This window comes from Macaca nemestrina, chromosome 7 (assembly GCF_043159975.1).
Source record: "Macaca nemestrina isolate mMacNem1 chromosome 7, mMacNem.hap1, whole genome shotgun sequence".
NCBI lineage: Eukaryota > Metazoa > Chordata > Mammalia > Primates > Cercopithecidae > Macaca > Macaca nemestrina.
In genome coordinates, this window is record NC_092131.1 from 24,661,726 (window position 1) to 24,733,814 (window position 72,089).

The following is a 72,089-nucleotide window of genomic DNA, read 5'->3' on the forward strand; positions in this document are numbered from 1 at the left end:
GGCTTTAAGTGTGACCCAGAACATTCCTAACCATGGTAACTACGAAGAGACACTCATTCTGCTTGAGAAAAGCAGAGGGAAGAGAAAAGGGGACTTTGTCTTGTAGCTTAATGAGTTCAACCACAGTGGTGTAGAACACCAAGTGGGCTCTTGGGGTCTCAATTCCAGGCCTTGGCTACAGCATAACATTTCTGGACCTGCCCTGGGACAAAGGGGAGCCCACAGCCCTAAACGGTGATTCCGAGGCCCGTCAGCATTCACCCCAAGCTCTTGGGCTGTAAGTGAACGTTGGCAGTACCCCCTTGGGCCTCTGGTGTTGGTGGCCACAGGGAGAGAACCCCTTTCCTGTGGAAAGGTGATGAAAGAGAGATTAAACACTTTGTTTTGTGGTTTGGGTGCCAGCAGCCATAGTAAAATAGAGTACTAAGTAGATTTCTAAGGTTTTCTACTCCAGATCCAGACTCCTACATGGCATCTCTGAACCCTCCCAAGCCCAGGAGTATGAGGAAACTTGGCACCTTGAAGGAAAAAAAAAAAAAAAAAAAAAAAGCCTGGCTGGCTGACTTCACCAGCTATTGATTGTAGAGCTCTAGAACCTCGAGCAAACATGGGCAGTAGCCAGGTCATGGTGGAAACAGGCCTTGGATAAGACCCAAAAGCAGTCCCATTGGTGGTGGCTACAGGGTACTTGTGTCAAATTTTCCATAGCTCCAGGCAACTCAGCACAGAGAAAAAGACTCCATTTGTTTGGGCAAAAGTAAGGAAAGAAAACAAGAGACAAGAGTCTTTGCCAGGTAATCCAGAGAATTCTTCCAAATCTTGTCCAAGACAACCAAGGCAGTATCTATGAATTTGTAAGTACCATAGCATTAGTGGGCTTAAGGGGGTCCCTAATGCTGCTACTGCTGCAGTGACCAAAAAGTTAGATCACAACACCCAAATTTCTTTAAATATCTGAAAAGCCTTCCCAAGAATGATAGCTACAAACAAGCTCAGACTTCAAAGACTACAATAAATACCTAACTCTTCAATGCCCAGACACTGAAGAACATCCATTAGCATCAAGACCATTTGAGAAAACATGATTTCACCAAATGAACTAAATAGGACATCAGGGAACTGTCCTGGAAAGTCAGAATATGTGACCTTTCAGATAGAAAATTCAAACTAATTGTTTTGAGGAAACTCAAAGAAATTCCAGATAACACAGAGAAGGAATTCAAAACACTATCAGGTAAATTTAACAAAGAGATCAAAATAATTTAAAAGAATCAAGCAGAAATTCTGAAGATGAATAATTCAATTGACATACTGAGGTATGCATCAGAATTTCTTAATAGCAGAATTGATCAAGCAGAAGAAAAAATTAGTGAGCTTGAAGACAGGCTATTTGAAAATATACAGTCAGAGGAGACAAAAGAGAGAGAGAAAAAAATACACTGAAGCATGCATATGAGATCTGGAAAATGACCTTAAATGGGAAAATCCATGAGTTATTTGCCTTGAAGAGGAGGTAGAAAGAAGAAAGAGTTCGACATTTTACGTAAAGGAATAATAACAGAGAACTTCCCAAACCTAGAGAAAGATACAACATTCAAGCCAAGAAGTTTATAGAACACCAGGCAGTTTTAACCCAAAATGATTACCTCAATATTTTTAATAATCAAACTCTCAAATGTCAAAAATAAAGAAAGAATCTTAAGAACAGCAAGATAAAAGAAGCAAATACATGCAATGGAGCTTTAATACATCTGGGAGCAAACTTTTCAGTGGAAACCTTACTGGCCAGGAGAGAGTGGCATGTCATATTTAAAGTGCTGAAGGAAAAATACTTTTATACCAGGATAGTATTTCCAGCAAAAAATATTCTTCAAGTATAAAGGAGAAATAAAGACATTGCCAGAGAAACAAAACCTGAGAGATTTTATTAACACTAGATCTGTTCTACAAGAAATACCTATGGGTAATCTTCAATCTAAAATAAAAGAATATTAATGAGCAATAAGAAATCATCTGACGATACAAAACTCACTGTAACAGTAAGTTCAAAGAAAATCACAGAATATTTTAACATTGTAAATATATTTACCCATGTATTAGGTAGAAAGACTAATATGAACCAATCAAAAATAATAACTACAACAACTTTTGAAGACAAAGACCATATAATAAGATACAAACAGAAACAAAAAGTTGAAAAAGCAGAATGAGGCTAAACTGTACACTTTTACTAGTTTTTCTTTTTTTTTTTTATGCTTGTTAGTGCGTTTGTTTATGCAATCAGTGTTAAGTTGTCATGAATTCAAAAAAATGGGTTATAATATATTTGCTGGCTTCATTCTAACTTCAAATCTGAAATATACAATATATTCATAAACAATAAAAAGCAATAAATTAAAACAAGCCACCAGATAAAAGAATCTTCACTAAAAGGAACATGGGAGGAAAAGAGAAAAGGTAAAGAAGACCACAAAACAACCAGAAAACAAATAATAAAATGGGAGGAGTATGTCTTTACTTATCTTAAACAGCATTAAATGTTAATGAACTAAACTCTCCTATCGAAAGAAATAGAGCAGCTGAGTGGATTAAAAAAAAAAAAAAAAACAGACCCCAAATCTGTTGCCTACAAAAAACACACTCCACCCATAAAGACATACACTGAAAATGAATGGAAAAAGATATTCCATGCCAATGGAAACCAAAAAAGAGCAGGAGTAGGTATACATACATGACACAGAATAGGTTTCAAGACAAAAACTATAACAAGAGATGAAGCTCATTATATAATAATAAAGGGATCAATTTAGCAGGAGAATATAACCATTGTAAATATATATGTACCCATACTGGAGCACACATATATGAAAAGTAAATATTACTAAAGCTAAAGAGAGAGATAGACTCAAATACAATAATAGTTGAAGACTTCAATACTGCACTCTCAGCACTGGACAGATCATCCAGACAGAAAATCAACAAAGAAATGTCAGACTTAATCTGCACAATGGTCCAAATGGACATTATAGATATTAAATATTTATACAACATTTTATCCAACAGCCAAAGAATACACATTCTTCTCCTCAGCACATGGATCATGCTCAAGGAGACACCATATAAGTCACAAAACAAGTCTTAAAACATTCAACAAAATTGAAGTAATATCAAGCGTCTTTTCTGACCACAGTGGAATAAATCAATAAAAAGAGGAATTTTGGAAAGTATACAAACATATATAAATTAAACAATATGCTACTGAAAGACTAATGGGTCAATAAAGAGATTAAGAAGGAAATTGAAAATTTTCTTGAAACAAATGATAATGGAAACACAACATACCAAAACCTATGCAATATAGCAAAATCAGTGTAAAGAAGGAAGTTTATAGCTATAAGTGCCTACATAAAAAACCAGTAAAACTTTAAATAAACAACCTAGTGATGCTTCTTAAAGAACTAGAAAAGCAAGAGGAAACCAAGCCTAATATTAGTAGAAGAAAATAAATAATAAAGATCAGAGCAGAAATAAATTAATCTGACATGAAGGAAACAGTACAAAAGATAAGCAAAATAAAAAGTTGGTTTTTAGAAAAAGATAAAGAAAACTGACAAATCTTTAGCCCGACTAATTAAGCAGAATAGAGAGAAGATCCAAATAAATTAAATCACACATGAAAATGGAGACATTACAATTGATACTGTAGAAATTCAAAGGATCAATAGAGACCACTATGAGCAACTATATGCCAACCAATTGGAAAACCTGTAGGAAATTGATAAACTCCTACGTACATAGAACCTACCAAAACTGAACCATTAAGAAATTCAAAACCTGAACAGACAAATAACAAGTGACTAGATCAAAGTCATAATAAAATTTTCATCGCATAAAAATGCCTGTGATTGATGGCTTCATTGCTGAATTCTACCAAATGTTTAAAGAAGAAGTAATACCAATCATACTGAATCTGCTCAGAAAAACAGAACGGAAAACTACTTCTCAACTCATTCTATGAGGCCAGTACTACCCTGATACCAAAACAAGACAAAGACATATCAAAAAAGGAAAAATAGCATAGGTCAATTTCTCTGATGAACGTCGACGCAAAAATCTCTACAAAATAACGGTAAACCAAATTCAACAGCACATCAAAAACATCGTTCATCATGACCAAACTGGAATTTATCCCTGAGATGCAACAATGGTTTAACATTCACAAATTAATCAATGTGATACATCATATCAACAGAATACAGGACTAAAACCATTTGATCCTTTCAATTCATGCTGAAAATGTATTTGATAAAATTAACATCACCTTGTGATAAAAAACCTCAAAAACCTGAGTGAGGAAGGAATGTATTGCAACATAATAAAAGCCATATACAACAGACAGCTGGTATCATACTGAATGGGGAGAAACTGAAAGTCTTTCCTCTAAGATCTGGAATATGACTAGAATGCCCACTTTCACCACTGTTAGTCAGTGTAGTGCTGGAAGTTTTAGATAGTGCAATCAGTGAAGAAAAAGAAATAAAAGTCATCCAGATTGGAAAGGAAGAAGTCCAATTATCCTTGTTTACTGATGATATAATCTTATATTTGGAAAAACCTAAAGAATCCAATGAAAACCTATTAAAGCTGGTAAATTTAGTACAATTGCAAGATACAAAATCAACATACAAAAAGCAAACAAAAAAAAAGAACATCAATTCTTTCCAATTGACTTATGGATTCAAAGAAATCCCATTCCAAATCCTAGTAGGTTTTTTAATGACACCTGAGCAGCTTATTCAAAACTTTATATGGAAATGTAGATATCTAGACTAGCTAAATATAATTTTAAAAATAAGAATAAAGCTGGAAAACTTATGGTACTTGATTTTAAGATGTACTATAAAACTACTGTAACAAAGAGTCTCAAAATTGACCCACATATATATATGATCAATTGATTTTTCAAAAAAATATGCCAAGTCCTAATTGCAAACATCCAGAATATAAAAATTTTTGATAAAAACTTTGAAAAATATTTGTTTTCTTAGAAGAAACTTATAAGTCATAAGTGAAAAAATTATTAATCAAAATTGATGAAAATCAAAATGTTGGTTCTTCAAAAAATAATGTGAAGAAAATGAACAGGTAAATCTCAGAAGGATAGAAAATATTTGCAACATTTGTCTGATAAAGTGCTTATTTCTAAATAAAGGATTCATTAATTCTAAAAAGAAAATGAAAAAATACATTTCAGACATTAAGATATACAAAAGGCAAATAATAATATGAGAAGAGTACATTTCTTATTTGAGAAGTGAAAATTAATTCCACATTGAGATAACACATTACACTCACTAGGAGTTATGGAATTAAAGACTGAAAACAGCAAATGTAGGCAATGATGGGAAGCAACTAGAACTCTAACATTGTTAGTGAGATGTAAAATGATACAGGAAATCGGAAAACAGTCTCATTATTTCTTAATCTTTCTTTATAACCTAGCTTCCTCATTCCCACATATTTCTCCAGGATACATGAAAACGTATGTTCACACAAAACCTTTACTTAAATGTACCTAGCAACTTCATTCTCATAAGCCCCAAATTAGATACAACCCAAATAATGTAAAAGTGAATGGTAAATAAATGGGTGGTTTATCATACAATGGACAACTTCTCAGCAGTAAAAAGGAATGAACTACTGATATAAAAATATAAAATGCCACACAAGCATTAGGCAAAGTAGAAGCAGCCAGACATAAATACGCCACACCTACTTATGAAATTCTAGAAAAGTCAAATCAAGAGACAGGAAGTAGATGTGTGGTTGTCAGGAATTAACATTTTAATGAAAAGAGGCATGAGGAGACTTTGTGTTAATTAAAATTATACCTATGTTGTACTTTAGGGAATATAATGCCAACCAAATATGTAATTTTTTAAAGGGGTCCAGTTGCCAGATTAGAAAGGTAATAAGAAAGAGGTACAATTAAATTTAACTGCGGTGTCTATTTTATTTAACTCAATATCATTCACCATGTTGTGTTAGTTATATTTCAAATGCTCAAGCACTATATGCACGTGGTTGCTGCTGTGTTAAATGGTACAGTTCTAGATTATGACTTTGGTGGTTTGACACCATACTCAGAATGTGACGTATTTGCCAAAACTCATAGTATTTTGCACCTAAATTCATACCTTTTAATGTATGTATTAAAAAGCTATTTTATATATATTATATATATTAAATATATATATATAATATCAATATATATATACTTATATTTAATATTATATATTAAAAAGCTATTTTAAAAGAAGCAATAAAATAAATAGCACAAACAAGTAATGATGAGAATGACTCCCCTGTATACCTTCAGGATATATGGAATTTATTCACATATACATATATATATGTCAAAAAAAAAACCCATATGTCTGTCCATCTATCTTGCATTTGTCAAAATTAAAGAACCAATCAGATGTTTCAGAACCTATATGTTCTATATACAGAAAGTCAGAGAGCAGAGTATAAAAACAGTGTACATAGAATTCTTTTTATACAAGTGGGAACACACTGTATATGTTGAATTTTATTTTATTTTCTCGACTACTTTCTCTTCATAAAACACATCGTGTCTAAAACACTTGATTGACTCGACTGTTTAAAAATGCAAGACATTAACGGCATTGAAACACACTCCAGAGAGAAGATAGTCCAAGGGTACTTGTGTTCCCTTAAGGTATACATATTTCCATTAATCAATATCAATGGCAGCAAAGAAACAACTCCAAGGGAGAAGAAGTAAATCCCTTTATTACGGATTCATTTTTCAACACAGTCTTTTCAGCTGGCTGTTAATTTGAAATTCAAGGCAGAAATAAAAAATAGCATATTGTCATGTAGCTTCAGATAAATAGATGTGAGCCTGGGCTTCATTGCCCTGGGACCTTATTCTCCTTAATTTCAGTGACCTTCTGGGATAATTACAGTCACCATTTATAGAGTTTATTGATTAAGTAATTAATAAATGATGATAAACCCAGGCATCCATAAGTGCTTGTATTGCAGCAGCAGCAGCAGTAGCAGGGCAAGTGTTGAATACTAACCTTCCACCTACATAATAGCAGAGTCAGAATAAAATCTAGGAAGCACAAGGATTCTAACAGTCTCTGCTATAGCTGAAGAAATTAAAGAATTCCAGACGTTCATTTCCATCTGCTTGTAGTTTCCAAAACTCTAAAGCATTGTCCAAAAGGACATTTCAAACAGCTACTTACAACAAACACATGGGAAGATTGAAAATGCTCAGCTCCAATACTCTTTCACTAGAAATTTCATATCTATTCCCCATTTTCTTTATTGTCCTAAGTACCCTGCTGTCATTGCTGGAAATCATTTTATTTTCTTAAGAGTCCACAAAGTAAAACATTTCTAAAATAAAATTCTATATTTAACCTCAAGAATAAAATGTTGAGATTTTCTACACCAATACCTTTTCTGCTTTTAAACCATTAAGAGTTCATTTCTCGGGCGCCTGTAGTCCCAGCTACTCAGGAGACTGAGGCAGGAGAATGGCGTGAACCCAGGAGGCAGAGCTTGCAGTGAGCTGAGATAGTGCCACTGTGCTCCAGCCTGGGCGACAGAGCGAGACTCTGTCCCCCCCCCAAAAAAAAAGAGTTCATTTCGGTGTTCAATTGAATATATAGTAAATATTTATGTATATAAGCAAGAGACACAGTATATATGTTTAACATTTCATGTAATTAGCTTAAATATCATGGTTATTATATAAAATAGGCAGACTGAACTTCGTTTTCTGTTACATAATATAGGGAAAAAGTAAAACATACATATATATTTCAAACATTCTTTTGATATTAAGAAATATTTTTGTTTCTTGAAATATACATTTTAACAGGATGGGACATTTTATTTATATTATTATTCTTTATATCACATACAAAAATAAGCTACAACATTGAAGAAGAAAATTTACATTGAAAACTGTGCCCGCAGCAGGCAGATTCCTCATAGATTATGGTGAATTAACTGTAAAAAGAAAAGCAAACCTCAGGAAATTTACTCTAAAGATGGCACGCATCTTTATGGAGTGAATGCTCTGTTTCTTCTACTGCAGGGATTAAGAAGATGAATGAGGAGAAGATACTGCCTTCCAATACCACTATTATCTAATAAAGGTGATAAAAAAAAAGCTATACATGAACATATTGTGCATAACAAAAAGGGAACATTCTAGAGGGTATTTTCAATCTGATGCTTAAAATGCCAAAACAACAGCAACAAGATAAACACATTGTTGTGCACACCCCCACACGCAATACTTATAGTACACACACATATATAAATGAAATACTGCTTCTGGTCTTCCCTCCTCATTGTTATTCTTCTCCATAATATCTAAAATTTAACCTTCTGCCATATAAAAAATGCTATTTCGTATTAGCCTAAGGGATTTTTTCTATTAATCGAACATTTATTTAGCAACTGCTATGTGCTAGGCTCTGAGCTAGGGTTTGGGTATCGAGAAGTGAGTCTCTATAAGAAACTTTCAAGGATATTTAAGGAGCTTACAGTCTAGTGCTCTGTTGTTCAGTATGGTAGCCAGGTATGGTTCCTAAGCAATTGAAATATGGCTAATCTAAGTTGAGATGTGCTTTAAATATAAAAATGCATACAAGTATTTGAAGACCTATTACAATACAAAGAAATGTAAAATAGCTCATTACTAATTTTCTACACTGATGAAAAGTTGATATTGTAAACCAAAAGTGAAATTCTAATCCCTCCCAACAGACTGAGTGTGAAAACCTGAGATCCAGAGGAGCCAGTAGAGTAAGTTCCAATCTGAGTGCAAAAGAAGAGTATCGCACTGTGGCTCGCGCCTGTAATCCCAGCACTTTGGGAGGCCGAAGAGGGCGGATCATGAGGTCAGGAGATCGAGACCATCCTGACTAACACAGTGAAACCTCATCTCTACTAAAAATACAAAAAAATTAGCCAGGCGTGGTGGCGCGTGCCTGTAGTCCCAGCTACTCGGAGGCTGAAGCAGGAGGATGGCGTGAATCCGGGAAGCGGAGTTGCAATGAGATGAGATCGCAATGAGCCGAGATGGCGCTACTACACTCCAGCCTGGGCGACAAAGCGAGACTCCGTCTCAAAAAAAAAAAAAAGAAAAAAAAAAGAAAGAAAAAGAAGAAGAGTATTACATTAATTCAAAAGCAGTTAAGCAGAGGGAGCAAATTATCTCTTATCCCACTTTTTGTTCTATTATTTAGGCCTACAGTGGATTGGAGGATGCCCACTCATCTAGTTAAACATACCCAGAAACACCCTTACAAGAGATACTCAGAATATTGTTTAACCAAATATCTGGGCTCTTTGTTTCCCAGTTGACTTATAAGATTAACTGTCATAGGAGGTACAAGAACATGTTACCTATATTCAAGCTATTTCCCTCATAGCTAACACCCACAGGCACCATATGTTTAGATTTTTTTTTTTTTTCATGCAAGCAGGCAGGATGGTAGAGATCATCCGTTATTATTTTTTTTTGCCAAGCCATTTATACAATGATATACATGAGCTTTTCTTTTCCAAGCATCTTATGGTATTGTTACCAGATCCTGCCACTTACCAAAAGTTAGGATGTTTCTGCATGATAGTTCCTTCTGAGGTCACCAGAAAGGTGTTACAGGAAAGGGGTCCTGATCCAGACCCCAAGAAAGGATTCTTGGATCTCGCGCAAGAAAGAATTCAGTGCGAGTTCATAAAGTGAAAACAAGTTTATTAAGAAAGTAAAGAAATAAAAGAATGACTACCCCATAGGCAGAACATCCCCAAGGGCTGCCAGTTGCACATTTTTATGGTTATTTCTTGATTATATGATAAACAAGGGGCAGATCATTCATGCCTGTTTTTTTTTAGACCATATAGGGTAACTTCCTGTCGTTGCCACGACATTTGTGAACTATCACGGTGCTTGTGGGAGTGTAGCAAGGAAGATGACCAGAGGTCACTCTCATGGCCATCTTGGTTGTAGTGAAATTTAGCTGGCTTCTTTAGTGCAACTGGTTTATCAGCAAGATCCTTATGACCTGTATCTTGTGCTGACCTTGTAACTCATCCTGTGACAGAATGTCTAATGGTGTGGGGATGCAGCCCAGTAGGTGTCAGCCTCATTTTACCCAGTGCCTATTCAAGATGGAGTTTCTCTGGTTCAAACGCCTCTGACAGTATCATTGTTGTTAATACTAAAATGGGCCTTTTTTTTTTTTTTTTTAAGAGGGAGTCTTGCTGCATAACCCAGGCTGGAGTGCAGCGGTGCGATCTTGGCTCACTGCAACCTCCCTCTTCTGGGTTCAAGCAATTCTCCTGCCTCAGCCTCCTGAGTAGCTGGAACTACAGGTGCACACCACCACACTCAGCTAATTTTTTTCTATTTTAGTAGAGATGGGGTTTCACCTCGTTGCCCAGGCTGATCTCAAACTCCTGAGCTCTGGCAATCTGTTTGCCTTGGCCTCCCAAAGTGCTAGATGTATCTTTGCTGAGAAAATTGAAGTAGTCAGCTTCCTCCTGTTTACACTAAAAAGGAGTCATGACATCATTAAAAAAAAAAAAAAAAAAAAACGAGCAAAACAAAAAAGGCAAACAAACCAAAACTTGCTTTAAATTAACATCAAAATAGATATTAAAGTTTGCATTTACATTTTTAAGCTCTGCAAGGACTCCTTCTTGAACTGAAAGGGAAGCTGTTTCTCAAGATAATGGCAGGGAATAGAGTCAGAATATTCATGCTTTTCATATTATCAGTTGATAGAGAATTTCGACCACTCAGTAAGCCACAGGTGTAGTCTCAGGAAACTTCAACACCGTTATGACTGGAGGATCTTGCAAGTGACCCTGACTCACCTTCTTTGTCCCATTTGGCATCCAGTCATGGCTGCTAAGAGAATATTCAGGTACATTTCCTGCTGCTCTGAAATGAAAGTGGAAGGCAGAGAAATTTCAAATATTCTCGAAACTACAGAGTGTGGTAAACACTTGGGGACCCAAAAATCTTGGCAAGGCTTATTCAGAGGTATTTAAACTGCCCTGTTCCTCCAGCCCATCACCATCATTTAAAGATGTCTAACCAGAGGGGATTTCCTACTTGAGGAAATTGTGTCGTGAAGATTTACTATCCTGGCCATGCAAAGATTCCAGAAAGAACACACTAGGATCCAACAAAGCAGGTTGGACTGGACCTCAAAGTCCAGTAAGTCTCACCCCAGGAAGTAACTACAGCCTACGGCAAACTACAAAATCTCTCAGATTAGTATTTTTTTTTTAATTTTTTAAAATTATTTTTATTTTGAGACACTCTCGTTCTGTTTCTAAGACTGGAGTGAGTGGCACAATCTCAGCCCACTGAAACCTCTGCCTCCCAGTTTCAGGTGATTCTCCTGCCTCAGCCTCTGGAGTAGCTGGGATTACAGGTGTGCACCACCATGCCCAGCTAATTTTTGTATTTTTAATAGAGATGGGGCTGGGCTGGTCTCGAACTCCTGGCCTCAAGTGATCTACCTGCTTCTGCCTTCCTAAGTGCTGGGAATACAGGTGTGAATCATGGCACCCGGACTCTCAGATTAGTATATGACGTTGGCCAGTATTCTTCCTCCTCTCCCACCCCAACATAGCAGAAACAAAAGAGAAGGAAATGAGAGAGCACACACCAGCCCCATTCCATGCTGAATTTCAGTCAAACCACAGCTGAGGGTAGAAGAAGAGATAGGTATTATATTAGTTTTGTCTTTGGACTATTTTACAGTTACACTTTCCCTAGAGATTATAGAATCTACTCATGTCTAAATATTTAAATGTTTTTGGGCTGGGTGTGGTGGCTCACGCCTGTAATCTCAGCACTTTGGGAGGCCGAGGTGGGTGGACCACGAGGTCAGGAGATCGAGATCATCCCGGTTAATACGGTGAAACCCCGTCTCTACTAAAAATACAAAAAAGTTAGCCGGGCGCCTGTAGTCCCAGCTACTCGGGAGGCTGAGGCAGGAGAATGGCGTGAACCCGGGAGGCGGAGCTTGCAGTGAGCCGAGATCCGCTACTGTACTCCAGCCTGGGCGACAGTGCGAGACTCCGTCTCAAAACAAAAAGAAAACTAAAAACAAACAAGCAAACAAATGTTTTTAAGTAGGTTGACTGTATATTTGTTATCTAACCTGAAGCTTCTTTGAAAGTGAAAATGAGGGATGCTAAAAAATGAACAAGTGTGAATTTATAATAGGCGGAAACTTCTATAGTGTAAACTGTTTCAGACATGCCAGAAGGTATGATTGTCTTATCTCAGAGGAAAATAGCAAAACAACAACGACAACAATTTATGTTTATCATCCTTTCAGATCAAGGTGTTTAGGAAAAAAAAAAAAAAAAGATTGAACTTTTCTTTTACAAACCTGACCTCAATGATAATTTGAGTAGTACACGTACTAGAGTCGGAGACGTACACAGCCTAAAGCTTGGGGCCACATCTAATTATCCCATTCCCTTAAAACTGTCCAATAAAATTCACACTAAGATAAGCAGAGATTTTATTCAAAGACTATTGTAACAGAAAGAATTCTCCAATCTCAGGATCTACAGAGGTGAGCAGAGAGCATGGTCCATTTGATCTGATAGAAAATATTTCTTGCTGTGATCAGCCAATTGTCAACACGAACTGTTAGGGAGATATTCTGCATTTTAGTTGGGGAAAAGTTGAAGATTAGGGGCATGTGTGGAGAAGACAAAAATGATGAAAGTGTGGTCCAGCTAAGGTAGAAGGTAAATAATGGACAATTGTAAACACGAGGTGAAATCATACATGGGAACATCAAGTCACCTACTTATAGTGAGTGTGGCTTTCTCTCCATCTCCAAATGTCTTTCATCATTTCTCTTTACCTTAATCATGAATTGTTTCAGCCTTACATAAATTCAAAAGACTAAGATGAAAAACAACCATATACCCCCATCCAGTTTAATTAGTCTTAATATGTTTCTCTATTTGCTTCACATATTTTCATCTTGTTATTTGTAAAAAATAAAATCTTATACAGCTACGACCCTTTGAGAACAATTCCCTAAACACATTCCCCAACCTACTCCTGAAAAATGTAACTGCTCTTCTTAATTTGTCGTGTTTTAATCCTTGAATGCAAATGTATAATCAACAATAGTTCTTGAATGTTTAAAAAGTTTTTATAAATGTTCCCATGCTCTCACAGTTATCATTATACAACTTGCTTATTTTTCACTGCACATTGTTCCATAATTTTAAACATCTGATTCATGCAGCTCTATTTCATTAATTTCAGCTGCTGATTAGAGTTGTACTTCATGAACGTTTCATAATATTTATGAATTCTTTAGTTGAGAACCTTTTTGTGAATTCTTTATTATTTCAAATAACACTAAAATGAACATTCTTTCAGATGTGTCCCTGGGTGCTTGTGCAAGAGATTCCACGGTCTATATATCCAGATTGTGGGGTGTGCCCAGCTTTCTCTTTACCAGGTATGGTCATATTTGTTCTCTAAAGTGGTACTGCTAATTTATGGTGTCATTTTCTATCTCTTGCTCCACTGATCTCCAATACTTGGCACACAGGACTCTTTGACAGACTAATGTATGTAAAAAGAGATCTCATTAAAAAACAAAACAAAACAAAACAAAACTTTGTTATTTTCTGTAGATTTTCTCTTTAGATACTTTGTTCTCAAATACTCACCCTACTTGTTTTTGCTATGAAATTATTTTGTTTGCATCTAATACTAAGTACATTTAATGTATATATTAATTTATAAATAGATATGAGTTGTATGGTTGCTTAACTTTTATTTCCCAATTTAATTGCATTAAAGTCAGAGATCATAATATCTTGTTATAATGGTCTTTGAGATTTATTTGAATTTACTCTTTGACTTTGTCTGTAGTCAGTTTGTAAATTTCAGTGTATCCTAAACTTATATACTTTAATTGATTAGGTGAAAAATTTATAAATCTATGTTAGAGCTCTCTCTATCATGTGTCTCTCTACATCTATTCAAGAAAATATTTTAATTTTACTTTACAAATTTACTATGCACTCCCTTAGATTCTAACAGAAATATATTGAAGACTCCTGTGTTTGTAGATTGTGTTGGTTTCTACTTAGGATTTTCATATTTTTTAATTTGTATTTTTGAAGCTGCAGTTTTAGATGCTAAATATTGGTGATGCTTAAATTTACTTGGTGATTATTTTCTTGGGTGGCTATTTCTGATAAAGTTTATTGACTTAAATTCTATTTATATCTGCTAATGATTCTCCTATAGCACCTTTGGTTTGGTTAGGAATTGCTTACTGTATGTTTTTTGATTAACCTATTTTGAGACTTATCATATGCATTTGTTGTAGAATTCTTTTTTAAAGTAGCATAGAGTTTTACTATTACAAAAGATGTAAAACTCTATAAATGAGTTATTTTTGCCTATTTACTTTCATTGTGATTATTGATATATTTTGACTCATTTACAATGTCATATGGTGGGTTTTCTCTTAACTAGTATATTAATTTTGACGTTGTTGCTGCCTCTCCCTGCAACACCTCTCACCATGGTGCCCTTCCCTGAAAAATTATACTTTTTATTTCACCAGTGTAACTCTTGCCACATGATTTGATTTTCCCAATGACATTTGAGTGAAAGTAACACCTGTTCTCCTTGAGGAGAAACACTGCTGGCCAGTATGTCATTCACTATCATCTCTTTCTTCTCTGTCAGAAGACTAGAGATTCCTGGCCAGACACAGTGGCTCACTCTGGTTATCCCAGCATGTAAGGGAGGCTGAGGCAGGAGGATTGCTTGAGACCAGAAGTTTGAGACCAATCTGGGTAATGAGCAGCATAGAGAGACCCCATAAATATTTTAAAAATTATATGTATATATATGTGTGTGCGTATATATATATTTTTAAACATTTAAACATTTTTAAAACTTAAAATTTGTATATATTATATATAAAATTTATATTGTATGAATTAAAATGTATGTATATAAAATCTATACATAAATTAAAATTTGTGTATATAAAATTCATATATAAATTAAAATTTGTGTATATAAAATTCATACATAAACTAAAATGTATATAAACATATTAAAATTTACATATTTATATAGATATATACACACATATGTGTTTATATGCATATATACACGTGTGTGTGTGTGTGTGTGTGTATATATGACTAGAGATTTTCAGGTATAAGCTTCTGTACCATCCTGAGTCATAGAACGATGATTACAAGGAGCCAGGCCAAGCTCAACCTACAGTAGACAAGTAGTCAGAACCAAAACCACGCCAGTGTAAATGATATTTAGGGGTCATACTTTAGCCCAGCAAAACCCTCGTAATCTGACTGGAAAAAAAGATGCTTGTCTCCTTCACTTTCTTTTTTCTTTTTTTTCAGATGGAGTCTCACTCTATTGCTCAGACTGGAGTAAAATGGTGTGATCTCGGCTCACTGCAACCTCCACCTCCCAGATTCAAGTGATTCTCCCGCCTCAGCTTCCCAAGTAGCTGGGATTACAGATGTGCACCAACATGCCTGGCTAATTTTTGTATTTTTAGTAGAGACAGGGTTTGCCTATGTTAGCCAGGATGGCCTCGAACTCCTGACCTCAGGTGATCCACCTGCCTCAGCCTCCCAAAGTACTGGGATGACAGTAGTGAGCCGCCACGCCCGGCCCTTGTCCTTCACTTTCTTCCCATCCTTTCCATCCTTCACTTGGTCGGTGCTTGAATACATAAGGTTTTCTACTTTTTCTTTCTTTATCTTTGCTGACTGAGAAACTTCAAACTATATTGACATTTTTTTTTCTGAAGGATGTCTTCAAATTTTCAGTGCACAAGGAATTTTGCAAGCATCAACTGCTTGTTGGTCACTTATCTCCAACCAATGTGATATTCTTTACCTGAATTTTAAATTAACTTTTATTTTAAACCACACATAATAGCCTTTATAGCCAATAACTCATTAAAATCACCAATAGATTTTATTTATTTGTATAGAATGCTTATTATTTCTACTTTGAATACTCTTTCTCCATCTGGTTAATGACTGCTTCTCTAATGATTTTGTGGTTGTTGGATACTTGCCCCAGTCTTCTGTCTAGACCCAGGTCTTATAATGACAAATTGTGGCTCTCCTTCACATGCTCATGTTAGAAACATTAAAGTACCAGTCCAGAGGCAGCAGGCAGCTTTGCTCAGGTCCGGATTAGCATGTTGCGGCTTTGTTCTCTTTCTCACTGGTATGTATTCCTCATAAACCTGAATGCCAAGTTGTGTGCAGTAATATATTTTTTCCCCTAGCAGGAGCCTGTAAACGCCAAACAACTATGTGTTTCGTAGCCATATGAGTACACAGAAAAGAATTAAAAAAAAAAATTTATGAAAGATACTACCAATCTAGCCCTCAATCAAACTTACATTTAAGGGTAGACATTTTTTCTCATTTTCACAGAAGTTTCCGGAGAGCTTAGTGGACCCAATTTCAACCTCCTTTGAACAATATTTATTCCTATGACTCCTCATAACAATACTCCACTCCTTTCCTTTTTTTTTATTTTATTATTATTATTTTTTGTCCATGGAAATGGAAATGTTTTTGAACCCAGCTTTGGTCATTTGGCTTTCCTTTGTAAATACTGCCTGTCATTCAAATGTGCTTACAGCAGAGTAGCTCTTCAGAGAAGACCCTTACTACACCATAATGGATGACATTTGAATTCTCACATAATTCCTCTTCAGAGCAATTTTCCCACCCCTATTTGATTTAATGTTTTCATCATCTCCTTTGTGAAACATCAGTTCACACCACATGAGTTAAGAATCTTGATATTTTCCTACTTCTTATAATTTGTACACATAGTGATCGTTGCTCAGCCAGATGTTAATAGGGCCTTTTTTAAGCCAAGGCTAGCGTTGCTTGGGAAACAGTTGAATTCTGGTCCTGTGAAATAAGGAGTGACAAGTCAAAACAGTTAATTTTTTTTACCACTCATAATCAAAGCTCTTTTCATTCTAAATTAACCAGGCAAACACTGCTACACAGTAAATATTCATTTCCTTCCAAAGAAAGTGCAAACTTCTTACATGGCAAAAGTCTATTACTCATATTATATCTTATTTCTCTCTCACTGCCTCTTGTATTTACTCTCTCTCTCTCTCTCATATCAAATGTGTGTACGTGTTTGTATATGTGTGGCTATGTGTGTGTGTGTGTGTGCATAAAAATGATACTGGCATTATTGCAGCTGGGGGCTTATTTTCTTTCTTCAGGGTTTGCTTTTATTCCAAGGCTCTGTATTATCTACAAATGTCTTTGCCAACCTTTCTGAGGTGGATGGCATAAATTTCAAAACAATATTCCTAGACCTGAGTATGTTTGATGGCTTAATGCACCTTGCCCTCTGTAGGTGCTGTTCCATGTCTCTTCAAAGTATATAATGAACCTAGTCTATACTATCTGAATATCCATTTTTTCCATAGTTCTCTCCTGTAATAAGCCCCATCTTTATAATTCATTTAATATTTTCTCCTTCACTATTCATTATGTTAGAAATTGCTATAACTTCTTTACTTCAAAACTTTTAACAGACACTATTTCAATTGTTCAAAGTAGGCTTCAATTGTTCAAACATTAAGCTTGATGCAAGCACAATGCATAAATTTTGGAGATCTCTGAGAAATGTTTCCTCAGACATATGGGGAATTCCTGTCTTTAAGTGAATGCACTTTGTTGTTGAAAGATGTTCAATGTAACAAAGACATTCTATGATAAAAATATCTGAATAAACAAATTTAAGACACATGTTGACCTGTTTATGGAAACAAATTAGCCATACAAGGAAGTGAAGATGATATAGTTCAATCAAATTACTGCTGGAATCTCCATGAATTATAACCCACACATTGATAAGGAATTATGATAGAGATAGATAATTTCTGACAAGACATCTCTTGACCCAAAATCTATCAGTGACTCAGTGTTTCTTCTGACTGTGAATCTAAACTCTTTTTAATCAGTAATAAGATATTTAGCAATGATTCCATTTTATCTGCCCTAATAACAACACAGACATTTTTCTGTTTACAAAGTTCTCATTTTCTTAGTGTTGTGATTTCTTTTTATGATGCTAAGATGTTCCCACACATATATTCTCTCAAGCTTTTTCCCTACCTTGAAATGCCTACTCTAGGCACATTTCCTTACCCAATCTCTGCTCTTTATAGAGTAAATTCCTACTGTAAAAAGACTTCTTAAATCTTCACCGATTCTACTGCTTTTTAAAATCTCCTCTTCATAAAACTTCAGTTGTACATAGCTGGCACTTAAATAGACTCTGACTGTTTTCCATTCTCTATTGTTCTGTTTGTATAATACATGCCTCTCCAACTTGACAATAGAGTTTATATCTTATCCTTTGGTAGAACTAACAGCACTTGGCACCATGTTGTGCTCTGCTAAACTTAACAAAACATGATACTCAAGCAAGTCTTCCAGCTTCACAGGGTCATCTTACCTTCAGAATTTACATAAACATTTGATTTTGACTATTTCAGCTACCTCATATAAGTGGATTTATGAGTATTTATCTCCTCTGATTGGCTTATTTCACTCAGCCTGATGTCATTCGGTTTATCCATAGTGTTGTCTATGGCAAGATTTTCTTCTTTTAAAGGTCGAATGCTATGTCATTGTGTGTATATACCATATTTTCTTTTATCTAATTCTCCATCAAGAGTAGAATGATGGTTTTCAGGGCCTGGGGAGGGGAAGAAATGGGAGGTTGCTGATAAATAGGTATAAAGTTTCAGTTATATAAGAGGAATGAATTCTGGCATTTGCTACACCATTGTGCACATATTCAACAATATTGTATTCTTAGAAATTTGTTAAAAGGGGAAAAAAGGGTTTGAGCTCCCAATAAATGATAACGGTATTGTTTGGGTGTTCACATTTTCCCTTATGGCATATCCACCTTCCACTGAACTCCTGATCCTGTCTCTGTCTTCAGAACATATTATCTGCTTTCCATACAATGTCATTGTCAATCTGTTTACTCTCTGGAGAACAACCGCACACATTTATTTAAAAATCTGGGTAAATGAGGCACGTATTACATTAGTAAATTATAACACAAAACTTAGATATTAGTAATACAAACCTTTCAAGTCATCGATAACAAGGATTATCCCATAGATAGCTCCATATTCCTACAGTCTTGCTAAACTCCACTTCTTCTCTGTCCACCCACAGACCTTTTGAAATTGCTCTCAGCACCACAGCATTGCACTTACTTTATTATTTAGAGTAGATCAGTTCTCTACGGCATCATACCTTTCTCACCGCATGGGTGGCCTAGTGACACATGCACCAAATAAGGTCTGTTACCTATGTTTACTGTAGTCAGCAGAGTGCTCTGCTCCTTGCTGGGTGCACAAAATCCTCCCAACATCAAAAGTATTGCTTTTCTGCCCCACAGGTTAAATCAGATTCTTAGGCAGGGTCTTTCCAGTCTACCCTGTGTAAGCAGAAGGGAAGTAAGGATTTATGATTCTCCATTAAAAAGAATAACAGAGGAAAGACTCTTCCAATTATATTTATTAATTAATGGAAAGGTAAGCTTTGCCCCTAAAAAAAGGTGAGATTCTAAAAATAATGATGGAATAATAGTTCCTTCAGTGTGGGCTGAATTCTTTCCTCTTGAATTCTTCATTTAGTGGAGCTGCAACTCCCACTGTTGCAGAAAGGATTTGTTCACCACGCAAACATAGGAATGTGGTCCTGGGAATTTAATTATTCCTACAATAAAATTCCTGTTCTATTAAATATAAATAGGTATGCCTAGTTGTGTTAGGGATTTTATAGTACTTAAATACCAATAATTATTCAAACAGATTTATTGAAAGTTAATGGCAATGTTATAATAATGTCGGTAAGTTTCATATGCAATAGTTGTTACACCTCATTAAACAGGTTGGTAAATGATCCATTGCTGTTTAATTAACATGCAATGACTGTGTTACTAAATCTTAAACTGTAAATTAAATCCTGATTTGAGACACTTAATTTTTAACTGTGATTGAAAACTTCTTTGGGCATGAATCTCCAGAGTCCCTTTTATTTCTCACTGTTTCTTCCTACCTTCCTTGTATCCCACAATATATGTTTGGAACTGAAACGTAGGCTGCTCTTATTTTGTGTGGTTGAACTTTTTCTAAATGGAGAAAAGCATGCCTTTCTGGGAGGTGAACAAGTTTTGAAAGGAGAATAATTTTTATTTCACATCTAGCTTTTTACAGATGGAAGATTACATTTTTAAAAAAATTAGAAAAGGAAATAACTTAAAGCCTGCCAACATCGACTCATACTTGCATAGCAGAGCATTGTGCAAGCTTGTCAAGCTTCATTCGGCTAATTCAGAACAAAACACCCACCTATTTACCCAAAGAAAAATCCATGATGCGGGTAGGTCTCCTCAAGCTTTATTGAACCAGCTCTATACAATGAGAAACTTGATATTAAGTAGGCAGGGGTGGTTTCTCTATATTTAATAAGGAGAATAAAATTCTGTCAAGGTTTCTATGTATTTCAAAAACATACAGAGTTGAGCTCCTCTGTGGCATACGTCGGAGTTTGTGTGATAGTGGACCAAAGAATAGCAATACAATTTTGTTCTCCAGAAGCTATAACTTTTTTACATCTTCTTTTGTGTTTTTCGGGTGCATTTTAGTGTACAAAAAATGCCTGTGTTAGGATTTGTATTTTGTGGAACTTGTCTCCATAGCTAGACTATGATATTTTTCAGTAATATCTTATCTTCATACAATTTTTAAAATCCCAAGATTGGAAAACACTGTTTTAATAATTTGAAATATTTTATATTACCTTGGCTCCATATGGCTATTTTCCCACAATTCTTTCAATAAAAATAATGCAAGAAGATGCATATGTTTTTACTTTAGAGTTTTAAAAATATTTTTGAAATATTGTCAATGAAGCTTTTTGGATATACTTGTATATAAGAATGCAGTCCTCTTCCGAATATTTGGATTAAGAAAAATAAAAGAAATTATTACAGAATGATAATTAGAACATTTTGTAGAGCAGCAGAGTAAAAACATTTATTTATTTATTTATTTATTTATTTATTTTGAGACAGAGTCTTGCTCTGCCACCCAGGCTGGAGTGCAATGGCATGATCTCGGCTCACTGCAACTTTCGCCTCCCAGAGTCAAGCAATTCTCCTGCCTCAGCCTCCCAAGTAGCTGGAATTACAGGCACCCACCACCACGCCCAGCTAATTTTTGTATTTTTGGTAAAGACAGGGTTTCACCATGTTAGACAGGCTAATCTTGAACTCTTGACCTCAGGTTATCCACCCGCCCCTCGGTGTCCCAAAGTGTTGGGATTATAGGGGTGAGCCACCGCACCCTGCCAAAAAAGACTTTTTTTATACAATTTTTTAAACCTGGAAGTTAAAGTTTTTCCTGGATTCCTTTTTATTGAAAGTTTTTGTGCACATTTTTTCATGCTGCTTAACACTTTTATATGGAAATCTTTGTGCATCCCCTCCTGTTGCCATGTCTCTCAGGTGGACATATCTGTCTTCAAAAATGAGCTGAAGGATTGCTTACTTTTTATAGCTTTTCCTGTTCATCTATAAGAAATTAACATCTTCCTCTTTGGGACTTATTGCTGTCAAGATACTATACTGCTTGTGGCGACTTATGTGTGTCTTTGGTTGCCTTTCCCTAATTGACTCTAGGCAATTTGCAGACACAGCCTATTTTCTATTCAGCTTGTAGCTCAAGTAGCGTGATGAACCCATAGTAAAGACTCTGAATTTTTATTGAATATTTACTGCTCTGACACTACATGTAAACATTCAGAGAGATTACCATGACTGCACTCTGCCTCCTTAACCACTGTCGAGAATGAGGGGGTGGGCACTATATCCATGTCTCCCTCCATCTTCTTAATTAAAACCTTCTCCCAGGAAAAGGCTGCCGCCATTGGTCTTTTTACACTGCCATGATTCTGTAGGAGTCTCTGATACAAGGGATGTTTGACATCTCATCCATCATTGCAGGGCAGGATTTTCTTCAGGTGGGCTCTGAAATCATCCCACTTGTGCCAAGAAAGGTCATAACATTGTTGAAATTAATAAATATTTATGAATCATAATAGACTAAAATTTTGTATAAACTGAAATACATTACTTTATCAGAACATAAATAAAAGTGGTGTCATGAAACTACAAACCCCCCGAGGGTGTAATATTCAGGTAAGTATTTCTAAGGAAACGCCCTTGCATGTGCGAATTTCTCCAACATGGAGAAATTATTACTATAGAAATGTGTTAATTTGAGTTTTCAATCATTTCAGTTTAAAATAAAACTGGGAATGAAATTTAAAAGCATTATGTTTATGTAAAAGTATAATCAAATTGCATTTATAAATGCATTTGTTTACCTTCTGTATCCATCAATAGAAGAGAAGTTGCATGATAATTAGATTTCTCACTGTTGAAACCTGTGTGTCTAGAATAATGTGTGCTCAGTAGATACATGTGGAATCCATGAAGATTTGTTTCTTCTTTTTATGAATTCTACTTAAAGATAAGATGTATGTGACACTTTGCCTTTAAATAATATGTTCACGTTATTGCTTTTAATCCTACCGTGGCTCTGTATGATACGTAATTCAGTTTTAATTAATCCAGTTTTGATTATAGGGAAACATAAGTATTAAGAAACTTGACTAAATTAACAAAGGCTATTGCTCACAGACTAGCAATAAAGTAATGTGCTCTTACTTTCAATTCAAGGTCATCTCTATCTTACCAAGAGACATAATTATAAAATTACTTAAATTTGTAAAAATATGATTTGCTTATTTCTAATATCCAAGTTATATAGCTTGGTGAAATTTTAGAGTTTAAACTTTAGCATAAAGTTAGTTTGAGTCTACATTTGAGAGACACCAAAAAACAAGATAAATTTGAAAGACAAAATAAATGTTTTCTATACCTGCTCCTTTCTGATCCCTTAATTTATATACAAACACACACATATACATATATGCACATATACATGAGTATCTATGAAGTGTACATATATATACACACACACACACACACAAAATTTGTGTATTTTGTTAAATTCTATAGTTCATTAGCACTTCATTTTCTTTATAGCCATTTGTAAAGGGATTTACTGTACTTAAGGAAGGATGATGTTAATTATCTACTTTCAAAGAGACCTATTCATATTTACCAGTGTCTAGAGAGAATCCCACTGGACTTTCCAAGTGATTCTACTGGACCTCATGCTAAAAACTCGACATACAATTCCTTCATGCAAAATGGAAAACACCTGACAACCGAGTCTCCTGTATGTAAAGAAGAGAAATGCCAGGAAAGATTGATCAGCATGAAAGCAGGAGAAATTTTGTTAACCCGCTCCTGAGTGAAACTTGTAATAAAAGCAACAACAAACATTCAAAGTCTCTGGAAACAACCCTAAAGGAAATGTCCCTAAGGGGAAAAAAAAAGCAAATGAATAAATATCTATCTATGAAAATCAATGGAAATTTGTTAAGAAAGTGGGAGTTTATGATATTTGAACTAAGACTACTCCCTTTTTCCCTTAACCCAGCTCAGTGAAATAGAGACTCCTTTTGAGATTTTTTTTTTTTTTCAGCCAAGAAAACAGGGCTTTCTATCAGCTCTCAGTTGCAGGGCTTTCTTACTGGGAAGAGGAGAACTTCAATGTTACTCATCCTGCCCTCAGCTACTCTTGCTGAGGCTAAGTCCCAGACAAATGTAGCTGATAAATGGTGGTTCTTTCCTTCTCATCCACTCATAAAACGGGGACTCTGCCTTGGGTGTGGTGTGCTATAAATGTTGGGGAGCCTATTGCTTACCATGGAGTGGTTCTGCTCCAGGAAAGATAAGTCAAGAGGATCTCAGGTTACTGACCTTCTGTAATGAGTGCTCCACTCCTGCACTCGGGGTGTCACTGAGAGATGGGCTTGTCGTTTTCTTACTCGCAGTTTCAGGGCCTTGGCTCAACAATTTTGTCTGTGTGGAGAAAAGAAGGCCATAAAACCAACAGTTCCTAATATCTTTCTAAAAGCAATGAACTCATTTACAACAGAACTTGGAGAATTTCAAGTCTGTGGTGACTCTCAAGAACAAGAAAAGATGTGGTGAAAGGGAAATATCAGGAGGATTCTAGACTAAATAAAGATTTAGCTTAGATTATTGGCCAGTTAGTTTGCAGAAGAGAATTGAGAAATAAGACAGTGAAGAGGAGTCCATGTTGGTCAGAACAAATAGTGAATATAGACCTCAGAAACTAGTTCTTCAAGGAGTCACAGTTTGATTGCATTAATTTGTACAGCAATTTATATCCCTGGACCCTTGAAAACAATGATAGATCTATAGAGATTATTCAAGCAAAATAATACAGATTAAAAAATTGAAGACTGATAAACAGAACCTCAGAAAACTGTGAGACACCATTAAGCACACAAACCTCAGCATAATGGAGGTGAATTTAAAAAAATATATACAAAAGAATAGAAAATATATTTGAAGGAATAAAGGCTGAAAACTTCCCAAATTTATTTTACAGCAAATCACTCTACAAGCACAACAAGCTTCATAGGATGAATTCAAGGAGATCTACAAAAAAGATTTATACAATTGTAATAAGATTATACTAAAATACTGAAAGTCAAAGACAAGGAGAAAACCTTGAAATTGGCAAGAGAAATAGGACTCATCACTTATAACCCAATAAGATTAGCAGCTGGTGTCTCAGCAGCAATAATCCAGGCTATAAGGCAGTGGAATAGCATATACAAACTGTTTAAAAACAACAATAAAACTGCTTACCAAGAATTCTATATTCTCCCAAGTTAGCTTTCAAAAAGAAAGGTAAAATTAAGGTATACAGATGGGAAGAGGGGCCAAGATGGTTGAATAGAAACAGCTCTGGTTTGCAGCACCCAGTGAGACCAACAGAGAAGGTGGGTGGTTTCTGCATTTCCAACTGAGGTACCCAGTTCATCTCACTGGAACTGGTTAGGCAGTGGGTGCAGCCCGCAGAGAGCTAGCAGAAGCAGCCAACAAACATGAAAAAAATCTCATCATCACTGATCATTAGAGAAATGCAAATCAAAACCATGAGATACCATTTCATGCCAGTCAGAATGGTGATTATTAAAAAGTAAGGGAAAAATCGATGTTGGCGAGAATGTGGAGAAATGGGAACTCTTTTTCACAGTGGGTGAGAACGTAAATTAGTTCAACCATTGTGGAAGTTGGTGTGGTGATTCCTCAAGGATCTACACCAGAAATACCATTTGACCTGGCAATCCCGTTACTGGTTATATACCCAAAGGATTATAAATCATTCTAATATAAAGATACATACACATGTATGTTTATTGCAGTACTACTTACAATGACAAAGACATGGAACCAACCCATATGCCCATCGGTGATAGACTGGATAAAGAAAATGTGGTACATATACACAACGAAATACTATGCAGCCATGAAAAAGAAGGAGCTCATGTCTTTTGCAGGGACATAGATGAAGCTGGAAGTCATCATCCTCAGCAAACTACCACAGGAGCAGAAAACCAAACACTGCATGTTCTCACTCATAAGTGGGAGTTGAACAATGAGAACACATGGACACAGGAAGGGAAATAATACACTCCAGGGCCTGTTGTGGGGTGGGGGACAAGGGGAGGGAGAGCATTAGGACAAAGACCTAATGCATGCGGGGCTCAAAACCTAGATGATGGGTTGACAGGTGCAGCAAGCCACCATGGCACATGTATACCTATGTAACAAACCTGCACCTTCTGCACATGTATCCCATAACTTAAAGTAAAATTAAAAAATAAAAGTAATAATGTGGCAAGTCATATTATGGAGATTGTAAGGTTTTAATTTAAAGTCGACAAGCAGAAAATTGAGGGTAAGAAGTTCAGTGGATTAAAACCTACAAAATATCATTCGATTTTAAAGACTCTTGTAGTTTTGGGTAGACACATTTTATTGAAATGGTGAAAGTAGAAAATAGATATTAAGAAGAAAATCCTACAGAAATTGATGTTAGTAAAATATTTTGCAATTTGCTTTAAAAAAAGGTATATAAATAGTCTATGACTTGTGATGATTCAATTTAACAATTTTAGGACTTTATGATGGTGTACAAATACACATTATGTAGAAACCATAGTTTGAGTACCCAGAGACCTTTCTTTGACTTTTAGCACAGTATTGAATTAATTAATGAGATGTTCAACACTACATTATAAAATAGGCTTTGCATTGGATGATTTGCCCAACTGTAGGCTAATACAAGTGTTCTGTGCAGATCTGAGGTAGGTTAGGCCAAGTTTCAATGTTCAGTAAGTTAGGTGTACATTTTTTACTTATGGTACTTTCAACATATGATGGGTTTATCAAAACACAATCCATCACAAATTAAGTAGCACCTGTAGTTTGAGAAGCATCTATATATGATAAATCCTAGAGAAACCATTGGAAAATACTTCAGAAATCTAGAGTGAAAAAATTGTTAAAATGGATCATAGACTTATATGGAAAATGTAAAATTATAAAACCACTAGAAGATATTATAGGATAATTTCTAGATGGCCGCAAGTCTGACAATGACTTTTTACATACAACACCAAAGTCATAATTTATGACAAAATCCCTGAGAAGCTGAACTCATTTAAAATTAAAATCTATTGCTCTGAAAAGGACAATGTCAAGAGAATGCTAAAACAAGCCATAGACTTGGAGAAACGTATGCAAAAGATACACCTGATAAAAGACTGTTACTCTAAATATATAAAAAACTCTTAAAATTCAACAACAAGGGGCCAGGCATGGTGACTCACCCCTGTCATCCCAGCACTTTGGGAGGCTGAGGCTGGAAGATTACGAGGTCAGGAGATCAAGACTATCCTGGCTAACACAGTGAAACCCTGTCTCTACTAAAAATACAAAAACAAAATTAGCCGGGCATGGTGGGGGGTGCCTGCAGCCCCAGCTACTCGGGAGTCTGAGGCAGGAGAATGGCGTAAACCCGGGAGGCGGAGCTTGTAGTGAGCTGAGATCGCGCCACTGCACTCCAGCCTGTGCGACAGAGCGAGACTCCGTCTCAAAAAAAAAAAAATAAAATAAAAAAATCAACAACAAGAAAATCAACAATCTGACCAAAGACCTTAACAGACATCTCAGCAAATAAAATATGCAGATGTCAAATAAGCATTTTAAAAGGTGCTCCACATCATGTGTCATTAGGGAATTGCAAATTAAAGTGATAATGAGTTACCACAATGTACTTATTAGAATACCCAAAATTCAGAACAAGGACAATACAAAATGCTGGCAAGGATGTGGAGCAATAGAGACACTTACTCATTACTGGTCGGAATCCAAAACGATACAGAACTTTGGAATAGAGTTTGGCAGTTTCTTACCAAATTAAGCATACTCTTATCATATGATCCAACAATTGCATTTTTTGATACTTACCCAATTAAAATGAAAATGTATATCCACACAAAAATCTGCCCACGGATATTTATAGAAGCTTCATTCATAATTTCCAAAACTTGAAAGCAACCAAAACGTTATTGAGTTGGTGAATGAGTAAATAAATAAACTCTGGTATATATATAGACAGTGGAATATTATTCATCACTATAAAGAAACAAACTATTCATTCATAAAAGGACATGCAGAAAACCTAAATGCATGTTGCTAAATGAAACAAGACATATGTATGATTCCAACCTTATAACTGTCTAAAAAATGAAAAACTATAGAGATAATAGAATGATCAGTGGTTGCCAGGGTTTGGAGTAGAGGGAGGAAGGAATAAATGGATGATGCACAGAGGACTTTTAGGGCAGTGAAAATATTCTGTATGATCCTATGATCATAGACAGATGACATTTTAATTTTGTCCAAACTGATAGAATATACAATACCAAGAATTAACTCTAATGTAAATTATTAACTCTGAATAATCATAATGTGTCAATGTAGCTTCATCAGTTGTAACCAATATACCACTATGGTGCAGGATGACAATAGTAGGTGAGGCTGTGGGTGAGTGAGGTTAGAAGATACATAAAAATGCTCTGTACTTTCCACTCAATTTTGTTATGAAACTAAAACTCCTCTAAAAATTACAGCCTACTAAAAATCATTAAAGAAATTAAAGTACTAAAATGATATGCATTACAAAAGTAAAATTTCTTCTCTAAATTCCCTACTGAAACATATTAAGTGCCAAATATATGCATGACATTATGCTCTGTGTTAGAGACTCAAAGTTGAAGTACATATGAATTTTATCTGCAAGATACTCAAATTCTTTTTAGCTAGATAAAACTTATACACACATAACATTTATTCCAGGTTATGCAATTGTGACTAGTCTCAAACTCCTGTACTCAAGTGATCCTCCTGCCTTGGCCTCCCAAAGTTCTGGGATTTATGGGCATGAGCCATCATGCCTGACCCAAGAAACACATTTTCTTTCTGGAAAAGCTCATTGGAGGAGGTGACATTATTACTGGTCTTTGAAAGAAGGAAAGGCTCAGAAATATATACATGGTGAAAGTTTTCCAGGTAGAAGAAGTTGCAAAGGTAAAAGCCTGGGGTTTAGATAGTGGAGATTTGATAACATAGCAAACCAAAATTAAGGATTCAGTACAGAGAGAAAGCCTCAAGACGTAAAACCCAGAGGGGCATGCTGGAACAGGCAGGCACCTGAGCGTGTGAGGGAGTGATGAGAGGCTAAGCCCAGGAGGAATACTCCTTTGTCTGAGACAAAAAGAAAATGAACAAATACTCATTTAAAACAAAAAGCTGAAAGAGTATAAATCAGATAATTTTCTATAATTTATTACAACATCCTCGACAAAATCAGCACATTCTAGGTATAGTTTAAAGCTTAAAATCAACAGTATGTGCAAGAAATAATGTGAAAATATTAAATTAGAGACTAATGAAAAATACAGAGCTGTCATGAACAGGTGAACTGATTGTGCTGCAAAACGGTGCCCAGATGAGGACACAAGTGGGGGGCAGGGGGTGCTGGTAGAGTCTGTCAACTCCAAAGTCACCTTTCTCTAATTCACAACACACACAAAAAATGCCAAATGGGTGAGTAGTGGTTCTAAAAAAATCCAAAATTAAATTGATGTTTGCATTTTATTAAAAATAATTACACTCTTAAGTGAACGTAGAACAGTCAACTTAAGAGAAATAAGTGCCTTCAGGCTAAATATAAGGGACCAGAAACTTTAAAAGGGCCTTACATCCACTCCATCAGCTCTGGACCTCGAGCACAATAAGCCATTGCAGAATCACAGTGTCTAAACTCCGTGTGGAAGAAGCAGTAACTTTACACAAGCAGGATTTCTTTCCATCTTAGTTATGTTGGAAATAGTCCCAAAGCTAGGGAACAGTCTACATAATTTGCCAATATATTTACTATGTGGATTTAATTGCATAAAATTTCACTTTAGCCAAATGGATTTTCTGAATCATAACTTAGTTTGGACTTCCTATCTTAAAAACGTAGCTAGCAATTTCTGAAATTCTTAATGACTTGTCTGGTAGTCAAATTGTAAATAAAAGAAATGTCTCCAGATGCTCAGGTATGTGGGGAAATTGCTCCTTTCACAGAGCAACTCAAGTTGTTGAAAAGTAAAAGGCAATATTCTATTTATACTGGCATAATTTCAGTACTCAGTGCAACTCTCAGCCATCCAGTATATAATGTTTAGGAATTAGAGAAGAGCACAATCCATCTTACCCCAGTTCACTGGGGGATACAGAAATAGAATGTAAATATGAGGGAATAAAAACAAGAATAAGTTGCTGTTTGTACTTCCCTCTGTGTAACTATTAAATATCAAACTATATACAATGTACTGTTTCACTCCTGACTTTTAGATTTCCCATTCTAATAATGCTTAAGTATTTTTAAATAAGTATAACCTCAATAGCATTTTGGAAGGCTGCATAAATTATGCTTTCCTGACTCTGCCTGGGCTACTTCGGTGGTAGCTATACAACATTCCTGAAGCAGAAAATTAACCAAGTAATATGGGTCACGTAGAACAGCAAGGAGTACCAAATGATCCCATCGCACTGATTTTCAACGGGTGCCAATTAACAGAAATAAATGCAGTTTTTAGTTTAAAATGATTTATGTATTGCATATGAAAACAATTGATCTGATTCAATCCATTTTGTTTTTCTCGTGACTGCTATCCTGTATAAATAGATTTATCATTTCTGTCTGTTGATGAAAAAACAAGCTTATGCTGTCCTTGTAATCTACATCTTTTCGGTAATAATTTCTGGGCTGCCATATGTACAGGAACAGGAGGCTTGGCCTATTTAAATCAGTTTCTCAAATAAATGCATAATATAAAATCCCAAGTATTCTTATCTTTAGAAATCGATATTTCTTTGAAAATACGAGTTTTTTTCTGCATCCAATTAGCCATTATGAAAAATAAGATTTTATGGACTTTGGCTTCCCTAATTCTCACAATAGTTCTAGAAACATAGTTCCTTTCTTTTATCTACACTGCTTCCAGAAAGTTTTTAAGAAGAACTCAATAAATATGCAGTTTTCTTTACTTTTCCACCTTTTTTTACCCATCTCTAAGTCTTTCCATAATTACAAGCACACATAAACTGTCCACTCTTTAACACGAAACTGATTCTTTTCATTTTCATAAACCTAGTATCCCTTTAAGTTCGTGGTTTTTCAATAAAAATAACAATAATCTTTGTTATAACACAAGGTATTTCTTGTAAAAAAATCAATGTGGTTGCAAATAAAATATTAAATGCTGCCATACTGTCCCATTCTCCCTTCCCTTGTCCAAAATCACTCTTCTGGCTGCAAAGCTGTCAGCCACAGCATGACATCTGCTAAAAAATGAGCTCAACTCAGAATCTTGTCAGGTGTAGCCCATGTTTTCTGTTCTCTAATTTTCTAAAAACAACAAACAAACCCAGAGCGTAGGAAGGTACTTAGATGGCTTCTAGGGAAGCTGTCATTTCCACTGTAGCTTTGTTCTTTACTGCAGATAGAGGCTGATACTAAAAATTGCTGGAAGAACAGAGAAAAATAAAATAGCATCAGCAGCATGTTGATAAATGTCAAATGAAGGAAGAAGATACAAGACCATAAAGCAAATACAGGGGGCTGATACAGAATGAGAAGATATTTGAATATGTTAGTGAATATTCAGAGCTAAGATAAGGGTACGAATAGGGTAATGTATAGAAATGTTTCATTAAATGAGAATTACACTTGATCATGTCTAACACACTCTGGTTATAGCATTTCTAAATATTTGCCTAAAATATTTTATGTAGTCTACTGAGATAATGAAGACACAGCCAAAATATGTGTGTGAGTGTATGTGTGAGTCTCTCATTCCCTATATGAACTATGAATGGGAAAAATATATATAAAGCGTTGAATAATTTATGTGTATATTTCTGACAAAACACTTGAGCACATATATACAAACATATGCACAAGGAATCTCATGACAATATTGTCAGTGGTATGAAGAAAAATGAGTGTGTGCGTGTCTATGTATGTGAGTTTGTATGTGCATGAGAGAGAGAAAGAGAAAGGATTACATAATACCATAAATGGAAAACTGTGCAGCAATTAAAATAAATAAATTAGGTTATGATTTAGAAATATCTTAATTGCATATTGTTAAATAAAATAGCAAGCTACAGAACAATATGAAGAGTCCAATCCCAATTTGTAAAAACATCAAAATAAAATTGTTGTTGAACATATAAGATTTATATTTATATGCACAGAAAAATGATTTTAAAGGATAATAAATATAGAACTATTAAGGACAAAGAAAAGGCACAGAAGGACTTACCCAGCTTACTATATACACATATATGTTACACAAACATGTTTTCTTGTTTAATTTAGACAAAAAAAATTAAAAGTGCATGCAGCATTCTCAGAATAAGTGCATTGTTGAATAGTTTGGAAGTGAGAGGAATGTCAGACTTCCTAGTAGTCTCTTTCATTTATATTTCAGTACCTCCGGCCATTTTTAAAGGGTAATAAATACATGGAGTTGATGGCTATACTGACTTATTTATTCTTTTCTCTTTGCTTTGAAGTCAAGAAATATTTGTGCTCCCGTTTTCACATGACTCCCCTCTGCCCACCCTGTTTCCACATAGTCTGTTACTAAAACAACTCGGAATCACATAATAAAACCCTCAACAGTTGTCTCTTGACTTTCAACTCCATGATTAAAAGGAGACTGAAATTATAGTTTAGAGGACTATCCAAAGTATATACACATGTCATAGTTAGTTCAGATGTTATGCAGAGTGCAGCAAAGTGTAGCTCCAAAGAAGACGGAATAAGCAAATGTTAAGTAAATTAGTTTAATCCAAGCAGATAAGAAAAAGGAATGTATTTAATTTATATTGAAGAAGCAGTCACTTGGTAGGAGGGGAAAAGAGTGTTTAGAGTATAACTGTAGAAAACTGGTTTTTGGGCACAGTGGCTCACGCCTGTAATCCCAGCACTTTGGGAGGCTGAGGTGGGTGGATCACCTGAGGTCAGGAGTTCGAGACCAGCCTGGTCTACATGGTGAAACCTCATCTCTACTAAAAACACAAAAATTAGCTGGGCATGGTGGTGGGCACCTGTTATCCCAGCTACTTGGGAGGCTGAGGCAGGAGAATCACTTGAACCCGGGAGGTGGAGGTTGCAGTGAGCTGATATTGCACCACTGCACTCCAGCTTGTGCAATGGAGTGAGACTGTCTCAATTTAAAAAAAAAAAAAGACAGAAAAGAAAAAAAAAGAAAATTGGTTTCTGGACGTCTTTAGAAACTCATAAATATTGTATACCTTTTCCCCCCGAAATTTCCTAAATAACAAAAAGTGCAGCCATCAACAGTGCACAGGGATGTGGAACAATAATGAATGCTAGCTACTATTGTTAAGTTAGATTAAATTTGGCCTGTAACTCCCTCTGTACTTAATAAACTTTAACCTAACTTAATATGTAAACAAATTGCTAGTTAACCTGAGAATATTTTCTTATAACAAGTAATTTAATTTTGGCCAATTGCAGCAGCTGAGCTTTCCACCAATTATAGGTTGCAAACTGATCGGACATGTCCAAATAATGTGAATGCAAACATTAGCCAATCGGGCTATTTCTGTATGTCACATCCTTTTCTGTCTATAAAAGCCTGCCCATGTTTCTGGGTGAAGCTCTCTGAAGCTTTACTGCTTCAGGATACTGCCCAATTCATGAATTGTTTCTTTGTTCTAATAAACTCTGCTAAATTCAATTTATTGAAAATTTTTCTTTTAAGATATTGGCATCAAAAATGGGTTTCAACATAGATCCGCAAGGACCCCCAGGAGCTCTGAATGAGCAAACAAAGGTACTCAAGAGGGTCCCTTGTGCCTATTGCTCTCTTGCAGCAAATTCTCACTGTGGACAAGTTTTCTCTTCGATTTCAGCTCCATGGATTTGTGTTTTGAGTTGACTGATTTTGTTTAAGCATTTTTTTTACTGGACTGGTTCAGGATTGAATTGGATTCTATAATTCACTGGATTGGATCTTGTTAGAGGCCTCAGGTAGCCACTTTTTGAAAATGGTTCATCCAAATCTAAGGAATCTGTGACCTTACTTAATGGGACACCTGGTAACTTAAAAGAAATATATTCAAAGAGATTTATTCTGAGCTAAATGTGAGGACCATGACCCATAACACAGTCTCAGGGGGACCTGAAAACATGTGTCCAAGGTGGTTCAGTTACAGCTTGAGTTTTTACATTTTCGGGGGACAGAAGTTACAGGCAGACATCAATCAATACATGTGAGTTATACCTTGGTTCAGTCTGGAAAGGTAAGACAGTGACACAGGAGCTTACAGGTCACAGATGGATTCAAAGATTTTCTGATTTCGCAATTGGCTGAAAGTTAAGAATTTAACTCTGAAGACTTGGAAAGAGTAGAAAGGAGTATCTGGGTTAAAATAAGGGGTTGTGGAGACCAAGATTCTTATTATGTTGACAAAGTCTGGTAGGTGGCTGCCCTTAGAGGCAATAGATGGGAAATGCTTCCTATTCAGTCCTTTAAAAGATACTAGACTCAGCTGATCTCTTCAGGATCAGAAAAACACCTACAAAAGAAGGAAATTCTCATCCAAATGTAAATTTCCCCCACAGGAGGCAGCTTTACAGGATCATTTCAAATAGGTCAAAGAAATGTATCTTGGAGTAAAATATTTTTATTTATTTGAGAGCCTGCTGTCATTTTGTGATGTTTCTTTTGTTTTGTTTTGTTGTTGAACTTTTATTTTAATTTCAGGGTACAAATGCAGGTTTGTTACACAGGTAAACTTGTGTCATGAGGGTTTGTTGTACAGATTCTCTCATCACCCAGGTATTAAGCCTAGTACCCATTAGTTATTCTTCCTGATCCAGGTATTAAGTCTAGCACCCATTAATTATTTTTCCTGATCCTCTCCCCACTCCTGCCCTTCACCCTCTGAAAGTCTCTAGTGTGTATTGTTCCAGTCAATGTGTTCATGTATTCTTATCATTTAGCTCCTACTTATGAGAACATGCAGTATTTAGTTTCCTGTTCCTGTGTTAGTTTGCTAAGGATAATGGCCTTCAGCTCCATCCATGTACTTGCAAAAGACAAGATCTCGTTCTTTTTTATGGCTACATAGTATTCCATGGCATATATGTACCACATTTTCTTTATCCAGTCTATCAGTGATGGGCATTTAGGTTGATTCCATGTCTTTGTTATCAGGATACCAGTTAACCTTATGTGTTAATACAAAAATTGTGGGCCTAGAATCTGTATATTTTTTAAAAAATGATTTAATCTTACTAAGAACAACTTAAATTTACAGTGGTCACAGTGGGGAATTTTTAACCTAGATAAATCTGTTTATTTGTGAAGTGCATTAAGAAAGAAAATATCAAAAATGCCAGAAAATCAATGGAATGAATTCTTTAGTTGGTACACATAGACATCTAAAAGATTGAATAAAACCAAGATTTCCTCTTTAAAAAGTTTCTAAGAGAAGGCAAATTAAAAATCTTAAAAGTATTTATTCATAAATATCAGTCAAAATCTTTAGCCATGTGGGCAGGAAATTTTGTTCCATTGGCCAGAAAAACAAGTGGAATCCAAATAGTCTTTAATAAATAATCGACCATGTGTTAATTATACCTGGTGCAGGAATACAATTTTAGAACGAGATCTATAAGATCTTTTTCTGTCTATATGTTTGTATGCGTGATATATATTTGTAACATTTATCTCTTTAAAATATCACAAATTAGATTATAAAATATCTGCATTTACATGGCTTTAATAAAAATAAGTACTCCTGTAAATGAAGCATTCTCTTAGAACAAAAGATGACCTAACTCGAATGCTTTTCAAGTTCATATAAATTCAGTAATCTTTGGAAAATAAGAATATTGTTGATTTGATGAAACATACGTATCTCCAGACTTTTCAGTATTAAATATCATGCAGATGCATGGCATTTTCTACTTAAGTTCAATGGTAAAATAAGCTTAAATTATCTCTATATTACAAAATTGGAAACCAGAAAAATAACTTAAGATTATAGATAGCTGTTTAAAGTCTCATCTTTACATGCAATCCAAGCATAAATGTTGAAATAACTTAGTTAAATAGATGTAAGCAAGATAAAATTCCCATGTAAAAGATGTTCTTCCTATAGCAGAGGGTTTTAACATTCTTTTCATTAGAATGGAAAGATGAGGCTCAGGGAAATCTGTACAAACAAAAATCTAATTCTCAGGCCTATCCACAAAAAAACAAAAAGCCTGAGTATAAAGATAAAACTGTGATTCCTTTACAGTTTCTTATTAAATGGATACTAAATATATTTGGTGGTACTAGTAAACATGTCCTGTCCCACACTGACAAATTGTACAATGAGGAAGCACACACTTCTGTAAATTATGATTCATAGATCTACCAATTGACAGATTGTTGGTGTCACAGACAGTTCACAATTGCTGTCTTCTTAGTGTTCACTGAAAATTAAGGTCGCTAAGAATTAAATATTCTAATTAATATATGTAACTAAAATTGTTAGAAATAATGAGAAGCAACTCTGTATGCAAGCATACAAAGAACATAAGATCTGCTCTTGTTAAGAAAATGCTATGAAGATGTGAGGGTGTTGTATTTTTCTTAAGAAAAAAAGTGTATTTTGTCCTAAAGAAGAATGAGTGGGTGCTCCACAATGAGAAGAGAAAAAGTAGAGGACAAAAAGTAAATGAAAGACAAAGTTGTAGAAGATTTTTCATAGATAAATCTTGTGAAAGACATTTTGTTTGATCAAGCTAGCTAAGATTAGAAGGGAATTGTTTGTAAGATTTGTTTTCTAAAAGTAGAGAATTAATATCAAAAGTATACTACTGCAAAATTAGAATTTGGTCCTCTGTTAAAATAAAAAAGTTTTCTTAAAGTATTAGTATATTCTTAATTTGAAAAAATGAAAGATTTTTCTTTACCTTTTAAATAATTGGCCTGGGAAACCAAAATTTTTTTTGTTACTGAGATACTTTTCTGTGCTTCATGTTGTCTTTTTAAAGTTTTGATTGCATAAGAAAATGGAGTCATCTCTACTAAAAGAGCTAAAGTTTTTCTACAATGATGGAACTTTCTACTATTGCTCACAGCTGCCTGTGATGCTACTTGATCAAGTGTTTTCAACCTTTTGCATTATTTATTTATTTATTTATTTATTTATTTTTTGAGAGGGAGTCTCACTCTGTTGCCCAGGCTGGAGTGCAGTGGCATGATCTCGTCTCACTGCAAGCTCCTCCTCCTGCGTTCATGCCATTCTCCTGCCTCAGCCTCCCGAGTAGTTGGGACTACAGGCACCCAACACCAACCCGGATAATTTTTTGTATTTTTAGTAGAGATGGAATTTCATCGTGAGACCCGGGATGGTCTCAATCTCCTGGCCTCGTGATCCGCCAACCTCGGCCTCTCAAAGTGCTGGGATTACAGGTGTGAGCCACCACGCCTGGCCTACCTTTTGCATTTTTAAGAAACTTTCCAAAGTTAAGTTCTAAATTAAATCTTTTACTTGACCCTGAATTAACTTCGGAATTTTCCAGATGGCCCTTGGAACATCTCAAAAGTATACCTCTATTTATAAGAGGAGAAATATTGACTAATTACGTTTATTCGATACATTAAATTATATGCACACTATTTGAGTGTTTGGTACACTAAAATTTCAGACTTCACCACTATTTAATTCATCTATGTAACCAAAAAACACTTGTACCACAAAAGCTATTGAAATTTTTTTTTTAAGTAAGAAAAAGTGATATGGAAAACATTGTTAAATAAGTACTGCTAAAACCTTCTTTGAGTTGTATTCTTAAGAATGTGGGATGTGTCATTACTACCTGTTTCATAAATTATATAAAATACATATAAATCTATTAGTCCTGGTATAGTACTATCGGTGATAATTCTAGTTATTATCTTAAAATGATATTCTCAGATTATTAACAGTTACAAACAATATGTTTTTGTCAATTGCATCATTATTTTAATGAACTCTCATCAGATCTTTAACCATGGCCATTTTAAGTCTTGTAATTCATAGACAGTTAATTGTTTACTCTGGTACTTTCCCAAACAACTATAAGCTGAAAGTGTTTTACCTTTAAGGAGATTCATGGAAAAGACTCTCACAAGTACAGGTTTCTGATAAATGTGAGATCATACCATCAGACTAGGTAAGAATCCCCAGAACTTTAAAAAAGAAACTTACTGGTTCATAGAGCTTCTAACATAATATTCAGCAGAGCAAGAATTAATTAAATACTGAGGAAATTATTTGGCAGATTTTCGTGCTGTGTCACCCAGTATTAAAATTTTTAAGAATTGCAATTACAATGAATTCCATAAGATTGATCCAAGTCAGGTTACCTATAATAGCCTACATTAATAACAGTGCAATGCATCTGATCTGTAAAAACAAATTTTGTGTCTGAAATCATGTAAATTCAGTGTTAATCATGGACTCACAGAGAGGCTGGACTGCTGTTTGGTCCTTCCTGAGTCCTTAAAGCTTACATTATTAAAACCTATCACTCCAGGATTCACCACAGAAGAGATACGATAATTCACATTATGAAAAAATATTGGTGAAGTTACTATTCTAAAATCACTAAAATGGTTTATGATCAAAGTTTGGTTTGTCAAATCCATAATTTTTGTAAGAAAAATAAAAACCTCAGGTGATACATTTCCAGCATCTGCTCAATCACTTGAACATCTGCAGATGGATTTCATTCAACTGTCACCTTTACTGTATATTTTCTGGGTATATAAAAGCTTTCTCAGGCATGAAGGTCAATACTATAACAGTAGCTATAATAAACAGTTGTTAGAAAATGTGTTTAACTTATGGGACATTCATGAAGAAATCTCCAGCGATAGAGGTACTTGTTTCACTGGACAGTTTGTAAACCAGTTAAATAAGGTATTACAAATGCAGTGGCATTTTACAAAGCTAATTGAACCAATTGGATTGCCTCGGTCAAAGGTATTAGCAATTGACGGCAACCAAACTTACTCCCGCTGGAAAGCATGGATTGACCCCTTATGAAATAGTTACTTCAAAGCCTATGCCTTTAGTAATACAACCTCACATAATTCTCACTCATAAATTTTGACATGATTCAATAGTGCAAGACTTTATTGCATTATACCAAAGCATAGTTTCACCAGGTGAAATAAATCCTTTGTAACTCACCAATTAACGACAACCAGATCTTTCATCATCTAGAACCTGGAGACTGGATCTTTTGGAAAAAGCACACCAGGGAAAGACAGCCCTTGAATTCCACTGGAAGGGACCATAACAAATTCTTCTCTGCAGCAAAATTTCAAGGCATCAAGTCTTGGATCCATATCTTTCAACTCTAAAGGGCCGCTCCAGACTCCTGAAACTCTACACCTGTTAGAGACCTTAAGATAAAGTTGACCAGGGAAATTTTCCCCAGAAGCAGATGGCATTCAAGATGTGAACAGCTTTCCCAAGATTATGTATCAAAGCTGCTTTGCTGTCACGAAAGCCTTACTTGTTTTATTTACTTTTCCCTTATTTTCTGTTGTTTGAATCTGATATAATTTGGCTCTGTGTCCCCACCCAAATCTCATCTTGATAGACTGTGGACTTTTAAGTTAATGTTGAAATGAGTTAAGACTTTGGGGGACTGTTTGGAAGCCATGATTGGTTTTGAAATGTGAGGCATGAGATTTGGCAGGGACTAGGGGTGGAATGATATGGTTTGGTTCTGTGTCCCCACCCAAATCTCATCTTAAATTGTGCTCTCATGATTCCAATGTGTTGTAGAAGAGACCCAGCAGGAGATAATCCAATCCTGGGGCTGATTTCCTCATACTGCTCTCCTGGCGGTGAGTAAATCTCACAAGCTCTGATGGTTTTATCAGGAGTTTCTGTCTTTGCATCTTCCTCATTCTCTCTTTGCCTGTTGCCATCCATGCAAGATGGGACCTGCACCTCTTTGCCTTCTGCCACGATTGTGAGCCTTCCCCAGCCACATGGAACTGTAAGTCCAATTAAACCTTTCTTTGTAAATTGTCCAGTCTCCAGTATGTGGTTATCAGCAGCGTGAAAATGGATTATTACAGAGTCCCTTCCTTTTTCTTACAAAAAAAAAAAAAAAAAAAAAAATCCATGGGAAAGTAGTCTGCAGATTGCTGTAGCAAAGGCTTATGCTCTAGCAAGAATCCACAGAAATTATTGGCTCATGGACTATTGATCAAAAATCAGAAAACAACTCTACTAATGCCAATGTGTCCCTGTATTCCTAATATGAGTCATCCTGAAACCACAAAGAAGAATGGAAAGTTATTCTTGATATTCTAGACATCACTACTATTTGCTTTCCTACAGGTAATGGAAATAATGCCCTGACTTTTCCAATCAATAACTTAATTGCTACCAAATATAGAAAATATATCCAAGTGATGCCTATAAAAAGTATATTGTACTTCTAGGCATTGTTCACTCAAGGCCTTGGTACTACTTAAGTGGCTAGAATACATGTTTGTATGATGTTACTCTATTAAATCCAGTAAGCTCCCTTTCCACTAAATGTGGTTATGAACCTTCGCAACAGGCTTTATAAAAGAACCACAAAAAAGTAAATCTTTCCCTGGACCTTTCTCAAGAGTTATGCAGACTTACAGGCAAACAAATGTAGCTGACCCTTGCTCAAACACCATTTGATAGCCTTCTTTTCCATATCTGAGGGCCAATATGGAGTCTGTAGAGAAATTTCTACTCTACTGTACCTCCTTCTTTATACAGATTTTACTATTTGGCCTGGCTCTGTCCTGCCTTCTCAATAGCTTTCACTAAAAGTTCCCAATAAGACCTCTCATAATCAGAGGCCAAAGTGGTCATTGACTGAAATTAGTATCAACCTCAAAATATATGAAGATATGTTAGGTTCCACTGAAGAAAAGTTCTAGTGACGTTCTTGGGGACCCAGTCTTAGTGTTAGAGAGGTGCTTGTTGTAGGAAATTTAAAGCTAATTTGTAAAATGGGAAAAGTATTGGATTTTGTAGTCAATCAGACCTACCAGGGGCTCAGATGGATAGAAGCCACTCTCCAAAATGTGGTTGAGAATATTTATGTTCAACAAAAACACATAATGCTTTAGAGCGCCCGTTCCCATGTCGGGGGCTCGCGTGGTGTGGTGCTGAAGAAAATGAAATGTTGCACTTACCTTTCCCCTGATTTTATTACTACCACAGAAAGCTTAATTAGAAAGGTGGCTGTTACTCCTAGTTCTCTAGGTACTGCCATTAAGTACATTAAAGAAATTTCTCAGAAGGAAGAAACATATAATGTGTTTACGGGAGCAGCTAATAGTTGGTTTGAAGGCATCCCAAATGGTGTATGACAAGCTTGACTATTCTAAGGTTTTCTTTTCCCTACAACCCACCCAAGATTTTCTAATCTTTATTTATTTGTTTATTTACTTACTTATTTATCTATTTGTAGTGAGTCTCCAAGTTACTATGACTTGTATTACTAGGTTAAATACAAAAATGAATACATAAGTCAATGGCCTTACTCAAACTGTGGTCCTTAATTGCCATCATATCTGGAACAAAGACTATGACTCATTGGACTGCTGAACTATTTTTGTTTCCTAAATTTTGAACTGTTTGATTTTGGTCAGTTTGGTTTGCTGTTGTGTTAAGTTCTGTTAACTTGCTGTTTTGTTAAGTTCTGTTAAGGAGTACACTTCCATTTTGTGGTATTGTCCTCCTGATAGCCATCATAATAGTTTCTCTGATGTGTCATATCCTCTTAAGAGTTTTAAGTGCTTGTGTGCAGCCTTCCTTTGTACACCAAGTGATCTCATTACAGTAAACATAAAACATGAAAAAGCACTAAAAAGTCATCCAACTAATTTGACATTGTTAATTAAGACATCTGCATTGAGACCAAGTAATCTATTATGATGGTGACAGAAAGGGTGTCAGTCCTCAAAATTGAAAGGCTAACTGAAAGTGGGAAATTGTTAAATTAAATTAAATTAGATTTGATCTAAGGCATTTCTTTTAACATCACATGGAGGAAAAATATTTAGACAAAGTTTGGCTTTGTTAAAAAGCACATTATATGAAAGGGTATCTGAGGCAGGTTTACCAAACTTTTAAACACACATTGGTTTTGACTTATGTGTCATAGCAGCTATTGTTTGTTGTTTCTTTTTTTTTAATAAGTGTACATAGAGTTTTCCTAAAGCATCCACCTGACACTTTCAAATGTGTTTTGCAACTTTAATCATGTGCTTGGCAGATTCTGTGCGGAATGACTTAACTCGTCATGCATTTGACATTCCATTCCATATTGTTATATGATTACAGGAAACAAACGAGTATCCTCTCCACTATTTTCAGTGTTTTTATTCAAAAAAACATTAAGATGCACACAATGATAGCACAGATTTACCTATACTGTGGTTCAAATCATAGATAGCAAATATTTGTTTACAACCTCTCTCTTCGGTACCAGTACTTCAATTTGAAACATTATTATCATTACTAGAAATGTTGGAATAACCACCTGATTCATCACTTTACATCCAGGCACTCCTGGATCCAGTATATCCTACATCTTTCACTGTCGTATTAACTTTACTTTTGCCCAGTTTTGACAGTTTTGAAAAGAACTTCATGTTTCCTTCTTCCCTACTGAAACTGCCATTTGAAACTTTTCACTACAAACACTTAATTGATTGTTCCTGTCTTATCTCTGTTCTCCCCTTTGCAACTTCTTATTCTGTGTTTTCTTCGCAACGTGCCCTACACTTTCCTTTCGATTTTATTTATTTATTTATTTATTTTGAGATGCAGTTTCACTCTTGTTGCCCAGGCTGGAGTGCAATGGCATGATCTTAGCTCACTGCAACTTCTGCCTCCCAGGTTCAAGAGATTCTCCTGCCTCAGCCTCCCAAATAGTTGGGACTACAGGCACCTTGCCCAGATAATTTTGTGTTTTTAGTAGAGACGGGGTTTCATCATGTGCTCAGGCTGGTCTCGAACTCCTGACCTCAGGTCATCCACCCACCTTGGCCTCCCAAAGTCCTGGGATTACAGGCATGAGCCACTGCGCCCAGCCTCTATTTTCTTGCCATCACACTCGGCCTCTATTGTCTTGATTTTGCATCTTTCACCTGAAATCCAGACTGTCTTTTCCTACACTTGCCTTTTGAAGTTTAACCAACTCTTAATTTGTGCTTGACTGACACCAGGTCTGAGAGTTTCAGAATGGAGTAAGACACTGAATTGAGTTTAAGTCTTCCATTTTTACAGGTCTGAGATGGGAATAAAGTATCTACATTTCAGAGCAGTTGGAGAAGAGTGCCTAAAACATAGTCATTGATGATTGCCTAGTTTTTCCACCAGGAACCATTAAATGATACATTTAAACATTTTATTTTTTTTACTGTTATGCTTTATTTCTCATTGCTCCTCAATATAGGTTTCTAATGGATAGGGAAATAAGAGCAGATACTGTTTGTTTAATGTGCTTTTTTGTTGTTGTTGTTTTGTTTTGTTTTGTTGTTTTTTGTTTTTTGTTTTTGAGACAGAGTCTCACTCTGTCGCCTCGGCTGGAGCGCAGTGGCACCGTGTTGGCTCCCTGCAACATCTGCCCCCTGCGTTCAAGTGATTCTCCTGCCTCAGCCTCCTGAGTAGCTGGGTTTACAGGTGCCCACCACCACGCTTGGCTAATTTTTAAAATATTTTTGGTAGAGACAGGGTTTCACCATGTTGGCCAGGTTGGTCTTGAACTTCTGACTTCAGGTGATCTGCCCACCTCAGCCTCCCAAAGTGCTGGGATTACAGGCATGAGCCATTGTGCCTGGCCTTGTATACATATTTTAAAACATCATGTTGTACAAAACGGCCCTACCTAGGTAATAAGGCTGGTGTGGAGTAGACATTACAAGCAGAAGAAAAAGAAAAAGAAAAAGGCATGCAGGCGTGAATTAGTTGGTAAATGCAAAGGAACTTCAAATAGTTCACAGTAAGGATAAGCTAACAACATGGTGCTTAGTAAGGCCATAGAGTTAGGCACTGGCCTGGAAATAAAGGTCTTTGGAACTTGAGAAGTTAGCTTGAAGCTTATCTTGTATGTAAAACACTGAAGAGCTTTTGGTGTGGTCTGATTTGAATTTAAGAATAATTTACATAGAAATACAGAGGATGGAAAAAAAGAAATAAAGCTGCACAGCTGAAAACTTGCAATTATTTATATAAATTCATCATCACTAATATTTCCATAACATTAAGTATATACCGGGCAATTTCTAAGTAATTTACATATTAACTAATTTATAAGAGGAGGATATGAAACAGATATGTACATATGTAAATGAAAATATGTTTCCCATATAATATGGTCATATTAGAGAAATTCTATAAGTGGAAAATGTTGCCTCCCAAGAGAATAATGAATGGGGCACATTACCATGATAAAATCAATCAAGCTGAGAGAGAATCCTTGGCTCACCTGGACCGACACGAATGGATAGCTGCTCATAGGACCAGGGGTGTCCTGACCCTTTTCTGGGAGGGCCTCGATTTCTGATGATATTCCAATTTCAGTTGCAGTTCACAGGTATATTTACAAAAAAATAAATAAATAAATAAAAAACACATGTTTCCTTAAGGTAATCTAAGCAAAACTCCAGTTACAGTTGCCTCTTCCGAGTAAATCTGCATATTATTTCCCTCATGTTTTACGTGTTGATCTTCTCATTGAACCTTTAAAGAGTGTTTTTATTTTCATCATTTCCCAGTTCTCAGGAACACTCTAAGTTATCTCTTCCAAGAAATGAAAGGTCTAGAAATATATCACTTGGATCTTTATAGAAGGTTTTATACATCAATGTGTTACACAATATTTTCTTAGAAAGACAAGGACTCTCGTGATATTTAAAATTGTATAAAAATGCAGAAATACATTTTATATATCTGATTTAATGAAAAATAAACTTTCTTGGGTGATGGTAGTAATGATGAAAGGGGAAATTACAAGTTAATGAGATCCAAGCAGATTTTTCTGGTAACTTTTTTTGATCACTGAGTGGAACTGAAAATCTGTAGAGAAGGGACAAATTGCACGTATCAACAATGTCAAATGCTTTGCATTTCTATGAATGCTGACAATTTTAAATATCTTTCCAGCAAGAGCGGTGTAGAAACACTGAGAGTCACTTCTAAAAAAGAGTTTTAGAGGCTGGAAGTTTCTTCAGCAGCATTTTCTAAGTGTGCCAATTCTTAGGTCACATGCTACTTTATTTTTCTATGAGATTTTATTATGTTAAATAAATATTCCTGAAAAAAATTTATTCTTCTTGAGTCAAGTCACTTATTGCTTTATTTTTCTACTTATCTTCCAAAGTTATTTTTGAAGATTCAGTCTCCATCTTTTCCTCACCTCTTTAGTCTCTCTCATTTCAGATACCATCTCACTCACAGGCTTCATGGTCACTTCTGTTTGTATCAGTCAAAATAGGCTAAATTATGCTGTGGAAACAAACAGCTCAAAGTTATAGTGGTCTGTAACAACATAGTTGTGCTGTTTTTTGTTTGTTTGTTGTTTGTTTTTTGAGACGGAGTCTCTCTCTGTTGCCAGGCTGGAGTGCAGTGGCACCATCTTGGCTCACTGCAACCTCCACCTCCCGGGTTCAAGCGATTCTGCTGCTTCAGACTCCCGAGTAGCTGGGATTACAGGTGCCCACCACCACGCCTAGCTAATTTTTATATTTTTAGTAGAGACAGGATTTCACCATGTTGGCCAGAATAGTCTCGATCTCCTGATCTCATGATCCACTCACCTAGGCCTTCCAAAGTGCTGGGATTACAGGCATGAGCCACCGTGCCTGGCCAACAACATAGTTTTATTCCCCTCACAGTCCTTAGCCAGGAAGAATCCACAGCAGTGGCCATCGTTGTGACACTGGGAGTGGAGTAAGGTGGGGCAGGAAGAGGTTAAGGACTCTGTTCCATGCAATTGTTTACGCTCTACAACTCAGACCTATGCCATGGGGAATATTGCTGGTTGATGTGGAGGAGCAAATGAGCTGTGACCAGGTAGAACATGGCTCTCAAAGCACATCCCCAAAATGACACCTTACTTCAGCTCAAGTTGCATTGCCTATAACAAGTTAGGTGGCCAAGCCTATTCTCAACTAGGAGTAGAAGTATACTTCCCAGAAGCTACGTAACACAATTTACCCACGTTTCAATGACACTCAACTTCTATTTCTATTTTAATCCTTTTTTTTCAGCCCCAGTCCTGCCTTTCCCATTCTCAACTGGACACTTCCATTTTAATATTATATGAGTGCCTCAAACATTTATCATATCAGAACAAGAATTCATAATCTCCTTCCAAAGCCAACTGGTCTCCAACGTCCATAGACATAATTTCAGAATAATGTTAAACTCCTTGACCCTTTCCCATGTAATCACTCCTGTAAACCCTGTTGATTATGCCTTTGAAAGTTTTCTTATACTTAAACCTTTATTTTGATTTTCCCCCAATTTACTTCGTTCAGACTTCCTATCTGGACTATTCTACGCTTAATAGTATACAATGCAGGTAAGTCTAAATAAGTTTTGACTGTGTCATTTTCTTTCCTCAGAAGCCTTTAGCATCTCCCATTGTTTAAAAAATACTATTTAAACTCTTCAATCTATAATTTAAGACTGCCTAAGGGTTACTACTCAATTTATCTTCCGTTGGTTCCATATATTCATAGTTTGTCCATTCCAGTTAGAAAAGTCCTCACCCTCTAAACACAAAACACAATTCATATTTTCATATTGTTGTCTATTACTCGTTCTTCTGTAATTTATACATTTTTTATTCTTCAGAGAGAGTTCTGTACATAGACGTTTCTCAATACCTGGCTAAGAGGAAGAAAAATAACACTATGTTGTTTTATGTGAGTATCATCAACTGCCTGACATTTTACAAGACACTTTTAAAACATCATCTTATGTATTCCTTACTTGAGTTTTATGAGATGACTACAATTATCTTCATTTTATGCATGAGGAAAACCGCAGCTTTAAATAAAAAATGGTAAGAAATAAGGGCCAGAATCAAAATATGGTTGATTCAAAGCCAGTCTGTACTTTTATATTTAATATTTGGAACTGTGTTGGATGCACATTCATCTAGTATGTCTATAACTTTGCCCCAATGTCTTCTTTGAGTTGAGAATTTTTCTAGGTATAGAGTAAACTGATTATATCACATTGTGCTGATTGCCTTAAATCAAATTAGCTTCAGAGACGAATAGGAAGGTGGTTCTCAAACTCCTTACCTTAAATGTATGTTCCTCCTTAGGTCTATTGTAAGCCTCTAAATGTAGTGTTTGCCAATCTATGTCACAGCGTTCACCTATCAAACATGGTGACAACCTCATAAAATTAAGACATCCTGTAATCTGCTTCTAACATTCGATGTTTGTAAAGATTCCCAGTAATTAAAGATTATTTGAACTAAATAATCTTTTAAAAATCAGTAAAAATTCCTCATAGTGTCTAATATAAACAATATAGAGAAATATATATGATACATTGAGATGTTTATATGAGATATATTACTAAATACCAATATAAAAAACCAAGAATTTCTCTCTTTCAATAATTTCGTATACCCCCAAATATATACATTTTAGTTGCATTGAAAAATATTCAAGTAATAATTCAGCTGTGATTCACTCTTTTTCGTCTCTCAGCTCCTAAAAGTGAATTTCCACTGGAAAAAGCCAGAGTTGTGTAAGGTACCAAGAAAAATTTTTCCAGATTTTACTATTCTGGGAAGGAAGATTAGTGTGGAAGAGACCTAAAGGCAAATCTGCTCATATTAACCCATAAATACACAAAATACCAAATACAAAAGGTTCGGAAAGTTCTATTTCTAGAATATATATGGTTGGTTAATTCGCAAGTTAAGTATCCCTTAAAGATTTTGTGATTTTATTGGGCTGACTTCACTGAGAAAGGTAAACATTGCTACTTTGCTTTAGGTATTAAACAATCAGAGCTCACTCAGGGGCATTCTTTTTTTAAATCAAAGTCATTTTATTATTGGTAATCAATAATCAACAATCCCAAATATCCAGTCTTCTATCCAAAGATAATGTAAAATTGATTGTGACCTTCTATTTGAGAATTCTTTTACCTATGGCTGAAATATTCAGTCATAAGGTACTTCTTGAATTGTGAATAAGCTTTAGAATCTTAGTCTAAATCAAGAAAACTTTTATGAAAGAAAATCAATGCTGAGTACATATCTGAAATATGCAAAGGTCAGTCCTTATTAATGTAATTTGTAATAACAGCTAAACAGAATAAAAAACAAACATTTTAATTGGGATTCTCTATTAATAAAATAATCTGTGCACTTCAGCCCCTAATTGGCATAGTCTTCTTTATGTGTTTAATGAGTAAACTGCCTAGAGCAGAAGGAACAGGTGATAAAGAAATTATTTTAATAGCAGTAGAAAGAAATGAAGAAAAAAGAAAGACCCATCTAAAGAGTGAGCTATTAGTAAAAATTGGGCCTTGCTCAGTTTTATGACTGTAATATCTCTTTTAAATGTTTCACCGCCCCTCAGGAATGATTGGAGTGCTTTTAGCTTATTTTTAAAGCCTACACATAACTATGACATCACCTATTTCCTTAACTTCCTATCTCTGTGGCATCATCTAATGAACACACCTCAGAAAAGATAGCTTCCTTGTGCTTGGATTTGGAGGAAGTATCTTGGGAGAGACCAAAGGGAACTGTTCTTTCTGATTTTTGATTACTTGGAGTAAGTTCTATTTTATATATTAACAAAATGGACATAATATTAACAAAAATGGCCATAAAAATAGACTAGGTTGTCTACAACAAAATGATCAGTAACATAATTTTCCATAGTGAATTCAAAGCAAATGCAAATAGTACAATATTTTACTTACAAAGCAGTTGTCCAAGTATCCTACTGTGATTTCTGTAGGTATGTAATTAATATATTTAGTGCTGGATATCAGAAAGAGGGAGAGAAAGAGAATTCCATGATTCAGAGTTGTGATTTAGGTACCTAATACAATTGTCATTCCTTATCTGTGATTTTACTTTCTGTGGTTTCAGTTACCACAGTCAACCGCAGTTCAAAAATATTAAATGGGAAATTCCAGAAACAAAAAATTCATAAGTGTTAAATTACACAGCCTCCTGAGTCATGTGATGAAATCTCATGCTGTCCTGCTCCGTCCTGCCTGTCTTGAATCACTTCTTTGTCTAGTGGATTCAATCTGCCTATGCTTCCCAGTACTTACTCACATAGTAACCGTCTCAGTTATAAGATTGACTATGACAGTATTGCAGTGTTTGTGTTCAAGTAACCCTTACTTTACTTAATAAAAAGTGCAAGAGTAGTGATATGGGCATATTTTTATAATTATTCTGTTTGATTATTAGTTATTGAAGTTAATCTCTTACTGTGCCTAAACTATATATTAAACTTTATCATAGTTGTGTACATCTTTAAAAAAAAAAAAACAGAGTATATGTAGGGTTTGGCAATACCTGCTGTTTCAGGCTTCCACAAGAAATCTTGAAACCTATCTCTCACAGATAAAAGGGGGCTCCTCTATTCCTCTGGTTCTGTTCAAGAGCCAAAACAAATTGCAAAGGTGGCACTGTAAGATATCATTTTAACCTTCCATGTGTTAACTATCCATGGGAAATTCTAGACTTGCCAGAAAAAGACTGGATGGACCAACCTGTCAATAGGCATAATGAAGCCATTTTAATGTCAGTCATCCTGGTGAGAGGATTCTGGAATCTGAAAATTGATCAACAATTGTAATGTAGTTTCCAGTGTGTGCTTCATTTACCATAAACATTAAAACCAATTTAAAAAGAGGGTGCTGGAGTATGAGAAAGGGATGCAGGCAGAGGCTGACTGAAAGAGTTAAGAAGAGACAAAGAGAAATCAGAGAGAGGCAAAGTGATGTATGTTAAACACGTATGAGCTCCACACCTGTGTAAATTTGTGAGGGTTCTAGGAAGTTATGAAGTTAAAATTCTCCTCAGTCTTGCCCCAAAGCAAAAGAAAATTGCTTCAGCAACTATCCCCCAAGTGCATAAGGAATCTTTTTATAAATAGGTCCTTTGTGATTTGTATTAATCACCACGTATGAAAGCTTTCAGTCTGAAAAGTAAATTTCAAGGTGTTGAAGCAACTTTGGTATGGAGCGTATTGCTTTTGGAGGAAAGCTGTCATTCTTCTGCGGGTGCCGTCAAGTACAAGTTGTCAATATGAATAAAAGACTACGGGCCACTTATAAGAGGGAGCATGAGGGTAAATGATGAGGGAACTTGGGGTTAAATCGCTGGGAGCCCTATTTTTTTAATTAGAAATTCCATCTAGTAGTTTCTACCCCGCAGGGATTCTGAGGTCAAATCCAGAGGAATGTGTTTACAAAATGACTGAAATTTGTAGGGTCAGGTTCAAATCAACATCAATAATTAAAAAAAAAAAAAACAGTTTGACTTGTGTTATTAACTGTGTTCTAAAAGTTGACATCTCTTGAGAATTTCTCACTCTCAAAGTTTTCCTCTGCCCTCTTACTTTGCTATTTAAAGAGTGGTTAACACATCACTGAAAAAGACAACTGTGTTAGAAACCCGCATGACTACACTTGTTAATGGGGAATGAGGTGTTTGGTCTGTGGTGGAATGTGCCACTCAGACACACACGATCCAAATGAAGCCAGTGGAACCATCTCAGTTCATAACTTTCACACCACACTGTGTTTTTCTTTAGGTTCTCTTAATTCAAAATCTGTGATCTTTGGAAATGGTTTTGTTTTCCCATGGTCTTAGTTGGGCTTCCTAGAGAGCAGTGGCTAGCAACCACTCTCTTTCCCAGCCTCACTTGAACTCTTAACAACAATCCTCTTGTAATGATGCCAGTTCAAGGGTAGGATTAGGATATTTGTCCAGGAGACCTGGAATTTCTCAGTTTCACTTTCTGAATTTAAGAAGGGTAAATTTGCTCGTGAGTTTTAGAGAAGATATTTTAATTCTCCTGTTGACCTTATGTTCAGATCCTTGAAGACAGCAAGGTAATTTTTTAAGTGCTGAAATATAGTATTACATGAAGATTCCTATATATATATATCTCTGGATTTACTTTTCAACTCTCATCAATTCAACTTGGTCAAGATAATAACATTTCATATTCAAAGCTGTGTATCTGCTATGGGAACTCAGAAATTAAAGATTCACCAACCAAATGACCAAATGACTCTAGCAACCGACCTTCACAGCAAGCAGTATTTTTTAAACAATGGGATATATATGGTGGAATGAATGATTAGCATCTAGAGTGATAATAGAGTTCTCTGAGCAGTTTGAAAACATACTATGGCAAGCCACGCAAGAGAAGATGAAATACCATGTCAACCTGGAACCTCTCCATATGGGTTCATGAATAACAGGATCACCTACACACAGAAAACACTGCCACAGTTTCACAGTATTCATCATCCAGGAAATCTATGCACTTAATCTGAAGAACATGTATTGATGATTGGCACCAACAAATACGTCTCTATCCTTGTAGACGTAAAAGCAAATTTGGCCCTTTTTCATTTGAGCACTATTTTCTACCATTTCAGTTCTCATCAGTGGAATAACAAGTGATAATGATAATTCCATGGCTCATGGTTATTATAAATTTTGTATAGCTAGTAAAATATCAAGTTCTGTTCAATGCGATTTTAGAGAAAAATATACGTATTTCCTCTGTTCATTACTTCTTTAACATGTGAAAATTAATGATTGAAAATAATAGCTGAGTATGATGTGAGCATTATATTGTGAGAATGTTTAAATCAACTGTTTAATGCATATAACCTGTACACTCCACCCTGATAGAAAAAACCATAACCCAAACCAGTTGTGTGTATGTGTGCATGTATATATTCTCTTTTCATCAGTGTATTGACTCTATCAACTTAGCAATGTCATATAAATGAATAGTTACTTTTTACTTGTTTTGGAAAATGAACCGTGAGATTCAATTAACTTTGAAGTAATCTTTACATATATCAAAATATATATGTAACGTGTATTAATTCCATGTTCAAGGAAATTATTCTATATCACAATACTTTATGTTTACATCAACCTTAATTTCTGGACTTTATCCAAAAGAGAAATCACATACATTTCTCACATATTTTAGTCAGAAATGAATGTTCCTATGTCACAGCATGACCATAGCTAGTAGCTGTTTTCCTTTTGCTTATACAATTCATAAAAGAGCTTTATCTGCTACTTATGTAATACATATATATAACGTAATTGAAAAAAGTATTTGAAAAAATGTGTGTGCTTTCCAAATTTTAAAGTCTGTACTTTACTTTCAATGATCTACTTGATTAAAATTACATGTGTGTGCATACATGTAAGGAGAAGGCTGTGTGTGTGGGGGGTGTATGTGGACCTATGCATTTTTGGCATACAGTGTCATGAGAGTCTGCTAATGCATACTGTCACTTTTGCATTGGAATTTGTAATATATCTTAGGAAAAGCAGTGCTGCCAGATGCCTGGTTTGGGAAATTGACCTAAAAAAGATACTGATTTTTAAGAATGCAACCAAGTAATTAAGAACAAACAAGTAAACTTTGTTTTTCTTTTTTACAAACTACTTTTTACAAACTATCTTGTTATTCATGCTTGTAGTTTTCTTGCCTTAAAAGTATTGGCACTGTGTTAAAATATTAAACCACATATTTGACAAATATTAAGTGCATATAAAATTAAATAATGTGGAAGAATTATGTGTCATTAAATCAGAACTATATATTTATTAAAACTGAATGTTAATATTTATTTTAAGCTTTCTTGCAGCCAGGGTAAACATCATAACATATGAGAAAAAATGGCAACAATAACATTTAAAACATATTAAAGGCACATATCTATTTATGTTTTTACATGGCAAAACACTGTAAACCTCATTTAATATCTAGTTAAAATTAAACATTTTTCTAATCATCAAACTTATTTCTGTACTAAATCAAGGAGGAATTTGTTTTTTTTATCATGTTATAGGTTGTTGAATAGTCTATTCTGCAAACAACTAACATTTGCAGAATATATGGAAACCACTCTTCATCAGATGGTCTTTAAATTATTACGGCACGAAATGAAAACATAAGCAAAACCTTTCCTTGTTAAATCTATATGAAATATTTATAATGATGAGCACTTTAAGCACTTAAGCCTAACAAATATAATCTCAATACAAAACACACAGTGACTAAGAAGAAGGGATTTTAGCTTCATAGTATAAACACTTATGTATCAATTTTAGTTCTAGAGTTTGATTTTTTCATGGTCATTTATATTCTACAAATTTTTTTGCTGCTAGAAGTTGTATAACAATGAATGGATATTTGAAGTAAATATGAGGATGTATGTAGGTTACATGGCACATTGGATACATTCAATTTATGTGAAGGATACATTCCTCCTAATTAGGAAGGACAATTTTTACTATAGTAATTATAACACCTTGATCTTTTAAAATGATTTGTGACCTAAGCACTTTTATATACATTATTTAATTTGTAAATTTCAGAAGTATTATAATGTACATATTATTTTCATTTCTGTCAACTTATTGAGATATAATTCACATACAACATTTACCCATTTTAAGTGTAGAATTGGGTGAATTTTGGTGAATTTATGCAGTTGTGTAACACCACTTTAATAAAACTTCAGGATAATTTTAATCATTCTGAAGACTTCCCTTGAGTTCAGTTGAAGTCAATGTCCTCCTCCAACTTCTAGTCTCAGGCAACCACTGATATGCTTTAATAAGTATACTTTTGCAGTTTCTAATTACATATGGTGCTAAGTAAAGATAGAGCTTCTTTGTCTTATTTTTTCCCCTGCATATTTTCAATTGCTGTAGCACTATTTGTTGAAAACACTATATCTTATTGAATTACTTTAGCGTTTAATTGAAAATCAATTGTCATTATATAAGTAGGTCTACATGCTATTGTGATCCAATGAGCTATGTTTCTAAGTTTATGCTAACATCACGCTATCTTAACAACTGTACTTTCGTTGTAAACCTTGAAAACAAGTAGTGTAAGTTTTCTGAACTTCTCTTCATTTTTCAAAATTGTTTTTGTTTTTCAGATCGTGTGCCTTTTAACATAAATTTTTGAATCAGCTTGTGAATTTCTTACAAAAAAAATGGCTATCATAATTTTGATTCAGATTGCACCGAATCTATAGATTAATTTGGGGAGAACTGCATAGGCACTGTATGTCTTCATTTATTTAGAATTTTTTCATTTTCCTTTCCAGTGGTTTGTATTTTCCATATCTTGCAGATAATTTGTTGAAACATTTACAAGTTTTTGCTATTTTAAGTGGATTTGCAGTTTGATTTAATGTTCTAATTGTTCACTGTTTATACCTCCCCCACTCCCCTACCCCCAACACAATTGGCTTTTGTTATTTGTCCTTATGCCCTGAAGTCTTGGTAAATCCACAGATTAATTCTAGGATAATTTTTTTCTTACAATTCTTTAGTATATTATATGGATGTAAGCATGATGTATTAACAATGTTTTCTAGGTTCCATATTTGATGCTTTGACATCTAGGACTTTGCTGACCTGGGAGAGACTGCCTCCAGCAGGGTTGACTGATTCCTTGTCACTTGCCTGTGAACATGCCTTTCCTATGCATCTAACCAACTGAAGGCACTTACTCTCATTACCTCTTTATTAGGCTTTTACACTTTAGGTCACTATTTCACTGCCCTAATCATCCCAGGAGTAGGCTTAGACAAATAGGGACAGCCCCCATACAGAGGCAAGAGCTCTCTAGAATTGTTCAGACTAACCAATCCTAAATCTATGTAGCCTGCTTATCTTGCCCTGTTCATTCCTTCCCCCCCCCAAAAAAAAAAAAAAAAATCATAAAAAAAACTCTTGACTACAGTTCCCTTCTCTTACTGCCTGTGATCAGCATTGGTGTTATTTCCCGTGGCCTTCTGTATCCTGTTCTTGGGAACTGTGAGCAATAAACTATATTTCAATGGAAACTGTCACCTAATCTGACAGCCTCACCATACCTAAGTACAAATGAAATCTACATATTAAAACACAGGGTCATGTTGTCTACAAATGAAATAGTTGCATTTCTTCCTTTCCAATGTCTTTTATTTTTTTTCTGCCTCATTTCAATATAGTTTTAAATGTTAACTGGTGAGAATACACAACCATACCTTTTTCTTAATACAAAGTAAAAAGCATTGAGTAGGATGCAAGTTCTAATTTTTTTGTTGGTTTATAAATATTGTTAATGACATTTATAAAGTTTCTTTTCATGTAAAGTTTGCTGATAATTTTTATCATGAATGGGAGTTGAATTTTGTCAAATTCTTCTGTATTTATTAAAATGATCATATATTTTTCTTTATTTTTTTAGTTATATTGGTTGAATTTTTAGATTGTTACACCAACCTTGCATTTTCCTGGAAAAATTCATTTTACCATGTGATATATGTATTGCTTTTATAGATTGCTGTGTCTCATTTGGCAAGTTTTGTTAACTTCTTAGTATGTATGTTTATGAATATTATTGGTCTGTAGTTTTCTATCCTTCCAATGTATTTTTAAAACATTAATAATAATAATATTAGTTTTGTAAAATAAATTAGGGGATGCTCCCATCGCTCCTGTTATCTGAATTACTTTGTGTGTGTGTGTGTGTGTGCGTGCACACGTGTGTGTGTGTGTGCACACGTGTGTGTAGGTTTTCTTTTTTTTTTTCTGTTCTTCCCCAAATACATGACAGAATCACCAGCGTTGACATATAATTCTGGAGTTAGATTTGTAGGAAAGCTTTTAATTATAAACTTAACTTTAAAAAGTTATGTAGAGTTATTCAAGTTTAAATTTATTCCTGGATTTATTTTGATACATTCCACTTTTTACAGATTTTCCTTATTCCATCTAAGTTGTCAAATATGTAATCATAAATTTGTTGATAACATTTTCTTATTATTTTCAATGTTTATATAATCTGTTCTGATGCCTCATTTTTTCTGATATTGGTAATGTTTCTTCTTTTATTTATTTCTTATTTTATAATTTTTTGAACTTTATTTCTTTTTAAAAATTTATTTATATATACATTTTTTCTTCCAATTTTATTTTAGTTTCAGAGGCTACATGTAGAGTTTTGTTACATGGATAAATTGTGTTGCAGGGGTCTGGTGCACAAATTATCTTGTCACCCAGGTAATGAACATAGTACCCCATAGTTTTTCAATCCTTGCCTTCCTGCCATTCTCCACCCTTAAGAAGGCCCCAGTGTCTACTGTTCCTTTCTTTGTGTCTATGTGTACTCAAGGTTTAGCTTCCATTCTTAAGTGAGAACATGCAGTATTTGGTTTTCTGTTTCTGAGTTAATTCACTCAGGATAATGGCCCCAATCCATCTATGTTGCTGCAAAGGACATCATTCCATTCTTTTTTCATGGCTGTGTCGTATTCTATGGTGTATATGTACCACATTTTCTTTATCCAATCTACTATTGATGGGCAACCTAAGTGCTTATCTAGGTTGATTCCATGTCTTTGCTATTGTGAATTGTGCTGAGATGAACATCCAAAGTGTATGTGTCTTTATGGTAGAATGATTGATATTCCTTTGGGTATATACTCAGTAATAAAATTCTGTTTTAAGTTTTTTGAGAAATCTCTGAATTACTTTCCTCAGTGGCTGAACTAATATGCATTTCCATCAGCAGTGTACAAGCATTCCCTTTTCTCTGCAATTTCTCCCGCATCTGTTGCTTTTGACTTTTTAATAATAGCCATTCTGCTTGGTCTGAGATGGTATCTCATTTTGATTTTGATTTGCATTTCGCTAATGATTGCTGAAGGAGTGGCCTGCCCCTCCACACCTGTGGGGTTTCTCGTTAGGTGGAACGAGAGACTTGAGAAAAGAAATGAGACACAGAGACAAAGTACAGAGAAAGAAAAAGTGTGCCCAGGGGACCGGCGCTCAGCATACAGAGGACCCAGGCCAGCACCCAGTCTCTGAGTTCCCTCAGTATTTATTGATCATTATCTTTACTATCTTAGAAAAAGGGAAGTGGCAGGATAATAGGATCATCGTAGGGAGAAGGTCAGCAGTGAGACATATGAATAAAGATCTCTGTGACATGAATAAGTTTAAGGAAAAGTGCTGTGCCTTGATACGCATATGCAAACATCTCCACAAACCTTTTTAGTGCATAAAGAGCAGCATTGCCGATAGGAGGCCCACCTTCAGCCCTAAGGCGGTTTTCTCCTTTCTCAGTAAACAGAACATACAATCGGATTTTACACCGAGATATTCCATTGCCCACGGACAGGCAGGAGACAGATGCTTTTCTCTATCTCAACTGCCAAGAGGCCTTCTTTCCTCTTATACTAGTCGTCCTCAGCACAGACCCTTCACGGGTGTCAGGCTGGGGGACGATCAGGTCTTTCCTTTCCCACGAGGCCATATTTCAGACTATCACATGGGGAGAAACCTTGGACAATACCTAGCTTTCCTAGGCAGAGGTCCCTGCGACCTTTGGCAGTGTACGTGTCCCTGGGTGCTTGAGATTAAGAGAATAGTGATGACTTTTCACAAGCATACTACCTTCAGGCACTTGTTTAACAAAGCACACCCTGCACAGCCCACAACCCGTTAAACCTTGAGTCACCACAGCACATATCTCTTGCTAAGACAAGGTTGGGGGTAGGGTCACAGATTAACAGCATCTCAAATACAGAACAAAATGGAGTCTCTTATGTCTGCTTCTTTCTATATAGACAGTAACAGTCTGATCTCTCTTTCTTTTCCCCACAGTTGGTGATGTTGAGCTTTTTTCATATGCCAGTTGGCTGCGTTTTTATCTTCTTTTGAGAATAATCTGTTCCTGTCCATTGCCAGTTCTTTAATAGGGTTGTTTTTTGCTTGTTGAATTGTTTAAGTTCCTAATAGATTCTAGATATTAGACCTTTGTTGGACGCATAGTTTGTGGCTATCTTCTCCCATTATGTAGGTTGTCTATTTACTCCCTTGATAGTTTATTTTGCTGTGCAGAAACCCTTTAATTTAATTACATCCCACTTGTCAATTTCTGTTTTCGTTGCAAGTGCTTTTGGAGATTTTTTCATGAAATCTTTGCCAGTGCCTATGTCCAGAATGGTATTTCTTAGGTTTCCTTCTAAAGTTTTTATAGTTTTAGGCTTTACATTTAAGTCCTAAATCCATCTTGAATTAATTTTTATGTATGGTTAAAGGAAGGAGTCTAACTTCAATGTGCTGCATATGACTAACCAGTTATCCTATTATTGAATAGACAGTCCCTTCTTCATTACCTGTTATTGTTGAGTTTGTCAAAGATCAGATGGTTGTAAGTTTGCAGCTTTATTTCTGGGTGCTCTAACCTGCTCCATTCGTCTATATGTCTGTTTTAGAAGTCCAATGTGCTACTCATTATGCTACAGAGCCACATCTTTAATTTCTGATCAATCTTTTTCAAGATTTACTAATTCATTTAGTTATTGGTTATTGATTTTATATTATTAATTTTCTGATTTATATTTAATTAACTTCTTACCCTTTTCTATTTTATATTTTACCCTATACTTACTCTAGGTTTAATTTGTTCTTTTTCAAATTCTTAAGGTTTGATCTCAGCTTATTGAATTTTTTGACCTTTCTTTTTATTAACATATTAACTTAAATTACACATTTTCTTTTCAACATTACTTTAGTTGCACCCTCACAATATTTATTTGTTGAATGTTTTTATTATCACGTAAGTCAAATATACCTTGTGATTTCTTCTTTTCCCTGGAATATGTAAAAGTGTGTCATTTTTCACCCAAGGTTTGGAGCTTTCCTAGCATTTTTTGTTACCGATTTCTTATTAATTTTGGTTAGAAAATAGTTTCCCCATAATTCTAATCATTTTATATTTATTAAGAAATTGTTATGAAACACCATAAGGTCATTTTTAAAAAACTCATCTCAGTCAGGCATGGTAGCTCACGCCTATAATCCCAGCACTTTGAGGGGCCAAGGCAGGTGGATCACCTGAGGTCAAGAGTTCAAGATCAGCCTGGTCAGCATGGCAAAACCCTGTCTCTACTAAAAGTACAAAAATTACCTGGATATGGTGGCATGCACCTGTGATCCCAGCTACTAGGGAGGTTGAGGCAAGGGACTCATTTGAACCTAGGAGGCATAGGTTGCAGTGAGCCGAAATCATCACACTGCACTCCAGCCTGAGCGACAGAGTGAGAAAAAAAAAAAAAAAAAACAACTCTACCAAAAAAATTCAAATAAAACAAATTAGTCAAGCACAGGGTTGCATTCCTATAGTCCTAGCTACTTGAATGCCTGAGGTCTGAGGTGGGAGGATTGCATGAGCCCAGGATTTGAGGCTGAAGTGAACTATGATTGCTCCACGAGAATCTAGCCTGAGTGACACAAAAAGACTTCATCTCAGAAAAATAAAAAGAAAGAAAAATATGTAGGTTATCATTTCTAGATGTGGGTATCATTGAAACCAAGTAGAAAGGGACATTAAATCAAGGTAGGTGGCAGCACTATTCAAATATACTAAGTCTCCTTATTTTTGGTTTAGTTCTGTCAATTGCTGAAAAATTTTAAAATAGCCACCTAAGGCTGTGGAATTAACCAATGTCTCCCATTGATTCTTTTTATTTGTAGTTCCTGTATTTGAAGCTCTGTGATTAGTAACTTATATGTTTGTGATTATTATGTCTTCCTTGCCAATTTAACCTTTTTATCAATATAAAATGATCCCTTATCTCCAAAAATATATTTTGCTTTAAAATCTGTTTAATCTGATATTAATAGAGTGACTTCAGTCTTCTTATGATTACTGTTTGCATAGTATAACTTTTTGTTTTCGTGAATTTCAGTCTAGTTTATGTCTTAATATTTAAAGTAGCATTCCTACAAATAGCATATATTTACTTCTTCCCTTTTGTTTGTGTGTGTGTGTGTGTCTGTGTTATTTTCTAATCCATTTTGACAATCCCACATTCTAACTGAAGTGTTTTGCCAATAACCATGTAATATATTTGATTGAGTGCAGCTCCTCTCTTTTATTATTTGTTTTCTATCCTGCCTCCCATTTCTGTTCTGGTGCTGTTCTCTTTCTCTTTTCTTATTTGACACTTCCTTTAGAACATAATTTTAATTTTTCTATCAACTTCTAAAACTCAGCTTATTTTATAATATTTTATTGTTTAAGCTAGGGATTAAAATATGCCTTGTATCTTTTCATGTAAAATATACAAAACTTGTAAATGTGTAGGTTCACAGCCCACATTATTTATGCTTTAATGGATATATGTACTGCTAGTAAGTAAATTATTAATCAAATCAATGATCTCATTTATGTAGTTTATATAATATGTCATTTTTTGTTTGCTAATGTCAAGATCGGCTCTTTTTTAACTTACAGTTTTCAACAATTTAATAGTGATGTGCTGAGGCACAGATTTTTTTGTATTTTTTTCATCTGCTCATTGTTAAGAATATTCTATGTGGAAACTTCTGACTTAAATCAAATTTAGAGAATTCTCAGACATTAATTATTTGTTTTTCTTCTGGTCTATTTCCTCATTTATTTTCCTTCTAGAGCTCTAATAACATGTATGTTAGACCACTTGATATTTTCTCCAAGGTCCCTGAGGCTCTCTTAATCATTTATAGCCTTTATTATTCTGTGCTCTTCACATCGGATAATTTCTTTCAATTTATCTCCTAGTTCACTGATTCATCTACTATTTACATTGAACTGTTAAGTCCATCTAGTAATATATTTTGTATATTTATTTTACAAGAATTTCCACTTAGTTTTTTATATTACATTATCTGTATTTCTCCACTGAGATTTCCTATATTTTCATTCATGGAAGCACATTTTGCTTCACTTCACTGAGGGGAGCTATAATAGCCACTTTACAACTCTTATCTGCTAGTTCCAACAACTGGGCCATTTCAAAGTCAGTTTACACAAATGAGAAACGTAAACTCTTGTTTGGTGGGTAGAAGCTCATCTCAAACCCAGTCCTTTGTAATTAGTTTACCTGATTTGAGTCTCTTCCAGGTAAGAAGAGCTCAGGGGTCAATAACGGAATATGTGATCACCTCTCTGGTTCCTTCCCTCCAGGAACTCCAGTCCCTTCAGTAGCCGTAGCTTCCCTGGGTTCATTTTTCTGATTTCCTACATCATGACACTGCAGTTATTCTACCAACAGCAGTAGACTCTCTGCTTGTGCTATAATCACAAGACTGGGAGTTTTCTTTGTACAAATCTCCTTCTCCAGTGTCTACACTCCTCGCCAGTCTGCCTTCTTCTGATCGTTGTCCAGTGTGGCTGTTTTTACTATTATGTCTAGGTTTTATGATTGATTTATTTGGGCAAAGGAGGGGGGGTATTCTGATAGCAAGTGAGTACTCAGTTGCCAAAACATGATTCCCATTTTTTATCTGAGGAAACTTATATTAAATGAATTAAATACATTTGTGTAGTTAACAAGACATAGCATTGGAGCTGATTCCAGCTCCTTAATACTATGATAATGTTGTAACACTGTTCATTTTCATCTAAGAATATACATTTTAAACCAAATGTATGTTTATTGATTTCCTAAAAATTACCAGTACCAGTAAGAGCCTGTAATAAATTCTATGGTTACTGATTTAATGAACACACCATTTGTTTAAGAATATAAGTGTTACTAGAGCAGTCAGAACTTAACACTTCCAGATTATCAATATGTTCACTGCAACAAACACACATAAATATCAAGAGAAAACATAATGCAGTTGTTGTGCTCAGCAACAATTATTATATTTATTTAATAGATATGGTAATAACAGTGAAGCCTATAAATATATCCTAATCTATAACTACTAATTTTAAAAAACAAAGAAAACACTTGCTATATCAGAGATGGACCTTGCAATTATTAACACTGATCCATATTTTCACAGCTAGCTGAATCAGCGCAACTTAGTAACCTTTATGTTTGTAAGAAATTAATTTGATATAGGTATAGCTTAGGTATCCAGAAATTTCCTTTTGAAGATTAAACCCTACCCTCACAGTGAGAATTCCTCTTGAGGCCAGTACTAATCTATTAAATTATTGCCTATTCTAAGCCATTTTTTCACTTATTTTTATAATGTTTATATTTTAAGAATTGTGATAGCTGCCTTTAATCAGGGAGCATTAATCGAGGTACCAAATGCGACTACTTAACATTCAGATACAATGAATGTTCCTGAATGAACAAGGTGGGGGTAGCCTTTCCTGTACCTCCCCTTCAATTCTTTTCCAGAAGAACTTAAAGCTGTTCAGTAAATTTAACTGCAGTCACTGACTGTGATAGAAAGTAATTTGAATTAAATGTATATTCAAAACTATTTAACCCAGAAGGTAGCAGACAAAGGTATTTAAAATAAAGCTTCTGGCAGAACATGTGATGACTTTAATGATCATTGTGCTGGAAAACAGGTGCCAGCCTGCCTCCCTTTCATTTCCTTCCACCCCCTCCTCTTCCCTTCCCATCTGTTTTCCCTTTTCTCCAGCTTTTCAAGTGTATGTTTTGGTCTGTGAAGAGTAATTTGCTATCTTTAGGTTTGGGGTAGGGGATGCCCACCAACAATGGGAACCAAAGATGTGGAAAGACCTATCGTTCCCACTAGTACCTTTTTCTATTTTGTTGAGTAAGTTTCCCTGTGGTTTTATGCACAGATGGAATAAATGTATCTGCTGTTTCCATACACATTAAGGTGGTATGCCCCACAGGTTGTATCCCCTGATGTTAACATGATCGTAGCAAATGAATTTTTTAAAAATAATCAACCGTTTATTCCTAGAAGAAAACTTCCTGAAGGCTTGTTAACAACCCCACCAATGCTAGATTTGGATTCTTTGAGTAACATTAGAAAGTTTTTGGTAATTCAATTTCAATTTGGGAATCTCCTATATAAGTCCAAATATTTGGATAACTACAGAAAAGACAATAAAAATAAAACTAGAATAATCATTCATAAAATTTTCAGGATCAATGTGCCACGAACCTACATCTATTTCTGTTACTCTAGTGCAGATCTGCTCTACATCACCACTAAATAATTGGTCTCTAATCTTCTCTCCAGACAGGCCATCTCCCCAAACAGTGCTATACACTTAGAACAGGCACTTTTTGTACTTCAATAAATTTCCAAAACTGTCTTCCATAAACATCTCATGATTTTATTTGACCAGTCACAAATCTTCAGTGGCTTTGTGCCAGGCATTTTTTAGATATTGGAAGAGAGAACAGAAAGTGACCAAATCAGGCAAAATTCCTTGCCTTAATAGAGAACAATAAGAAGAAGAATGCAATGAACAAGTAAGCAAGTTGACTTTATAGTATTTTAGAAGATAATAATGGTATTCAGAAGCATCCAGTGGAGAGGAGAAGATGTCCTTGGGGGTGTTGAGAAATCAATTCTAAATAAAATAACCAGAGCATTCTTACTGAGATACTGCTGTTTATAATTCCCTAAGGAAATAAGGGAAAAGACTGTGTGAATATATTAGGGAACATTTTATAGGAAAAGGGACTCAAGTATAAAGTTCTTAACCTAGGAGACTAATTGCTACATTCTCAGAACAGCAAAGAGACCAAACCTGACTGAAGGTGAGTGAATGGTGAGCAAGAGGAGAGAGAGAGAGACAGAGGTAAGGTCAGAGAGTTAAGTAGGGCAAGATTTTGGTCACTGATAAGGACTTTGATCTTGACTTTGAATGAGACAAGGAGTGACTGACAGGTTTCAAACATAAGAAGGACATGGCCTAGATTACAGTATAAAATGATTCCTCTGGTTGTCCTTTTGTGAATTAAGTAGAGAAAGATGGGGGCAAATCAGGAAGGTTAGAATTAATTCATATGAGAGATAAATGGACACCTGGAATAAAGAGAAAGCAATGCGTAGGAGCAGATGTAAGTTTTGCAGAGAACTCTAAAAAATACAAAATTATGGCTACCAAGTCAGGTACCGGAGTAAATATTTATTTAGAATAAGTAAAGACTGCAAATGTTAAAAAACTGTCAACATGATGTCAACAGGCATCATGAAAGAGCTAGAATTTATAAGCTATTAGTGGCATTATTATTACCTACCTGCTGTATCTCTATGTTGCTTTTTCCCTTTACCTCCAGATGCATTTTCCTTGGCCAACCCTTCATACAACAATTTTTTTGCAGAGAGAATAGAAAGATAATTATCTTGTTGAAAAAAGTCAAAACTCCTTTTGTTCAAGCATGTTTGAACAGAATTTTTCTTTAATTTCTGACAGTTTAGAAAAAAACAACTTTCTGTTTTACAGCTTTCTCTCTAGTTCTTTGCCAGGCTGTCCTTCTTGCTGGTGTTGACCTTCTGAAGTTCCAGACCATTAATCTCCCATCCTTGAACCCTGGGGAAATACACAGCCCCAAACACTGGTCCAGCTTGACCTAATCCTTATCTTCTGGGGTTCCTCACTCTCACTCACAATTGCTACCACTGTGCTAGTCCTCACGGGCTGGATGAGCCTGGGTCATATTGGTCATCTCCCAGAGAGAAGAACCATGTAGCCTTTAGATACTTTGCTCTTGGATTGACCGGTTGAGTCCAGATACTGTTCAACGTCAACAAAGGGCAAGTGTTGCTCTGGACTTGATGGTTGTGGAGGTGGTGTTGCCAGCATGCTGATCCCTACTCCCAGCTTCAGATCTCTCTCCAGAATGCATTAGAGTACAGACTGCACCCTGTGCCTACAGCACATAGATGACTGTCCTGCATTCCTGGAGGGATAGAAAGGACCCATACTAGGGAGGGGTCATGAAGCTTACTTTCAAGTTAAATTCACTTTTGGAGATACAGATGAGAAGAAGTAAATAGTATGTTTCTTTGTATTATATCAACATATTTTATAAATGTTGGTGATAAAGCCAAGAGGACATGATGATATACCAGATGTGAGTGTAAGAGAAGGAAAGAAAGCAAGAAAAGCACCATGGTTTAAGCCTGAGTTACTAGAAAAACAAGAGTTGCTTTTCTATTTTTTTTTTTTTTCCAGAAGGCATAAGTCTATGGGAGGAGAACATTTGAGAACAAGAACAGAAATTCGGTTTAGACATGTGAAGTTTCTGATGGACATTGGCACACAAACAGAGATGTCAAGAAAGGCAGCTAGGTATATAAGGAAATGAGAGACGATAGGAAAGAAGAAACATGTTTTAGAGTCTTCAACATATATGTGGGGTTTGAAATTGTTAGATTGTGTGAGATTACAAAGGAACTGGAGAAATTAATTCAAAAGACTATTCCTTATGAGAGGTGAAGCCAGCTGGACTTCCCGGGTCCAATGGGGACTTGGAGGATGTTTCTGTCTAGCTAAGTTTGTAAATGCACCAATCAGCACTCTGTGAAAATGGACCAATCAGCACTCTGTAAAAGGAACCAACCAGCACTCTGTAAAATGGACAAATCAGCAGAACGTGGGTGGGGCCAAGTAAGGGAATAAAAGCTGACCGCCTTCGCTAGCAACAGTCTTTTCAGATCTCCTTCCACCCTGTGGAAGCCTTGTTCCTTCACTCTCCCCAGTAAATTTTGCTGCTGCTCACTCTGGGTCCACACTACCTTTAGGAGCTGTAAGGCTCACCGCGAAGGTCTGCAGCTTCACTCCTGAAGCCAGCGAGACCACGAACCCACCCGGAGGAGCAAACAACTCTGCACGCGCCACCTTTAAGAACTGTAACACTCACTTGGAAGGTCTGCAGCTTCACTTGTGAAGTCAGCGAGACCATGAACCCACCAGAAGGAAGAAACTCTGGACACATCTGAACATCTGAGGGAACAAACTGTGGACACACCATCTTTTAAGAACTGTAACACTCACCGTGAGGGTCCGCAGCTTCATTCCTGAAGTCAGCAAGACCAAGAAACCACCAGAAGGAACCAAATCCAGACACACTTATGTTGTACTCTCATCTTAAGATACCTAGATGTTTAAAACAAAATAAAAATAGTATCAATAAATAATGGAGAGAAAAATTAGCAACCAGTGAGGTAAGAAACGACAGAGAGAGAGAGAGAGAGAGAGAGAGAGAGCGAGAGAGAGAGAGGCTGTGCCCGGGAGGCCAAGAACTAAAAAGAAGTACATGAAAAGAATAGATGATCAAATAGATCAAGTGGGAGAAAGACTGAAAACGTATCATTGAACTTACAAAACATATAAATTTTAAAATATGTATTTTTAAATAATTTTATTGATGTTCTTGATAAATAGATATAAACAAATATGTTGTTAGAGGTGGGTAAGAAAAGAATTAAGCAGTTGAACTTTGATTCATTTGTCTACCTCTATCTGGGTGATGTTTCCAGGGAAGAATAAACTCAGATAAGTTGAGGTTACTCCTCTTGTAAAACGTTAACAATAACCTACTAGTCAACAAACTAATGATAGTGGAGGAGAGTTCTTATCCATTAGATTCTTTTAGTAGTTATTGATTTAGTGACTATGGTAAACAAACCCAGAATCTGTAGGTTGATGAGGCCTGGGTTTTTGGAAAATATCTCATAAACTATGTAACTACCTGAGTATAGAATGGAGCTGTTTCATTATCTGAATGTTGCTTGCTGTGTGAGGTACTGTGTATCTCAGTTAGAGACCACTTCTCTTGATCAGAGCTAGAAAGTACATCTCGTGCTGGAATAAGGGACAGGGAATCACCGTGCTATGCCTGTGCTGCTTATTTTCTTACATCCTTGAAATTATTTATAAAACTTGACATAGTGAAAGATCTCTGTGAGTCCCTTATTTTCTGATTGGATCCTTTATTTAAGCTGAGAGCGGGTTCAAGAAAAAAAATGAAAGAAAATTGACATATTTTTCTAAGATCTTTTTGTAAATGCAAGTAGAGGAATGGAGCACAGCTGTGGGGACAATGTGTGGTCAAGATGGGTTTCCTATTTAGATTTTGTTTGGAAATTCTTTTGAGTTGAACAGCTACATGCTGACAAATTGGAAAACCTAGAGGAAATGGATAAATTTCTGGACACGTGCAACTTGCCAAGATTGAATGAGAAAGTAATAGAAAACCTGAACACACCAAAAGTGAGTAATAAGATCTAGGCAGCAATACAATCTCCAATCAAAGAAAAGCCGAGGACTCAATGGCTTCACTGCTAAATTCTACCAAGCACTTAAAGAAAAACTAGTACCAATCTTAGTCACATGCTTCCAAAAAATGAAAAGCAGGGAATGCTTCTAAGACTCATTCTACCAGAGCAACATTACCCTGATGCTAAAACCAGACAAAACACACTCACACACACAAAGAAAACGACAGGCCATTTGCTCTAATAGGCATAGACACAAAAATCCTCAACAAAATGCTAGCAAACAGAATTCAACAGCATATTAAAAATATCATTCACTGGCTGAGCACAGTGGCTCATACCTATAATTGCAACACTTTGGGAGGCCAAGGCATATGAATCACTCTTGCGCAGGAGTTTGAGACTAGCCTGGGCAACAAGGCAAACTCCGTCTCTACACAAAAAATACAAAAAACTGGCCCAGTGTAGTGGTGCATGCCTGTAGTCCCAGCTACCTGGGAGGCTGAGGTGGGAGGATTACCTGAGCCTGGGAGGTCGAGGTTGCAGTGAGCTGTGATCAGACCATTGCACTCCAGCCTTAGTGACAGATTGAGACCCTGTATCAAAAAAAAAAAAAAAAAATCATTTATCATGATCAAGTGAAATTCATCCCAGGGATAAAAGGATGTCTCTATATGTGCAAATCATTAAGCATACAACACATTAAGAGACTCAAGGACAAAAATTATATGATTATTTCAGTGGATGCTGAAAAAGCATTCAATAAAATCCAACATCCCTTCATGATAAAAACTAGATATAAAAGGAACATACTTCAACACAAAAAGGCCATGTATGACAAATCTACAACATACTGAAGAGGAAGAGTTGAAAGCTTTTCTTTTAAGATCTGGAACAAGACAAGAATGCCTAATTTCTCTACTTTTACTAAATATAGTACTGGAAGTTTTAGGCAGAACAATTAATCAAAAGAAAGAAATAAAGGATGTCCAAATTAAAAAGGATAAAGTCAAATGGTCCCTGTTTGCAGACTATATAATCATATATGTAGAATCCCACATACTAAACACACACACACACACACACACACACACACACACACAACCTGTTGGAAATAATAAATGAATTTAGTAAAGTTGCAGGATACAAAATCAACATACAAAAGTCAGTAGCATTTTTATACTACTGATCACATCAATAGCATCAATAGCAAACTATTTGAAAAAAAACTCAAGAAATAATTCCATTTACGCTAGCTACAAAAAAACCACCCCAAAAATCTAGAAATAAGTTTAACACAAGAGGTCAAATATCTCTGCAATAAAAATTATAAAACGTTGATGAAATAAATTAAAGAGGCCACAAATAAATGGAAACATCTCATGTTCATGGATTGGAAGAATTACTATAGTTAAAATATTTATATTATCTATAAGAAAATCATGAAAAAAAAATCCTTCTCTCAGAAATGTTTACACTTATTACCCAAAATAATGAACTACAATTATTATAGCAGAATAATTATTTGTAAAAACTTCAAACTGGAAACCACCCAAATACACATCAACTGTAGAATGGATAAATAAATTAGGATATAGTCACATAGGGGATTATCTTATAGCAAATGGGAATGAACAAACTACAGAAACATTCAACAATATCAATGGGTTTTAGAAACTTCATGGTACAGCAAAAGAATTAAGGTACAAAAGGTTTGTGAAGTATTAATGTAAAGTAAAATATATTTATATAAGATACTATATTTATAGTGTATTTGTATAAAGTACAAAAATATATTTAAAAATCTATTTTGTCAAGTCAGAATACTAGTTACCCTTGAAGGGCTAGTTACTGGAAGTGGGGAAGAAAGGGAACGCTAGATTACTTGCAATGTTGTATTTCTTGACATAGGTTCATTACTGAGTCCAGCTTTTGAAAATTGTTGAGCTATGATATGAATTTAGTAAAGTGGTTTTAGAATGGGTTTTAGAAACTTCATGGTAGGATCTAGGCACTTTTCTGTACTTCAATAATTAACGAAAAAAATAGGCATACAAGTGGACATACAGTGACTCCACTTTTTTTTTTTTTTTTTTTTTTTTGAGATGGAGTCTTACTGTGTCGCCCAGGCCAGAGTGCAGTGGCCTGATCTTGGCTCACTGCAAGCTCTGCCTCCCGGGTTCACGCCATTCTTCTGCCTCAGCCTTCCAAGTAGCTGGGACTATAGGCGCCTGCCACCTCGCCCAGCTAATTTTTTTGTATTTTTAGTAGAGACGGGGTTTCACCGTGTTAGCCAAGATGGTCTCGGTCTCCTGACCTCGTGATCTGCCTTCCTTGGCCTCCCAAAGTGCTGGGATTACAGGCATGAGCCACTGCGTCTGGCCGACTCCACATTTGTATCCCATTTAAATGACCTAATTAAATTGAGCCCTTATAACAGCAAACTTTATAATTAAAGAAGTGCAGCAGAAAAGAAAGATGTAGTTGTTTTTTGCTTTGTTTTGTTTTGAGACGGAGTCTTGCTCTGTCTCCCAGGCTGAAGTGCAGTGGTGCAATCTCGGTTCACTGCAACCTGCACCTCTCGGGTTCAACTGATTCTCCTGCCTCGGCCTCCCGAGCAGCTGGGACTACAGGCACCCACCACCATGCCCAGCTAATTTTTATATTTTTAGTGGAGACGGGGTTTCACCGTGTTTAGAAAGACTGGTCTTGAACTCCTGACCTTGTGATCCACCTGCCTCAGCCTCCCAAAGTACTGGGATTACAGACGTGAGCCACTGCACCCGGCTGGATGTAGTTATTTTAAGTCTTTATCTCATCTTCCATCCTTAGTCCTCATATAGGAAATTCTCTCAGCTGAGCATTCTTGCTTCAAAAGAATATTACTATTAATGATGCAGTAGTAATCATACTGTTTAGACTATACCTTGGCTGAAGTAGGTCCCTATCAAAGAAGATTCTTCTATTAATAGCCATGCTATATGTATAATTCCTAATTCATAATTGGTAAAGTTGGGAGTATAATATAGCAGCTCCTCCCTTTAGAAAAAGCCATACTTTTTCCCTCCAACCATTTAAAATGAAGAGTAGGCCCTTCTCTTTGCTATGTAGCAATCAAATTATTACATTTTACATTAAGTAAAAATAACCTGTTATTTTTTTGACTTACTTATTTAAAGTGTTGACTAATTACCAACACTTTTTAAAGAGTCTGTAAATGTTTAAGCTGGCTTAAAGACTCAATGAACCAGCATGTGAAATCTCAGCATTCTTAAAGCTAAAACAATGAGAAACAGCCTAGTATTGATAATTTTACAGTTGAAAATTATACTCACTATTCACAAATTAGTTTAATTCACAAATTAGTTTAATGATTATGTTCAATGTTCTCATTTTTAAAGGTGAAATAAACATAACCCTGAATTTTTAGAAGGATTATGTGGCCATGGTTAGATGTACGTGGAAAGAAAGGTGAGATTACGTAAAGTGGTGGTAAAACAAAATGGTGAGCCCAGTAATATTATAGTCAAGCGAAGACGTGGAAATGTCAGGTTAGGTAACACAAAGATATGTGGATATTAAACGACACAAGAATGGGGTAGAATATAAAGGTAGTAGGAATTAAACGGAGAAATGTATGGTGTCATACTGGATAAGGAAGGGAAGACTATGGAAATATGTGAAGTCTTGTTTTTGTTTGTTTTTAGCAAGATGAGCTGGATGGAGCAGATGGTCAGATTGGCCCTATATCTATCAATTATATTATTTACATGATGGCAAGGTAGAGAGAAGTTGAAGGTACTCACTGAGAAAATTTAGGTGAATGCTTTATAATGGCTCACTTATGAATGAATATAATAGTCTTTTTTTTTTTTCCCCAGCAGGTAGTTGGGAGGAAAGCATTAACAATATTTAGGAGGAGAAAGCTGTTGATATGGTTTGGTTTTGTGTCTCACCCGAAACTCATGTTGAATTGTAATCCCATAATCCCCACATGTCATGGTAGGAACCTGATGGGAGGTAATTGAATCGTGGGAGCAGTTTCCCCACATGCTGTTATATTGATAGTGAGTGAGTTCTCACGAGATCTGATAGCTTTATGAGTCTCTGGCATTTACCCTGCTGACACTCATTCTCTCTCCTGCTGCCTTATGAAGAGGTGCCTCCCACCATGACTGTAAGTTTCCTGAGGCCTCCCCAGCCATGAAGAACTGTAAGTCAATTAAACCTTTTTGCTTTATAAATTACCCGGTCTCAAGTATTTCTTCATAGCAGCATGAGAATAGGCTAATACAGTTGTTATAAGATATTCCTGACATTCACTCAATGAAACATTAACACTGAACTTAAGCTGAAGACTATGACACTGTTTATTTGGAAGAACAACTGTTAACAAAGGAGATTCTTCTGTAGATCGCCACACAATATGTGTAATTCTCTATTATTATCCTAATCTTCAGGAGGAGACAGACATTTAGCAAATTACGGAACAAGGGGCTTGAGAGCAGGGAAAAAGTTAGAGCTGGAGTCTACTGCCAGTTACAACAAAGAGAGGGCCTTTTAGTCGCAGAAATGAAAATAGAGTTTAAGTGTAGGGATTAGGGTGTGTCCTTCAGGCTAGGACAGCAAAAATGGTAGGGTTCTTCTAAGTGAGTGTAAGCTGCTCTGGCCTCAGGTCCTGGGATAATAAGAGTTAAATGTTGTTAAAGTCCTGATGTTGAGTCAACGATTTCTAGCAGTAAGAGAAAGGGATAGAGAAGCTGAGAACTAGGCTGGCCCTATGGTTTCAAGTAGAAAGTCCCATGGCACTTTGTGATGGTTAATTTTATGTGTTGACTTAGAGGGTGTTTCTGGATGAGATTAATATTTAAATTAGTGAACTGTGAGTAAGCAGACTGCCCTTGATAAAGTGAGTGGGCTTTATCCAATCACTTAAAAGCCAAAATAGAACAAAAAGACTAG